We start from the raw sequence: 72,089 nt of genomic DNA, 5'->3' as shown, positions 1-72,089 counted from the left end.
AGATACGGAGCCAAAACCCTAATTCCACCGCCGCAACTTTCTGTATCCACGAGATCCCATCTTGGGGCCTGTTCCGCAGCTCCGCCGGAGGGTGCATCCATCACGGAGGGCTTCTACATCAACACCATAGCCTCTCCGATGAAGTGTGATTAGTTTACTTTAGACCTTCGGGTCCATAGTTATTAGCTAGATGGCTTGTTCTCTCTTTTTGGATCTCAATACAATGTTCTCCCCCTCTCTTGTGGAGATCTATTCAATGTAATCTTCTTTTTGCGGTGTGTTTGTTGAGACCGATGAATTGTGGGTTTATGATCAAGATTATCTATGAACAATATTTGAATCTCCTCTGAGTTCTTTTATGTATGATTGGTTATCTTTGCAAGTCTCTTTGAATTATCAGTTTGGTTTGGCCTACTAGATTGATCTTTCTTGCAATGGGAGAAGTGCTTAGCTTTGGGTTCAATCTTGCGGTGTCCTTTCCCAGTGACAGTAGGGGCAGCAAGGCACGTATTGTATTGTTGTCATCAAGGATAACAAGATGAGGTTTTTTTATCATATTGCATGAATTTACCCCTCTACATCATGGCATCTTGCTTGGCGTTACTATGTTTTCATGAACTTAATACTCTAGATGCATGCTGGATAGCGGTCGATGAGTGGAGTAATAGTAGTAGACGCAGGCAGGAGTTGGTCTACTTGTCTTGGACGTGATGCCTATATACATGATCATACCTAGATATTCTCATAACTATGCTCAATTCTGTCAATTGCTCAATAGTAATTCGTTCACCCACCGTGAAATACTTATGCTCTTGAGAGAAGCCACTAGTGAAACCTATGGCCCCCGGGTCTATCTTTATCATATTAATCTCCCAATACTTAGTTATTTCCTTTGCTTTTATTTTACTTTGCATCTTTATCACGAAAATACCAAAAATATTATCTTATCATATCTATCAGATCTCACTCTCGTAAGTGACCATGAAGGGATTGACAACCCCTTATCGCGTTGGTTGCGAGGAGTTATTTGTTTTGTGCAGGTCCGAGGGACTCGTGCGTAGCCTCCTACTGGATTGATACCTTGGTTCTCAAAAACTAAGGGAAATACTTATGCTACTTTGTTGCATCTCCTTTCCTCTTCAAGGGAATCCAACGCAGTGCTCAAGAGGTAGCACTAGGCAGCACAAATTTGCAATGAATAAAGCACTAGAACAAAAACTAATTGGACCAATGGAGGAGTCACATACCAAGGAACAATCCCCCAAAGCAGTTTTATGAGAGGTGCTTTGAGAAAGGAGATCGAAAATCATAGCAAAATGAGCTAGAACTCGTGCTTGAGCTAGATAATGGTGTTTTCGGGAGGAAGAAGGAGTGTGTGGGTGCAGGAATAAGTGGAGGAGGGCCACCATAGCCCCACGAGGTAGGGGGCCCCCTGCTGTGTTCTCAGTGCCAAATATTCTCAAATATTCCAGAAAAAATCATATTTAAATTTCAGGGTACCAGGCTGGAGTTTAGTACAGCTTTCCATTCGCAGATAGATGGACAGACCGAGAGAGTCAATCAGATTTTGGAGGATATGCTGAGAGCTTGTGCTCTAGATTACGGATCTAGTTGGGACGAGAATTTGCCGTATGTAGAGTTCTCTTACAACAATAGCTATCAATCTAGTTTGAAGATGGCCCCTTTCAAAGCCTTGTACGGATGGAGGTACAGGACCCCATTGTCATGGGATGAAGTTGGAGACCGCCAGTTGTTTGGACCGGATCTGATTAAGGAGTCTGAACATAAAGTAAAATTGATTCGCGATAGGCTCAAGGTAGCCCAGTCCAGGCAGAAGAGCTACACAGATTCTAAATGCAAGGAGACAGTTTACGAAGTCGGAGACCGAGTTTATCTTCGAGTATCTCCACTTCGAGGAGTTAAGCGCTTTGGAGTTAAGGGAAAGTTAGTGCCAAGTTTTGTAGGCCCATACAAAGTTTTGGAGTGTATGGGAGAAGTAGCCTATAAGTTGGAATTTCTTGAAGGATTGTCAGGAGTTCACGACGTGTTCCACGTTTCCCAGTTGAAGAAGTGCCACGCAAAGATGGCTGATATACCGCTGAGAGATACAGTGCCACTGGAAGCGATTCAGTTGGACAGTGATTTGACCTATGAAGAGAAACCAGTCAAGATTTTAGAGTATGCCAGTCGAGTCACCCGCAGCAAGATTCTCAAGTTTTGCAAAGTTCAGTGGAGCCACCACACGGAGGATGAAGCCACCTGGGAGCGAGAGGAAGAATTGCTGAAGGACCACCCTCACCTATTTTCTAGCCAACCCGAATCTCGAGGGCGAGATTCATCTTAAGGGGGGTAGGTTTGTAACATCCCAAATTTTCAATTTGGAATGTTATACATTAGATCATCATTGCATATCATATTTTACTGCATTTTGGTTGATCCTAGAAAATTCTACGCAACTCAAGGACCCTCGGAGAGAGTTGGGGATTTCGTTATTTTCATATTTGAGTTTTCTCAAATTTTGAAAATAGGATCATTTGATTTTATTTATTTTATCTTCAATTATTTCTATTATCAAAATATGAGAGAGGGAATAAAATGACTTTCCTAAAATAAAGAAATATTGAGGATTTAGTAAAAATCAAATAAGATTTTATTTTGGTTTTATTTGCTATTTTATTTGAATTTAGGAAAAATGTGTGTTTTTCAAAATTGCATTTAGGCCCCAAATAAATGTAGATCCTGTGCGGCTTGATTTTAGAAGCCGGGGAAAATTTATTTCGGGATTTTTGGAGTTCGTTTAGTATTCCTTTTGTTTTTTTTCGGAGCGTAATTATTTTAAAAAATAAATCCGAACCGACTTTGGGCCGTAATCGGCCAGGACTCCGCCTGGGCGGGCCTTTAAATAGTGACGCCCGAGGCCCAAGCCAGCCCAAGCCGCCCCGCCCCCAAACCCTAACCCTAGCCCCGTCGCCGCCGCCTCCGCGACGCCGCCGCCTCACCCTGCCCCGCTGCCCCGCCGCCGTCGACGATCGCCGGAGCCGCCGCCGCCGCCGTTCACCGGAGGTAGACCTCGCGCCGCCGGTTTTCTCGAAAAACCGATCGGTTTTCCGTCGGTTTTGTTCGGTTTTTTTAGTTTTGTTTTTTAAATAGATCGATTTTTCCGGTTTATTTAGCGAGCGTTCACCCGTTCATTCGTTTTAACGAACGCGTTCTTCGATTAGATCCAGTTAACGAACGTTTGTTCGTTAATCTATTCGCCGTTTTTCTTTTTCTCGGATTAAATCCGCGATTTTTCTGATCGCGATTCCTGGTCCGTTTTTCGTTCTAGTATAACTTTTCGCTCGTTTATCGGAATCAGGCGATTCAAGCGCCTGGAGTTTCGTCTCGAAACCCTCTTTCCGTTTAACCAACTCAAACAAGTTTTTGCCACTGTAAAAATTGCCCTAGATCCAGAATAGTAAACGAAACTGGTTTCTTTTGCCGTTTGTCTTTTGTTGCTTCGTTCGATTTGATTCTTTTTGCCAACCGGAGTTCTTAAGTTGAACTTTCTAGTTAGATCTCTTATTCGAGTTTTACCTGTGCATTAGTTGAGTACTTATTGTATGTTTGTTTGTTTGCGATAGAGTACCCGGAGTGCGCCGCTTGCTATTTCGAATCGCTAGGTTTCGCGGATCATCAGCAAGGCAAGTAACACTTTGATCATACCTCCTACTACCCAGTTTTTATTGCATTAGATCAATCCTCACACATTGCATGATTAGGATCTATTTAAATTGTGGGTTTGGGAAGTAGTTGAGGTAGTACCTATTACCTGTTATTATCAAACCTTTGGGAGTTACTTCCACGTTTGCTTATTATGCCATGCTATGCTAGTAGACGTGGATTGGGTGAGTGAAATCCATGACAGATGTGAGATTGTTAAATTAAAGGTTTATCTAAGGTGGCAACTTAAATACACATCTGGGTGGATTGAGGCACCTGGGTATTCCAGCGATTGCATGTTTTTTTGGACTGCCACCTAGGCTCAAAGGGATCATGAGATTATTCATGCTAGAAACATCCGTGTGCAGCCACAAGCTATTATGGGCTCTAGCATAGTTGAGTAAGTCGTGCGAACTCTTACAGTGGTAGACTAGAAGATGTAGGGGAAAGTAGGTGTAACGGTCTACCCGATCGTAAGGTGCTAGCGCTTCTGAAAGACTATGTCTCGGTCATCCGTTTCTCAAACATCATGTAGTGCGAGAATCCCAACGGAGGAGATCGAGTCTTGTGGGGAAAAGTGTGCAAACCTCTACAGAGTGTATAAACTAATCATGGTTAGCTGTGTCCTCGGTTATGGACATCTTGAGTATCTAGTACCTGGGTTATCATGTGAATCTCATCATGTTACTCTAATTAATTTTGTTGGGTTTTGTTTAATGATGATGCTTAATTGGGATTGAGAATGCCGTCAACCATTCTCAATGTTTAACAACCACCATGATAGTTAAATAAAATTTATTCCTTTGCAGTAGGGAAAAAATGGCTTTTTGCAAAACTGTAACCATAGAGCTTTCCACCAACGAAATATGCATGTAGTATAGCATTACTTTTCATTGCCCTCTATGTGTTACATTGCTAGCATATTCCATGTGCTGACCCGTTTCGGGCTGTAACATTAATGTTGTAGACTTTTCAGACAACGACTAAGGTGCCTTTAGGTCGTGGTTCTATACTCAGTGATGCCGTTGGAGTTGGTGGACTCACTTATCTTCCAAGCCTTCTGTTGTTATCGTTATTAGATGGCCTTAAGCCATATTTATTGTAATAAGTTCTCTTTTGAGACTCTCGATGTAATAAGTGTGTGATTGCTACTCTGTTATAAATCCTTCAAGTACTATGTGGTGTTAGCATTACTGATCCAGGGATGACACCTGAGCACAAAGATTGGACCGTTTGAGGTCTGGTCGCTACAAGATGGTATCAGAGCACACGCTGACTGTAGGACACGACCACTAAGCTAAAGACCTAGATCACTACTCACTCTTCTCACTCTGACCTCTCATCTTTTCTACTCTTTTAGGATGGCGGATGCAAGGAACAAGTTCACGCAACCGGATGAAGATACACCCTTTGGATGTCACTTGAAGGAAGTCACTAGATACCTAAACATAGGAGTACCAAGCTTCACCGGAACCTACAATGCCACTCTACCTGAAGAAGAGAGCTGGATGATTCAAGTTCAAGTTCCAGGAAGAACGTTCATGCCAGTCACTGAGCCCATAGAGTTTTCTTTTGATGCACCAACTTGGAGTCTAGGAAAGAGCATGGCAGCTCACATCGCCATGGGACGCATTGGAGAAGTTTACCGCAATGATCTCAAGGATACTATCTACCAGATTTGTGGGCGCCGAGATGAGCACTGGAAGATGATCAGCACCAGGAAGGATAGATCAGTTGCAGCTTTTATCCAGGTGTTAAACCAGCACATACAACGACAGGAGAACCAGATGTGCGCAGATATGATAGATCTAAAGAAGGCGAGGACAAGAATCAAGGAACTGGAGGAAGAACTCAAGGCTACATGTGAAGATTATGAAGAGGAAATCAAAGTACTAGTGGAAAAGAATTATGACCTGATCAAGAAGATCAGGATATTCATGGGAGACCCTACACCAGTAGAAGAAGACAAAGAACCCAACGAGATCCGCCCGGAAGACTACATCATCATCGACAACACCGACTCGGATCCAGATGATAGCGATGATGACTATGTTGATGAAGCTGGAGCAGATATCATGGAGTCTGCAACCGAAGAATAATTCTAGTAGACCACCCCAATAGTAGTAGTAGTAGTCCACCATGTAAATATAGTAGTCTGAGCACTTTTGCGATAGTTAGATCGATTGTATGCCCTTGATTGATTGATTGAATGAAGTGAATTGTTTGCTTTTGCCTCATGTGCATATGGGTAGTGTTTTCTCTCTAGAGCCCCTCTATTCTTAAATATCATCTTTTCTAAACACTCAGATGCGTCCGAGACGTGACCCCAGATTTACCTTCCCACCGGAGCTCACCCAGTTGATCCAGCAGAAGAACACATTGATGCAGTTGCTAGTCCAGAATCAGAATCAGGGGAACAAAAACAACAACCCACCATCACCTGTTGATCACTTAGCCCGTTTTCTTAGGCTGAATCTGCCGGTGTTTTCCAGTATCACCGAGCCGATAGTAGCAAATGATTGGCTCAGCAAGACAGCAAGGGAGTTGACCACGGCAGGATGCACAGATGCGGAAAAGGTGAAGTTTGCCGCACATCAGCTTGAAGGACCCGCAGCATCATGGTGGGCGAATTTCACAGCCACTTTCCCTGTCGACATTGTCACGTGGGACCAGTTTCAGCAAGCTTTTCGTACTACCCATGTTTTAGCGGGAGCTATGGCCATGAAGAAGCGAGAGTTTCGCAACTTACGCCAAGGAGGACGGACAGTTGGCCAATATGTGGAGGACTTTATTAAGTTAGCACGTTATGCCCTAGATGACGTTGCTACGGATGCAGCTAAGCAGGAGAAGTTTCTGGAAGGACTGAATGATGAGTTGAGCATGCAGTTGATGGTAGCAACCTTCAATAACTACCAGGAGTTGGTAGATCGTGCTCTCATGATTGAAGGAAAGCAGCAGCAGATTGAGAATTGCAAGAGGAAGTATGGACAAGGGAAGTACAATTCAGGAGCTCAGCAAAAGCCACGTTTTACCCCTAGACCGGGAGGACATTTTCAGCATATCGATGGAGGAGGTAGCTCGCACAATCACAATGGCACCAAGAATAGTAATGGGAATGGAGGAAGCAACGGCCAGCACCGCACCAACCCATCAACCCCAGCCAAGAGAGACCTGAGCCAAGTCACTTGCTTTAAGTGCCAGAAGGCTGGACATTATGCCAATGAATGTCCTGAATCCCAAAATGGAAATGGCAATGGAAGCTCTGGGAAGAAGCCGAACCCTTTCAATAGGGGACAGGTGAACCACGTTAACGTGGAGGAGGTTGAAGAGCAGCCGGATGCAGTAATCGGTAAGTTTTTGGTTAAGTCATTTACTGCACTTGTTCTTTTCGATACTGGTGCATCGCATTCATACATATCAAGGGGATTTGTGGATAAGTATAACCTACCCACCAAAGTTCTTAGAACACCTATGTTAGTAAGCTCACCAGGAGCGGAGTATATGGCTAGCCAAGGATGTTTTCAAGTGCCATTGAGTACAGGTAGGCATGTGTTTCCCTCGGATTTGATCATTTTGGAATCACAAGGATTGGATGTAATTCTGGGTATGGATTGGCTGTCGATGTATGGAGGAAACATCGATTGCGCCAGTAAGTCGATCTTGCTTACCACCCCAGAAGGGAGAAGGATCAAGTATGTATCCCGGCATGTGCCGAAGAGAACTCAAGTAAATTGTTTAACAGGAGTTGTGCAGGAGGAAGTACCAGTGGTGAAGGATTTCCCAGATGTATTTCCAGAGGAGTTGCCAGGCATGCCACCGGATAGAGATATTGAGTTTTTGATTGAGCTTTTGCCAGGCATAGGGCCAATATCAAAGAGACCATATAGGATGCCCGCAAAGGATTTGGTGGAGATTAAGAAGCAGATTAAGGAGTTACTGGATAAAGGGTATATTCGCCCAAGTTCTTCACCTTGGGGATCGCCAGTACTTCTAGTGGAGAAGAAGGATGGATCGTTAAGGATGGTTGTTGATTATCGAGGATTCAATGAGGTAACCATTAAGAACAAGTACCCACTACCGATGATCAATGATCTGTTTGATCGATTGCAAGGAGCTAAGGTATTTTCCAAGATCGATCTATGATCAGGATACCACCAGTTGAAGATTCGAGAACAGGATATACCTAAGACGGCTTTTACCACCAGGTATGGGTTGTACGAGTATACCATTATGTCATTTGGACTGACTAACGCACCTGCATATTTTATGAACATAATGAACAAAGTGCTTATGGAGTTTTTGGATAAGTTCGTCGTAGTGTTCATTGATGATATCCTGCTTTACTCGAAGAATGAAGAGGAGCATAAGGAGCATTTGCGTTTGGTTCTTGGAAATCTCAGAGAACATCAATTATATGCCAAGTTTAGCAAATGTGAGTTTTGGTTGAAGGAAGTTGGATTTCTCGGACACGTTATATCTGGAGAAGGTATAGCAGTAGATCCCACTAAGGTTGATACCGTGACAAATTGGGAAGCCCCAACAACAGTTGGAGAGATCCGGAGCTTTCTTGGACTTGAAGGATACTACCGGAGGTTTATTGAGAATTTCTCGAAGATTGCAAAGCCTATGACGGAGTTGTTGAAGAAGGATACCAAGTTCATATGGACTGAGGAATGTGAGGCTAGTTTCCAAGAATTGAAGAAACATTTGGTTACATCACCTATGTTGATTTTGCCAGATCAGACCAAGGATTATGAGGTGTATTGTGATGCTTCACGTCGAGGACTTGGAGCAGTGCTTATGCAGGAAGGAAGAGTTGTTTCATATGCCTCACGACAGCTTAAGCCTCATGAGTTAAATTATGCTACGCATGATTTGGAGTTAGCAGCCGTAGTGCATGCATTGAAAACCTGGAGACACTTTCTCATTGGAAACCATTGTGAGGTGTACACAGATCACAAGAGTTTGAAGTATATTTTCACGCAGAAGGAGTTGAATCTCAGACAAAGGAGATGGTTGGAGCTCATCAAGGATTATGATATGAAACTGCATTATCACCCCGGAAAGGTTAGCGTAGTAGCTGACGCGCTGAGCCGTAAAAGTCATGTCAACACCTTAATGACGGGGGATTTACCAAGTGAGTTAGCCGAAAATCTCCAAGAGCTATGTTTGGAAATAGTACCAAGAGGCTATGTAGCAGCATTGGAGATTCAGTCTACTTTGATGGATAAGTTCAGAGACGCCCAGAAGACTGACAAGGAGATTGCCTCTATAAAGGAGAAAATGAGCAAAGGAAAAGCTAAGGGATTTCTTGAAGATGAGCATGATACCTTATGGTTCGAAGACCGTGTTTATGTGCCTAATGATTCGGAGATCAGGAATTTAATTCTGCAAGAGGCCCATGATTCACCATATTCGATTCACCCAGGTAATACCAAGATGTATTTGGATTTGAAGGATACTTTCTGGTGGACCGGAATGAAGAAGGATATTGCGGAGTATGTAGCAGTTTGTGATGTGTGTCAGAGAGTAAAGGCTGAGCATCAGAAACCAGCAGGATTGCTACAGCCATTGCCGATACCCGAGTGGAAGTGGGATAAATTAGGCATGGATTTTATTACAGGTTTACCCAGAACTCGTTCAGGCTATGACTCGATTTGGGTTGTAGTAGATTGTTTGACAAAGGTAGCTCATTTCATTCCAGTGAAGACTACCTATACCAGTGCAAAGTTGGCAAAGATATACATGACTAGAATCGTATGTCTGCATGGAGTTCCAAGGAGCATTGTATCAAATAGAGGAACCCAATTTACCTCAAAGTTCTGGAATCAGTTGCATGAAGCTTTGGGTACCAGGCTGGAATTTAGTACAGCTTTCCATCCGCAGACAGATGGACAGACCGAGAGAGTCAATCAGATTTTGGAGGATATGCTGAGAGCTTGTGTGCTAGATTACGGATCTAGTTGGCACGAGAATTTTCCGTATGCAGAGTTCTCTTACAACAACAGCTATCAATCTAGTTTGAAGATGGCCCCTTTCGAAGCCTTGTAGGGAAGGAGGTGCAGGACCCCATTGTCATGGGATGAAGTTGGAGACCGCCAGTTGTTTGGACTGGATCTGATTAAGGAGTCTGAACAGAAAGTAAAATTGATTCGCGATAGGCTCAAGGTAGCCCAGTCCAGGCAGAAGAGCTTCGCAGATTCTAAACGCAAGGAGACAGTTTACGAAGTCGGAGACCGAGTTTATCTTCGAGTATCTCCACTTCGAGGAGTTAAGCGCTTTGGAGTTAAGGGAAAGTTAGCGCCACGTTTTGTAGGCCCATACAAAGTTTTGGAGCGTATGGGGGAAGTAGCCTATAAGTTGGAATTGCCCGAAGGATTGTCAGGAGTTCACGACGTGTTCCACGTTTCCCAGTTGAAGAAGTGCCACGCAGAGATGGCTGATATACCGCTGAGAGATACAGTGCCACTGGAAGCGATTCAGTTGGACAGTGATTTGACCTATGAAGAGAAACCATTCAAGATTTTAGAGTATGCCTGTCGAGTCACCCGCAGCAAGGTTATCAAGTTTTTCAAAGTTCAGTGGAACCACCGCGCGGAGGATGAAACCACGTGGGAGCGAGAGGAAGAATTGCTGAAGGACCACCCTCACCTATTTTCTAGCCAACCTGAATCTCGAGGGCGAGATTCATCTTAAGGGGGGGTAGGTTTGTAACATCCCAAATTTTCAATTTGGAATGTTATACATTAGATCATCATTGCATATCATATTTTACTGCATTTTGGTTGATCCTAGAAAATTCTACACAACTCAAGGACCCTCGGAGAGAGTTGGGGATTTCGTTATTTTCATATTTGAGTTTTCTCAAATTTTGAAAATAGGATCATTTGATTTTATTTATTTTATCTTCAATTATTTCTATTATCAAAATATGAGAGAGGGAATAACATGACTTTCCCAAAATAAAGAAATATTGAGGATTTAATAAAAAAAGCAAATAAGATTTTATTTTGGTTTTATTTGCTATTTTATTTGAATTTAGGAAAAATGTGTGTTTTTCAAAATTGCATTTAGGCCCCAAATAAATGTTCATCCTGTGCGGCTTGATTTTAGAAGCCGGGGAAAATTTATTTCGGGATTTTTGGAGTTCGTTTAGTATTCCTTTTGTTTTTTTAGCGTAATTATTTTAAAAAAAAATCCGAACCGAGCCATAACCAGCCAGGACTCCGCCTGGCCGGGCCATTATATAGTGCCGCCCGAGGCCCGAGCCAGCCCAAGCCGCCCGCCCCCAAACCCTAACCCTAGCCCCGCCGCCGCCGCCTCCGCACCGCCGCCTCGCCCCGCGCTGCCATCGCCCCGCCCCGCGCCGCCCCGCTGCCGCCGCCGATGATTGCCGGAGCCGCCGCCGCCGCCGTTCGCCAGAGTCGCCGGAGGTAGACCTCGCGCTGCCGGTTTTCTCGAAAAACCGATTGGTTTTTTGTCGGTTTTGTTCGGTTTTTTTAGTTTCATTTTTTTAAATAGATCGGTTTTTCCGGTTTATTTATTTAGTGAGCGTTCGCCCGTTCGTTCGTTTTAACGAACACGTTCTTCGATTAGATCCAGTTAACGAACGTTTGTTTGTTAATCTGTTCATCATTTTTCTTTTTCTCGGATTAAATCCGTGATTTTTTTATCGCGATTCCTGATCCGTTTTTCGTTCTAGTATAACTTTTCGCTCGTTTATCGGAATCAGGCGATTCAAGCGCCTGGAGTTTCGTCTCGAAACCCTCTTTCCGTTTAACCAACTCAAACAAGTTTTTTCCACTGTAAAAATTGCCCTAGATCCAGAATAGTAAACGAAACTGGTTTCTTTTGCCGTTTGTCTTTCGTTGCTTCGTTCGATTTGATTCTTTTTGCCAACCGGAGTTCTTAAGTTGAACTTTCTGGTTAGATCTCTTATTCGAGTTTTACCTGTGCATTAGTTGAGTACTTATTGTATGTTTGTTTGTTTGCGATAGAGTACCCGGAGTGCACCGCTTGCTATTTCGAATCGCTAGGTTTCGTGGATCATACCTCCTACTACCCAGTTTTTATTGCATTAGATCAATCCTCACACATTGCATGATTAGGATCTATTTAAATTGTGGGTTTGGGAAGTAGTTGAAGTAGTACCTATTACCTGTTATTATCAAACCTTTGGGAGTTACTTCCACGTTTGCTTATTATGCCATGCTATGCTAGTAGACGTGGATTGGGTGAGTGAAATCCATGACAGATGTGAGATTGTTAAATTAAAGGTTTATCTAAGGTGGCAACTTAAATACACATCTGTGTGGATTGAGGCACCTGGGTATTCCAGCAATTGCATGTTTTCTTTTGGACCGCCACCCAGGCTCAAAGGGATCATGAGATTATTCATGCTAGAAACTTCCATGTGCAGCCACAAGCTATTATGGGCTCTAGCATAGTTGAGTAAGTCGTGCGAACTCTTAAAGTGGTAGACTAGCAGATGTAGGGGAAAGTAGGTGTAACGGTCTACCAGATCGTAAGGTGCTAGCGCTTCTGAAAGACTATGTCTCGGTCATCCGTTTCTCAAACATCATGTAGTGCGAGAATCCCAACGGAGGAGATCAAGTCTTGTGGGGAAAAGTGCGCAAACCTCTGCAGAGTATATAAACTAATCATGGTTAGCCGTGTCCCCGGTTATGGACATCTTGAGTATCTAGTACCTGGATTATCATGTGAATCCCATCATGTTACTCTAATTAATTTTGTTGGGTTTTGTTTAATGATGATGCTTAATTGGGATTGAGAATGTTGTCAACCATTCTCAATGTTTAACAACCACCATGATAGTTAAATACAATTTATTCCTTTGTAGTAGGAAAAAATTGGCTTTTCGCAAAACTGTAACCATAGAGCTTTCCACCAGCCAAGTATGCATGTAGTATAGCATTACTTTTCATTGCCCTCTATGTGTTACATTGCCAGCATATTCCATGTGCTGACCCATTTCGGGCTACAACATTAATGTTGCAGACTTTTCAGACGACGACTAAGGTGCCTTTAGGTCGTGGTTCTATACTCAGTGATGCCGTTGGAGTTGATGGACTCACTTATCTTCCAAGCCTTCCGTTGTTATCGTTATTAGATGGCGTTAAGCCATATTTATTGTAATAAGTTCTCCTTTGAGACTCTTGATGTAATAAGTGTGTGATTGCTACTTTGTTATAAATCCTTCAAGTACTGTGTGGTGTCAGCATTACTGATCCAGGGATGACACGTGAGCACAGAGATTGGACCGTTTGAGGTCTGGTCGCTACACAAATACCGACAGGTATAGCAGTTGATTTATCAGCCATTTGTAAAGATATTTCAGTAGGTGTCAACTTATTCAAATCAAGTCTATGATATAAAGAGAGAGGCATAACACTAACACTGGCTCCAAGATCACATAAAGCAGTTTTAACATAGTTTCTTTTAATGGAGCATGGTATAGTGGGTACTCCTGGATCTCCAAGTTTCTTTGGTATTCCACCTTTAAAAGTATAATTAGCAAGCATGGTGTTTGGAAAAGTAGATACGACGGAGACGTATCACCCTTCGCGAATGGCTCTGAGCTCTTGACAGTCGCTGGTGTTGTGGGTGTTCAGGTTGTGGAAGGCGCAGAACGGACGGCTGCCCTTGGATGACTCTGGTTGGTCTCTGCCATGCTTGGTGTCTGGTTCCGCTGCGAGCACGGCTGCTCCCTTGCTCTTCACGTCCTTGGCCTTGGCCTTCTTCTCCTCTGGGTTCGCAGCAGGAAGCTCGAGGAGGGAGAGGCGCCCCTCCTCAGCTCTAGCACACTTGGTTGCGATGTTGAACAGCTCCAGGGTCGTGCATAGCTCTTCATGGATGGCGAGCTCCTCCTTCATCTTGACGCCATGGACGCCGTCAGAGAACGTAGAGATGATGGCTTCGTCGATCACCTTGGGGATCTTGATCCGTGAGCTATTGAAGCGGTGATTGTACTTCTACAAGGTCTCTCCTGGTTGTTGCTTGATGCGGTGCAGGTCGCCCGCGACCGGCGGGGCGGTCGCGAGTGCCCTAGAAGTTGGCGATGAAGCGGGTGCGCATTTCGTCCCAGGAGGAGATCGAGCCCGGAGGCAGGTTCAGGAGCCAGGAGCGGGCGCCTTCCTTGAGAGCCATGGGAAACTAGTTCGCCATGACCTTCTCGTCACTGTTGGCCGCTTCGATGCTCAGCTCATAGAGTTGCAAGAACTCTTCGGGGTCGGGGGTGCCGTCGTAGCAAGGAGGCAGATCTGGCTTGAACTTGCCCGGCCAGGCGACGCTACACAGCTCGGGGGTGAAGGCGCGGCAGCCAGCTGTGGTCACCGGGACCCGCCTTGGGGGTGGAGCTTGGCCTTGATGGGGTCCCCACCCTGCCGCTACAGGTGGCGCGCGGGCTGGCCGCAGCAGCCGGTCCTGGCGCGGTGGTGCGAGGAGCGGCAGAGTGTTTTGTTGCAGCCGAGGGACTTCTTGGCAACTTCTCTCTTCACGCGCGGGCGCAGGACGCGGCGGGTCGCGTCGCGGAGCTACGCGTCTTGGCGCCAGGGTGCCGTCTTGGGGCTGAGGTGGTGGAGGCGCTCCGTGAGCTACGTCGCCCGGAGGGCGAGACGGAGAGAGGGACGGCGCAGGGGAGCCCCCTGCGGCGCGGACAAGCTCAGCGATGCAGTCGAGCCAGTCCTCATAGAGGTCGTCGACCAGACGGTAGCGCAGGAGCTCATGCGCCATGAGGAGCGCAGCCCGTGCATCCATGGGAGGGCGACATGCATGGGAAGAAGAACCGAACGGAGTCAGTGATGGAGTGGCGGTGCGGCCATCCCGCCGCACCGAGGGATGCAGCGAGGATGCTTGCTGCTCATTCCCCGCCAGGCCGGTGGCGGCTTTGGCGGCAGGCGACGGGGAACGATGAGGCGGCCCGCCGGCGGGAGCCATCTGAGCAACGTGGGCGGCGAGGGAAGCTCGGTGCTCGGCACGAGCGCGGCGTGCGTCTGCCATGGAGACGGTGAAGAAACAGAGCACGGAGCGACGGAAGGAAGCTTCGACACACCCCTACCTGGCGCACCAAATGTCAAATCACGGGTTCCGGGAAACCCTTGAGGTTCAAACACTGGGGTGCGTGCAAAGGTTTTGTCCCTATCGATCCATGCTCTAGCTCTCTAAGATCTCGCGGACGAACTCGACGAACTCACAACACAGAAAGACATAAGATTTATACTGGTTCAGGCCACCGTTATGGTGTAATACCCTACTCCAGTGCGGTGGTGGTGGATTGCCTCTTGGGCTGATGATGAACAGTACAATGAGAAGAACAGCCTCGTGAGGTCGAGGTGTTCTTGTGCTTGATGAACTTGTGTGGGTGAGATGATCTTGGATCCGCTCTCGATTTGTGATGAGGTCGATCCGATCCCCCTCTCTACTGTGGTGGCTAGTTCTACTTATATAGGCCCTGGTCCTCTCCCCAAATATTGAGCGGAAAGGGAGCCAACAACGGCCAATTTGAAATGGGACAGCTAGTATAGCTTATCCTGACAAAAGTGGTCTTCGCCTGCAAAAGACTCCGGCGGTGACGCCGTCCTGGGCTCCATGGTGACCTCCGTCTTGCCGTCCTTCTGATCTGGGTCTCGTTGCATCAATATGGAAACCTTTGCTTGATGCCTCGGTACTCCGCGCCTGCGCTTGCCCCCTTGGAACCAAAGAGGAAACAAGGACACTGCGCGCTGGCACCCGCCTGGTCTCGATCGTCATGGCTCATGTCACGAGGACCTCGCGAGGTTTGCCTTGCCTTGATCTCTCTGCCCCTCGCGAGCCGTCCTGGCGAGGCCGCTCCTGAGGAGGTCTTGCGTCGTCCACCTCGCGAGGCTTGGCCTCTCGCGAGGGTCTTGAATGCCTTGTCAATGAAGATGGGTCGTATAGACCTGCCAGCCCAGCCACGTCGTGGGCTGCAGGTAGGCAAGTCTGGGGACCCCCATTCCCAGGACGCCGACTTCTATCCTTAGCATTTTGAACAGGGTCCACATCCTCTTGTCCAAACCACTTGTGGCACCCCGGCTCAAAGAAAACCGGAACGCCCCGTATTCCAGCCCAGCGATCGAGGTGAAGTCTTCTGGAATACGGCACTGCTTAGTATAGAACAAACCAGCTCTCTATTACAACACGGATATGAATAAACGGGTTCCGATATTACAATGAATAACATCGGCACGGCGACACTACACCAACCACGATTGCTCTATACAAGCAGAATAACAACTTGAAGCAACGGAACAACTACTGGCAGCGGAACAACGAACGGCGATGATGGACTCCAATCCGCAGGGACTCTGGCTGGAACGCTTATCCTAGCTCGCGAACACAGGAACAACACCAAACAAGCAAGCAATCCAGGCACGACCTGCAAACTGGCATGACACGCCAGGTCAGTACATGGAATGTACTTGCAAGCTCACAATAACCAGAAGCATTCAAGACAAACAACGGCATGGCAATTACAGGTTAAGCAGGAGTTATCATGAAATCATCAACATAACATGAACAACATGAACATAATACTGCTAGAAAAATATGATCATGGCAAGAACATATAAATCTGATGATACTAGCATGCAACATGATGACACTACATGCACCATTTATTCTGCTCGGGTTACCTCGTAACCATCGCATACATCACTTACCAACCTCGGACATTACACGATCATCTCAGGATCAAATCAAGCTTGGTATAAACAATACCGTAGTAATCATTAAATGACCACAAGGAGCTTGATCCTTACCCATGATTCTCGCACAACATCACGAATATCCAACAACTCGGTATCCTCGATACCACGGTGATCATTCCAGTGATCAGAACCATGACCAACACTTGGTCTCAAACCGTGATCCTTCCGGTGATCACAACCAACTTATCTCATCATCGAACCGGGGTTGTCATTAATCAAGTTATTATTAATATTGTTGACTCGCGGTGGGACCGACACGAACTGGGCCTTTATCCGCGGGCGCGGCTATCGATAGATTTAATATACACTCTGCAGAGGTAGCACACTGGACCCACACCTCGGAACCCTGGCCTCGCACTCCCATTCGGGTGGACCAAAGCGTTCTGACAAAACTGATCTACTGCCATGACACCCTCCCGGCCACTCCGACCAACTCCCCTTTGGGTTAAGTCCTGGGTGGCCCCGTGCCTACCAAAGGCACCAACGGCCACCGTCGTGGCAAAACGGTCCCAAACGGGGACAAGGATCCATACTCAACAATGGGCACACAATGCTTATGTCGTCCTACCTGATCAGGGTAGCGCCCGCGCATAACCTTCCCTCGCGGGAGGCACCGGCGAGAGGCATGACAATAGACCCGGTTAGGACCTCCCCATAAGGTAAGCGTGGTTGCACTGGTCAGTTTCGATATGGTGACACCATGACTCAGCCAACAGTTGTTCAAGTTCAATTTAATCCGGTTAAACTTGAATGCAATATGCTGAGCCATGATAAAATAACATGATGCATATACAAAGCATGAGCATGATATCAACACAAGCACGGGATGCAACATAAATATCCACCATATCAACTATGAATAATCTCCAACTGAACATGACATAATGACGAGCATAAATATTACAAGTGCCACACTACTCATAGTATAACATGACCACTGGCATCAACCATAAATAACATGCAAGAACTCATCAATAACATTACCGAGTAAACACTTAACCAACTAGTAGTAAAGGAACAATGCATATTAACAATACTCGGTAACCGATGTTAGTCATGCATCGAAGAACATGACCAACCCAACATGTACTACTATCAAGCATGGCAATATGAAAGTAATACTAGCAACTACATGATAACCAGGTGCATCACAACATAGTAAGCAAGTAAGCACTAACCCAGAAACATTACCGAAACAACGATAACCATATTTTAAACAAGCAATCATTTAATAAATATTCAAGTTGAAAACCATGGCTACTGCATGACTATCATGCAAGTGGGTATTGTGGCTTGCCTGGGGATGAAGAAGGTACCGGGGAGAAGTGCGATGAAGCCGCGGAAAGATTTGACGGAAACAGTTCTCTCTCGGAGGGGCTGTTTACGTGCAAGGGCAAAAAGGTCATTTTCTTAGTGTCAAACCATAGTGAAAATGAAACCAACAGAACAGGCGCGCCACGTATCCACGTCACCCGGTTCGAGTCAACGCCTCAGTGACTGACTGGCAGGGCCCGCGGGCAGGAGGGGGGCCAGGGCGCGGTCGTCTTCTTCATCTCTCCAGCGCCCGATGGAGACAGAGGCGAGGCGACGCCGAGACGCGCCGGCGATGAGCTCCGGTGACTCCGGGCGTCTCCGGCCGAACTGGATGCACCAGTGGCCTCGGCACGGAGGGACGCACCCATCCAGATGCTTCACGTACACCGGGGAGTGCCTTGCCGAGCAGAGCACGGCTCGCGGCGGACTATGGCTACGGCGACGATGGGCAGGGCACCACGGCCACGGAGAGGGGACGGATTGCAACGGGGACTGGACTAGGGTGGTGGTGGGGCTCTCTGGAGGTGGGAGAAGGAGGGGAGGAGCCCGGGGTTGCTCGAATTTGAGCAGAGCACCTCAGCGACTTTGGCGGCCATGGTGGTCGAGGAGAGCTCCTGGAGCTCAGAGGAGAGGTTGGGGAGGCTTAGAGAGGAGGGGTGAGGCTGTGAGTGAGCTCGGAGGGCTCGGGGGAGGGCTTAAATAGGCGCGGCGCGAGGAGGCCGAGCTGGCGTCGCCGTGGACGTGTGACCTCGCTCGCGAGCTCGGAGGTAGACGACATAGGAGGAGCAGTGGAGGCTTTCACGGGGCAGAGGAGGCTAAGGGGGAAGCAGAGGAAGAAACCGAGCGCTATAAATGCCCATGCGACACTTTGTGCTCGTGGACGCGCGGTGGCTTGCGTCGGTGAGGAAGCGAACGGAGGGGGAGAGGGGTCCAGGTGATTGACGACGACGAGAGGAAGACAATGGACATGCTCACGGGCGCTAAGGCGACGAGAGGAGGAGGGGTCCAGCACAAACAGTCACTGGACACGGCCACTGCACACAGAGCGCGTGCACAGGCACGCCATTGTCGTTGTCACCATGTGAACAAGGGCATTCAATGCTCAACAGCACCCAATACATTGTCTAGCTGATAGTCCTTTCAAAGTAGGTTATAACTGTGGTGGTAGTTTGGTTAAAAGTGACATGGTTAAATGAAAGTTAACACATGAAGTTTACTGCAGTAAACTTGATCGTGTACTGTTGCTCAACAGGGAGGTGATTGGTGACAATGGAGTTGTCTGGGAGGGTGAGGTAAAGAAGAACTTACATCCTGGTAACTTTGGAGGGGTTTGGATCAAGATTTAACAGAGTTGCTTTGCAACTGCCAAAGATGGTCCATAATCAAGATTAGGATGATGCACTCACATGGAGTGTTAACTTGATCTCAAATTTGGCAAGGCTTAATGATTTGGTCATAGTAAGATGCTGTAAAAATTTCATACCAAATGGATAAGCCAAAGTGGTACTTGCTTCACAAACATCTTCACTGAACAGAATCTTGCAAGAATTTTGGAGAATTATTGGCTAGGTGAAATGGTGCCAAATTTGATGGAGAGCTGTTATTTTGGTAGAAGAACAATCTGGTATTTTCTCAGAATTAATGAAGATATACTGCACTTGCTTCACAACCTGAAAATATTGCCAGAATCAAAGATTTGGTTCTGTGTTCAAATAGATCAAAGGATGGAGCGTAAATTTGGAGGAGACTAATGATATGAGCACATGAAGAGTCGTGCAAAATTTCAACTCATTTGAATGCTCCTAGTTAGTACTTCCTTCACAGGGGCTTCTGCTTGACAGAAATTTTGAAAAATCACTGAGGAATATTGGCTAGGCAAATAAAGTTTAATTTTGGCTTGTGGCAATTATATGGACAGGAAAATATGTACAAGGAGTTTGAGGTCCATTGGGAAAAGTAAAATAGCACTTGCTTCACAATGTGCCATTTAGGGCAGAATAGGAAATGAATTATTTGAGCATGATGATAAACATGACAAATGAAATATTTTGCCATATTTGAGGAAGATGTGACCAAAAAAATTTATGAGAATTATTTGGGCATTTTAGGAGTGATCGAAATAAAGGTTGCTTCACAACCTAGGACAATTTGAGTTATTCCTTTAATAGAAAAGGAATATTCCCAATGAAAAAAATATTGGGATTTGGGCTAGGATGAAAAATGACAGGGTCTAGGGAAGGATTTGGGTATTACAAGGCACTCTAGAAGCAAAGAAGAGGGCATCTTCTTCAGTTTCCAGACCACATAGCCGCGGAAAAAGGAAACTCAAGCAAAAACCTCAAAAAATAAAAGAAAAAGAAAGGGCCAAAAATCAGGCTGTCACAAACCTTACCCCCTTAAAGAAATCTCGTCCTCGAGATTTGGTTGCTCATGGAACAAGTATGAAGATACTGACTTAAGGAAACCGTTTCCAACTCAGGTATCATTTTTCTTATTTTTGTTCCCACTAAATTTTTATCTGACTGGCCCTGGGGTGGTTTGCTTTAATATATCCATATTCTGATAGATCTTACCTTGCTTGCTCATGCTTATACAGGCTCCAATTTCTTTTTAGATATACTGACTTAGCTGACTATGATTGATCCTCACGACTGAAATATATGTCGGTCTCACAAATCCAAGAGTGATTTCCGCTGGGTGTGTCATCTGGCACTGACAATCTTTCATGAAGTGGTGATCAGATTTTTCTAGTGGACACCCAAGCTCTAACTCCTTGCATTGGGTTTCTCCACTAAATGCAGGTCCTTCGGATTCCAAATAGTGAGTTGGGTCATATTGCTTCTTCGTATCACCATAGGTACTGTCGGTACAATTTTTCGGCAATCATAGCCTATCCTCATTTTTCTGACAAGGTACCCCATTAAACGGCAGGTTCAACACCCCTCAAGTTCTGACCGCAGTAAAATGATCATCCGAACCTTTGCAAGAAATCAGCAAATAAATCAGTAGCCACCAGAATGGTCTTTACAACTCAGATCTGGGACATTACTGAAATAACTCAACCACGGCTCGGGACAGCCGAAAAGCAGCTCAGAACATGAGACCGGGTTGATAAGAAGAATGTGGCAGCTCCCTAAAATAGCCAAAAGGCAGCTATAGGGCTACTGTCACAAAAATAAACTCAACAGTTGTACGAGACGGCCGAAAAGCAGCTCAGAACTCGTGACAGTCGTTGAAGAGAGAAATAAAAATCAGCATCCACCCCGGATAGCTAAAAACAGCTTAGATCACAGGTGCGGTGCCGTCATAGGAGAAAAAGGGGACAAGGGCTCATCAGGATCATTTTCCAGGTTCACAGGTACTTGCATTAAGCTCATTGGTGTCGTCAATCCTCATAATCCTTTGTCACACTGCGGTGTATACTGGCTTTCTTCTCTTAACCATCCTCATGTGGTCGTTAGATCCTCACCCGAGTGACTTGTAAAATCTTGGTCGTATGCCCACCGCATATATATGAGAATCTGATTCCCGAGACAGACGTGTATTCTGACTGATTCTTGCTTCTGACCAAAATGTTGCGGATCTGATTCTTGGGATTTACTGCCATATGCTGTCAATTCATAGCGTACTACCTTGTACCAATGTCTTACTGAGGAAGATTGACTGGCTTGTGCTTGAAACTTTCATCTAACAGCTTGCTGAAGAAGACTGGGTATCGTGCTTCAGAAGCTTACCCCCTTAAAGGCTTTGCTGGGGAAAGATTCAGTACCTTATTCCGGAAGCTTTTGCGGTTGCTTACTAAAGAAGGCAGAGTACAGGAAATCATCCATGTATCGTACTGAGGAAGATAGATGAATCTTGCCTTGGAAACTTCTCGGGTATCTTGCGAGGGAAGATTGGGTTGCTTACACCAAAAGCTTCTTATTGTGATATGCGGACCGATTTCCACATATATAACCATCTTAATTTTTTATTATTGATTTCTTGTATGAAACGGGGTTTTGCAGGACTATCCTCCTTTTTGAGTACATGCCATATTTTGCTTGCTTCCAGGTACATCGGGTTCCAAAATCATCCTCAAGGAAAAATTAAACTTGTATCTGAGCCATACCTTTGATAATATTTTGTCAACCTTGCACACAATTTATCTTCTTGCTGATTTGATCATTTCTGCTATGAGGAGTGCACGTTAATGCAAACTTTATACTGACATTCCATCCAGGATTTCTTTTGTATTCAGATGAGCTATTTCTAGTTTCACTGCAGTCTGCTGACAATTCCATTCTGTTTAGCTGAGTTTCCAAATATATGCATTTCTTGTTGACTCTTCGGGTCCGGTGTCGGCTGACGAGCAACTTTAATAGGGGAAAATTTGTAACACCGAAGGCCCAAAGAAATAAATAAAAGAAACAACTAAAACAAAAGCACACAAACATACTACTAATATAATTAATCAAGCAATCATCACATATTACTGCTACTCACACCATAATATGCATGCACACCTAAGCACACAAGTCGTGCGGAAACTCCGGTATTATGGTCTAATATGTTGTGGCGGTGTGCACGAAAATTATATCCATGTGTGGAAGGAGTTGGCATAACCGAAGCTATGCCAAGCACTAGCTGAACAGTGGCTGGATCTGGATGGATACACAGGAGAGAACGGAATTGACGATCAAGTAGCTATACACAAAAGTCACGACCACCTCATTATCAAGCGTACGAAGAGAATTGTACCCGTCCAAAGAATGAAATGACATGACAAGATAACAGCGGAAGACTGGGTTTATTGGCATTGCCCTTTTCTGATAACAAAGATCAGCAAGGGTTGCCAAGGGGACGAGATGGAGGGCATGGATGATGATGTGGTCGCATCACACTGAGGAGCAGGCATGCTAAGAAAGATGGTGCAGGCGGTGGACCGAAAACGATACCACCTACACTCACAAGATTAATCGTTAGTGACAAAATAACAATCTATATGCATGCTATGTGACAAACAAATGCAACAATCAAGTGCAACAAACCAACGGGGGTCTATACTACCGCTTTCTAATATTCGCGCGGGCTAGGGCATCCTACAGCCAGACCTGCTCTGATACCAAGCGTTGTGGCACCCCGGCTCAGAGATAACCGGAACGCCCCGTATTCTAGCCCAGAGATCGAGGTGAAGTCTTCTAGAATACGGCACTTCTTAGGGCCTGTTCGGTACTCCTCCGTGGCCTCGAAATCCTGAACTCCACCACCAGCTTCCCATCGCCAGCTTCTCACGAGAGCGTCGCGATCGAGCGATCCGTTCGGCAGCACAACTACTTTGTCGCTAGCATTGGCCTGGGCCGGCAGCCCTATGGGCTGGATATGGCCCGACTAGAGAGGAAATCAGTAGGCGCTCGCTGCATGTATCGCTCCTGAAATAAGGCTTGAACCGGTACGCTCACTTGGCGATGGCATCAACAGGTAATTTTGAGCAAACTCCAACTCCTGAAGAAGCTGGGAGCCCGGAATGACTAGCTCCGCGACTCCACAAAAAATGCACTACGCTCCACGCCAGCTTCTGTAGCTAAACTCCAGGAATTGATGCGTTCGGCTGGACTCCACGCGCAGATTCGAGGATTTGAGAAGCTAGACCGCTACCGAACACGCCCTTAGTATAGAACAAACCAGCTCTCTATTACAACACGGATATGAATACACAGGTTCCGATATTACAATGAATAACATCGGCACGGAGACACTACGCCAATCACGATTGCTCTATACAAGTAGCATAACAACTTGAAGCAACGGAACAACTACTGGCAGCAGAACAACGAACGACGATGATGGACTCCAATCTGCAGGGACTCTGGCTGGAACGCTTATCCTAGCTCGCGAACACAGGAACAACACCAAACAAGCAAGCAATCCAGGCACGACCTGCAAACTGGCATGACACGCCAGGTCAGTACATGGAATGTACTTGCAAGCTCACAATAACCATAAGCATTCAAGACAAACAACGGCATGGCAATTACAGGTTAAGCAGGAATTATCATGAAATCATCAACATAACATGAACAACATGAACATAATACTGCTAGAACAATATGATCATGGCAAGAACATATAAATCTAATGATACTAGCATGTAACATGATGACACTACATGCACCATTTATTTTGCTCGGGTTACCTCATAACCATCGCATACATCACTTACCAACCTCGGACATTACACGATCATCTCAGGATCAAATCAAGCTTGGTATAAACAATACTGCAGTAATCATTAAATGACCACAAGGAGCTTGATCCTTACCCATGATTCTTGCACAACATCATGAATATCCAACAACTCGGTATCCTCGATACCACGGTGATCATTCCAGCGATCACAACCATGACCAACACTTGGTCCCAAACCTTGATCCTTCCGGCGATCACAACCAACTTATCTCATCATCGAACCGGGTTGTCATTAATCAAGTTATTATTAATACTGTTGACTCACGGTGGGACCGACACGAACTGGGCCTTTATCCGCGGGCGCGGCTATCGATAGATTTAATATACACTCTGTAGAGGTAGCACACTGGACCCACACCACGGAACCCTGGCCTCGAACTCCCATTCGGGTGGACCAAAGTGTTCCGACAAAACCGATCTACTTCCATGACACCCTCCCGACCACTCCGACCAACTCCCCTTTGGGCTAAGTCCTGGGTGGCCCCGTGCCTACCAAAGGCACCAACGGCCACCGTCGTGGCAAAACGGTCCCAAACGGGGACAAGGATCCATACTCAACAATGGGCACACAATGCTTATGTCATCCTACCTGATCAGGGTAGCACCCGCGCATAATCTTCCCTCGCGGGAGGCACCGGCGAGAGGCATGACAATAGACCCGGCTAGGACCTCCCCATAAGGTAAGCGTGGTTGCACTGGTCAGTTTCGATATGGTGACACCATGACTCAGCCAATAGTTGTTCAAGTTCAATTTAATCCGGTTAAACTTGAATGCAATATGCTGAGCCATGATAAAATAACATGATGCATATACAAAGCATGAGCATGATATCAACATAAGCACGGGATGCAACATAAATATCCACCATATCAACTATGAATAATCTCCAACTGAACATGACATAATGACGAGCATAAATATTACAAGTGCCACACTACTCATAGTATCACATGACCACTAGCATCAACCATAAATAACATGCAAGAACTCATCAATAACATTACCGAGTAAACACTTAACCAACTAGTATTAAAGGAACAATGCATATTAACAATACTCATTAACCGATGTTAGTCATGCACCGAAGAACATGACCAACCCAACATGTACTACTATCAAGCATGGCAATATGAAAGTAATACTAGCAACTAGCAGGGCATGATAACCAGGTGCATCACAACATAGTAAGCAAGTAAGCACTAACCCAGAAACATTATCGAAACAACGATAACCATATTTTAAACAAGCAATCATTTAATAAATATTCAAGTTGAAAACCATGGCTACTACATGACTATCATGCAAGTGGGTATTGTGGCTTGCCTGGGGATGAAGAAGGTACCAGGGAGAAGTGCGGTGAAGCCGCGGAAAGATTTGCCGGAAACAGTTCTCTCTCAGAAGGGCTGTTTACGTGCAAGGGCAAAAAGGTCATTTTCACAGTGTCAAACCATAGTGAAAATGAAACCAACAGACGGGATCGATGAAACGAAGACGTGGGCTTTGGAATCACCTCATTTGGAGTTAGGATAAAAAAGATATGAATGTTTTTCTGCTAGGGACCTATCTGTAAACAAAAACTTCACAATCTGGGCCTGGACAAAAAAACAGAAAACGTCTTTAGGAAAATACGCTTTCAGAAAGAGAAAGCGCACTTTGACCTGAAGAAAGACCAGAATACGTTTTCAGTATAGGGAAAGCGCCTTCTTGGCTGAAGCAGCAGAAAATACGCTTACCCGCAGGGAAAACGTATTCTACCGAGTACGCATTCACTTAAGTGGCTGGCGCGCCACTTATCCACGTCACCCGGTTGGGGTCAATGCCTCAGCGACTGACTGGCAGGGCCCGCAGGCAGGAGGGGGCCAGGGCGCGGTCGTCTTCTTCAGCTCTCCAGCGCCCGATGGAGACAGAGGCGAGGCGAGGCCGAGACAAGCCGGCGATGAGCTCTGGTAACTCCGGGTGTCTCCGGCCGAACTGGATGCACCAATGGCCTCGGCACGGAGGGCCGCACCCATCCAGATGCTTCATGTACACCGGGGAGTGCCTTGCCGAGCAGAGCACGGCTCGCGGCGGACAATGGCTACGGCGACGATGGGTGATGTCTACTACACAACCTTCTTCTTGTAGACGTTGTTGGGCCTCCAAGTGCAGAGGTTTGTAGGACAGTAGTAAATTTCCCTCAAGTGGATGACCTAAGGTTTATCAATCCGTAGGAGGCTTAGGATGAAGATGGTCTCTCTCAAGCAACCCTGCAATCAAATAACAAAGAGTCTCTTATGTCCCCAACACACCCAATACAATGGTAAATTGTATAGGTGCACTAGTTCGGCGAAGAGATGGTGATACAAGTGGTATATGGATAGTAGATAAAGGTATTTGTAATCTGAAATAATAAAAACAGCAAGGTAACTAATGGTAAAAGTGAGCGTAAACGGTATTGCAATGATGGTAAACAAGGCCTAGGGTTCATACTTTCGCTAGTGCAAGTCCTCTCAACAATAATATCATAATTGAATCACATAACTGTCCCTCAACATGCAACAAAGAGTCACTCCAAAGTCACTAATAGCGGAGAACGAACGAAGAGATTATGGTAGGGTACGAAACCACCTCAAAGTTATTCTTTCCAATCAATTTGTTGGGCTATTCCTATAAGTGTCACAAACAGCCCTAGAGTTCGTACTAGAATAACACCTTAAGACACAAATCAACCAAAACCCTAATGTCACCTAGATACTCCAATGTCACCTCAAGTATCTCTAGGTATGATTATATGATATGCGTCACACAATCTCAGATTCATGTATTCAACCAACACAAAGGACCTCAAAGAGTGCCCCAAAGTTCTACCAGAGAATCACGACGAAAACGTGTGCCAACCCCTATGCATAGGTTCATGGGCGGAACCCGCATGTTGATCACCAAAACATACATCAAGTGAATCACGTGGTATCCCATTGTCACCACAGATACGCACGGCAAGACATACATCAAGTGTTCTCAAATCTTTAAAGACTCAATCCGATAAGATTACTTCAAAGGAAAACTCAATTCATTACAAGAGAGAAGAGGGGGAGGAGAAACATAAGATCCAACTATAATAGCAAAGCTCGCGATACATCAAGATCGTGCCAAATCAAGAACACAAGAGAGAGAGAGAGAGAGAGAGAGAGATCAAACACATAGCTACTGGTACATACCCTCGGCCCCGAGGGAGAACTACTCCCTCCTCGTCATGGAGAGCACCGGGATGATGAAGATGGCCACCGGAGAGGGATTTCCCCCTCCGGCAGGGTGCCGAAATGGTCTAGATTGGCTTTCGGTGGCTACGGAGGCTTCTGGCGGCGGAACTCCCGATCTATTCTCCGTTCTGGAAGTTTTAGGATACGTGGGTATATATGGGTGAAAGGAGTACGTCGGTGGACCAAAGGGGTGGCCACGAGGCAGGGGGCGCGCCCCTACCCTCGTGAGCTCCTCCTTCATCTTCTGACGTAGGGTCCAAGTCTATCCAGTAGGTTTCCTTCCAAAAATAACTTCTCCAGTTGATTTCATTCTGTTTCGACTCCGTTTGATATTCCTTTTCTTCGAAACACTGAAATAGGCATAAAACAGCAAATCTGGGTTGGGCCTCCGGTTAATAGGTTAGTCCCAAAAATAATATAAAAGTGGAAAATAAAGCCCAATATTGCCCAAAACAGTAGATAATGTAGCATGGAGCAATCAAAAATTATAGATACGTTGGAGACGTATCAAGCATCCCCAAGCTTAATTCCTGCTCGTCCTCGAGTAGGTAAATGATAAAAAGATAATTTTTGATGTGGAATGCTAGTTGGCATAATTTCAATGTAATTCTTCTTACTTGTGATATGAATAATCAGATCCGAAAGATTCAAGACAAAAGTTCATATTGATATAAAAATAATAATACTTCAAGCATACTAATAAATCAATTATGTCTTCTCAAAATATCATGGCCAAAGAAAGCTATCCCTACAAAATCATATAGTCTGGCTATGCTCTATCTTCACCACACAAAGTATTTAAATCATGCACAACCCCGATGACAAGCCAAGCAATTGTTTCATACTTTTGATGTTCTCAAACTTTTTCAATCTTCACGCAATATATGAGCGTGAGCCATGGACATAGCACTATAGGTGGAATATAATGGTGGTTGTGGAGAAGACAAAAAAGGAGAAGATAGTCTCACATCAACTAGGCGTATCAATGGGCTATGGAGATGCCCATCAATAGATATCAATGTAAGTGAGTAGGGATTGCCATGCAACGGATGCACTAGAGCTCTAAGTATATGAAAGCTCAACAAAAGAAACTAGTGGGTGTGCATCCAACTTGCTTGCTCACGAAGACCTAGGGCATTTTGAGGAAGCCCCTCATTGGAATATACAAGCCAAGTTCTATAATGAAAGATTCCCACTAGTATATGAAAGTGACAACATAGGAGGCTCTCTATCATGAAGATCATGGTGCTACTTTGAAGCACAAGTGTGGTAAAAAAGATAGTAGCATTGTCCCTTCTCTCTTTTTCTCTCATTTTTTTATTTTTTTTATTTGGGCCTTTTCTCCTTTTCTTATGGCCTCTTTTCTTTCTCTTTTTTTTATTTGGGTCTCTTTGGCCTCTTTTATTTATTTATTTTCATCCGGAGTCTCATCCCGACTTATGGGGAAATCATAGTCTCCATCATCCTTTCCTCACTGGGACAATGCTCTTATAATGATGATCATCACACTTTTATTTACTTACAACTCAAGAATTACAACTCGATACTTAGAACAAGATATGACTCTATATGAATGCCTCCGGCGGTGTACCGGGATGTGTAATGATTCATGAGTGACATGTATGAAAGAATTATGAACGGTGGCTTTGCCGCAAATACGATGTCAACTACATGATCATGCAAAGCAATATGACAATGATGAAGCGTGTCATAATAACGGAACAGTGGAAAGTAGCATGGCAATATATCTCGTAATGGCTATGGAAATGCCATAATAGGTAGGTATGGTGGCTGTTTTGAGGAAGGTATATGGTGGGTTTATGGTACCGGCGAAAGTTGTGCGGTACTAGAGAGGCTAGCAATGGTGGAAGGGTGAGAGTGCGTATAATCCATGGACTCAACATTAGTCATAAAGAACTCGCATACTTATTGCAAAAATCTATTAGTTATCGAAACAAAGTATTACGCGCATGCTCCTAGGGGGTAGATTGGTAGGAAAAGACCATCGCTCATCCCCGACCGCCACTCATAAGGAAGGCAATCAATAAATAAATCATGCTCCGACTTCATCACATAACGGTTCACCATACGTGCATGCTACGGGAATCACAAACTTCAAAAAAAGTATCTCTCAAATTCACAACTACTCAACTAGCATGACTCTAATATCACCATCTCCATATCTCAAAACAATTGTCAAGTATCAAACTTCTCATAGTATTCAACACACTCATAAGAGAATTTTATTATTCTTGAATACCTAGCATATTAGGATTTTAAGAAAATTACCATGCTATTTAAGACTCTCAAAATAATCTAAGTGAAGCATGCGAGTTCATTTATTTCTTCAAAATAAAACTACCACCATGCCCTAAAATATATAAGTGAAGTACTAAAGCAAACAACAAACTACTCCGAAAGATATAAGTGAAGATCAATGAGTAGTCGAATAATTATGCAACTATGTGAAGACACTCTAACATTTAAGAATTTCAGATCTTGATACTTTATTCAAACAGCAAGCAAGACAAAATAAAATTACATCTAAGAATAGCAAACATCATGTGAAGAAGAAAAAACTTAGGATCAACCGATACTAACCGATAGTTGTCGAAGAAGAGAGGTGGGATGCCAACCGGGGCATCCCCAAGCTTAGATGCTTGAGACTTCTTGAAATATTATCTTGGGGTGCCTTGGGCATCCCCAAGCTTGAGCTTTTGTGTCTCCTTAATTCCTCTCATATCAAGGTCTCCCTAAATCTCAAAAGATTCATCCACGCAAAACTCAACAAGGACTCGTGAGATAAGTTAGTATAAACCATTGCCAAAACCTTATCATACTCTACTGTAGAAAATCACTAAATTATTATTCAACATTGCATACTAAATGCCTCTGCATATTTAATAGTCATATCCTCAAATAGAATCATTAAAGAAGCAATCCTATGCAAATAATGCAAACATAACAGCAATATGCCTAAACAGGACGGTCTGTAAAGAATGCAGCAACATCCATACTTCCCTAGCTCCAAAAATTATAAAATAAAATTCCCACTCTAGTAAATTTATCATAGCTTAATATGCAAAAGGTTTCTGTTTTTTACAGCATGATCAACAATACTTTCCCCAAGTCTTCCCAAAGGTTCTACTTGGCACAAACACTAATTAAAAGCATAAAACCAAATCTAAGCAGAGGCTAGATGAATTATTTATTACTAAACAGGAACAAAAAGCAAGGGACAAAAATAAAATTGGGTTGCCTCCCAACAAGCGCTATCGTTTAATGCCCCTAGCTAGGCATGATGATTTCAATGATGCTCACATAAAGGATAAGAATTGAAACATAAAGAGAGCATCATGAAGAATATGACTATCACAGGTATAACCCACTTCCTATGCATATGGATTTTGTGAGCAAACAACTTGTGGGAACAATAATCAACTAGCATAGGAAGCTAAAACAAGCATAACTTTAAAACTTTAAGCACATAGAGGGGAACTTCATATTATTGCAATTCCTACAAGCATATGTTCCTCCCTCATAATAATTTTCAGTAGCATCATGAATGAATTCAACAATATAACCACAACCTAAAGCATTCTTTTCATGATCTACAAGCATAGAAAATTTACTGCTCTCCACATAAGCAAGATTCTTCTCATGAATAATAGTGGGAGAAAACTCAACAGAATAATTATCATGTGAGGCATAATCCAATTGAAAACTAAAATCATGATGACAAGTTTCATGGATATCATTATTCTTTATAGCATACAAGTCATCACTATAATCATCACAGATAGTAACTTTGTTCTCATAATCAATTGGAACCTCTTCTGAAACAATGGATTCATCACAAAATAAAGTCATGACCTCTCCGAAACCACTTTCATCAATATAATCATCATAAATAGGAGGCATGCTTTCATCATAATAAATTTTCTCATCAAAACTTGGGGGACAAAAAATATCATCTTCATCAAACATAGCTTCCCCAAGCTTGTGGCTTTGCATATCATTAACATCATGGATATTCAAGGAATTCATACTAACAAAATTGCAATCATGCTCATCATTCAAAGATTTAGTGCCAAACATTCTATAGATTTCTTCTTCTAGCACTTGGGCACAATTATCCTTTCCATCATACTCATGAAAGATATTAAAAAGGTGAAGCGTATGAGACAAACTCAATTCCATTTTTTTATAGTTTTCTTTTATAAACTAAACTAGTGATAAACAAGAAACTAAAAGACTCGATTGCAAGATCTAAAGATATACCTTCAAGCACTAACCTCCCCAGCAACGGCGCCAGAAAAGAGCTTGATGTCTACTACACAACCTTCTTCTTGTAGACGTTGTTGGGCCTCCAGTGCAGAGGTTTGTAGGACAGTAGTAAATTTCCCTCAAGTGGATGACCTAAGGTTTATCAATCCGTAGGAGGCGTAGGATGAAGATGGTCTCTCTCAAGCAACCCTGCAACCAAATAACAAAGAGTCTCTTGTGTCCCCAACACACCCAATACAATGGTAAAATGTATAGGTGCATTAGTTCGGCGAAGAGATGGTGATACAAGTGGTATATGGATAGTAGATAAAGGTATTTGTAATCTGAAATAATAAAATCAGCAAAGTAACTAATGGTGAAAGTGAGCGTAAACGGTATTGCAATGATGGTAAACAGGGCCTAGGGTTCATACTTTCACTAGTGCAAGTCCTCTCAACAATAATATCATAATTGGATCACATAACCGTCCCTCAACATGCAACAAAGAGTCACTCCAAAGTCACTAATAGCGGAGAACGAACGAAGAGATTATGGTAGGGTACGAAACCACCTCAAAGTTATTCTTTCCAATCAATCTGTTGGGCTATTCCTATAAGTGTCACAAACATCCCTAGAGTTCGTACTAGAATAACACCTTAAGACACAAATCAACCAAAACCCTAATGTCACCTAGATACTCCAATGTCACCTCAAGTATCCGTGGATATGATTATATGATATGCATCACACAATCTCAGATTCATCTATTCAACCAACACAAAGGACCTCAAAGAGTGCCCCCAAGTTCTACCGGAGAATCACAACGAAAACGTGTGCCAACCCCTATGCATAGGTTCATGGGCGGAACCCGCAAGTTGATCACCAAAACATACATCAAGTGAATCACGTGGTATCCCACTGTCACTACAGATACGCACGGCAAGACATACATCAAGTGTTCTCAAATCTTTAAAGACTCAATCCGATAAGATTACTTCAAAGGGGAAACACAATTCAGTACAAGAGAGAAGAAGGGGAGGGGAAACATAAGATCCAACTATAATAGCAAAGCTCGCGATACATCAAGATCGTGCCAAATCAAGAACACGAGAGAGAGAGAGAGAGAGAGAGAGAGAGAGAGAGAGAGATCAAACACATAGCTACTAGTACATACCCTCAGCCCCGAGGGAGACCTACTCCCTCCTCGTCATGGAGAGCACCGGGATGATGAAGATGGCCACCGGAGAGGGATTGCCCCCTCCGGCAGGGTGCTGGAACGGGTCTAGATTGGCTTTCGGTGGCTACGGAGGCTTCTGGCGGTGGAACTCCTGATCTATTCTCCATTCTGGAAGTTTTAGGATACGTGGGTATATATGGGTGAAAGGAGTACGTCGGTGGACCGAAGGGGTGGCCACGAGGCAGGGGGGCGCGCCCCAGGGTGGTGGACGCGCCCCTACCCTCGTGAGCTCCTCCTTCATCTTCTGACGTAGGGTCCAAGTCTATCCGGTAGGTTTCCTTCCAAAAATAACTTCTCTAGTTGATTTCTTTCCGTTTCGACTCCGTTTGATATTCCTTTTCTTCGAAACACTGAAATAGGCATAAAACAGCAAATCTGGGCTGGGCCTCCGGTTAATAGGTTAGTCCCAAAAATAATATAAAAGTGGAAAATAAAGCCCAATATTGCCCAAAACAGTAGATAATATAGCATGGAGCAATAAAAAATTATAGATACGTTGGAGACGTATCAATGGGCAGGGCACCACAGCCACAGAGAGGGGACGAATCGCAACGGGGACTGGACTAGGGTGGTGGTGGGGCTCTCTGGAGGTGGGAGAAGGAGGGGAGGAGCCCGGGGCTGCTCGAATTTGAGCAGGGCACCTGAAAGTGCAACTATCCCTGGGTGGTTTTGGTAATTCCTAACAACATATAGCTCACTGAGCTAACATTATTCCAAGATTAATATTTCAGGAAAAGCTCAATGAATGGCATGGCATGGATGAGGAAAGTGTATCCCTCAAAATTCTAAGGACAAAAAGTTTGGCTCAAGCTTCAAGATCAAGACTCTACATTTTATATTTTAGTGATCCAAGATCACATTGAGTCTATAGGAAAAGCCAATAATATCAAGGAGGGATGAGGTGTTGCTTAATGGCTTGCTTGCTCAAAATGCTTAGTGATATGCTCCAAAACCCTCAACTACCTTCCCACATCCACATATGACCTAAACCAAAAGTCAAACTCGGCCCCACTAATTCTTTCTATCCGGCGCCACCGAGTTTCAAATGGCATAGCCACTGCCACAAACCCTAGGCAAATCGGTCTCACCGATAGGGATCTCGGTCGCACCGAGATGGGATTGTAATCTCTCTGTTTCCCTTCGTAAAGTTTCGGTCTTACCGAGATGAGCGATCGGTCCCACCGAGATTGCAATGTAAACTCTCTGTTTCCCTTTTGTAACATTTCGGTCCCACCAAGATGAGCAAATCGGTCCCACCGAGTTTACCTGACCAACTCTCTGGTTAGCTTATTACCAAAATCGGTCCCACCGAGTTTGTGTAATCGGTCACACCGAGATCACGTTATGCCCTAACCCTAACCATGTCGGTCCTACCGAGTTGCATCTCAGTCCCACCGAAAATCCTAACGGTCACTAGGTTTGCTGAATCGGTCCGACCGAGTTTAACCATTTGGTCCCACCGAGTTTGGCAAATTGTGTGTAACGGTTAGATTCTGTGTGGAGGCTATATATACCCCTCCACCCACTCTTCATTCGTGGAGAGAGCCATCAGAACATACCTACACTTCCAATACACATTTTCTGAGAGAGAACCACCTACACTTGTGTTGAGGTCAAGATATTCCATTCCAACCATATGAATCTTGATCTCTAGCCTTCCCCAAGTTGCTTTCCACTCAAATCTTCTTTCCACCAAATCCAAATCATGTGAGAGAGAGTTGAGTGTTGGGGAGACTATCATTTGAAGCACAAGAGCAAGGAGTTCATCATCAACACACCATTTGTTACTTCTTGGAGAGTGGTGTCTCCTAGATTGGCTAGGTGTCACTTGGGAGCCTCCGACAAGATTGTGGAGTTGAACCAAGGAGTTTGTAAGGGCAAGGATATCGCCAACTTCGTGAAGATCTACCGCTAGTGAGGCAAGTCCTTCGTGGGCGACGACCATGATGGAATAGACAAGGTTGCTTCTTCGTGGACCCTTCGTGGGTGGAGCCCTCCGTGGACTCGCGCAACCCTTACCCTCCGTGGGTTGAACTCTCCATCAACGTGGATGTACGATAGCACGACCTATCGGAACCACGACAAAAACATCTGTGTCTCCAATTGCGTTTGAATTCTCCAAACCATTCCCTTTACATTCTTGCAAGTTGCATGCTTTACTTTCCGCTGCTCATATACTCTTTTGCATGCTTGCTTGAATTATGTGGAGATTGCTTGACTTGTGCTAAGATAGCTAAATCTGCCAAGAACTAAAATTGGCAAAAGGCTAGATTTTTACTTGGTCAAGTAGTCTAATCACCCCCCTCTAGACATACTTTCGATCCTACAAGTGGTATCAGAGCTTTGGTCTCCATTTGCTTTGGCTTCCATAGCTTTTGGCGGTCATAGCTTGGTTTCACAACCTAGGAGAGTATGGCATCTAGCGAGGGAAATTATCACCATAGAGGTCCTTACTTTGATGGTACAAATTTTGCTAGTTGGAAGCATAAGATGAAAATGCATATTCTTGGACATAACCCCGCCGTTTGGGCTATTGTGTGTATTGGCTTGCAAGGTGAATTCTTTGACGAGAAAGAACCGAACCGTGAAGCCACCGCGGAAGAGTTGAAGATGTTGCAATACAACGCTCAAGCTTGTGATATCCTCTTCAACGGATTGTGCCCCGAAGAATTCAACAAAATCAGCCGTCTTGAGAATGCAAAGGAAATTTGGGATACTTTGATTGATATGCACGAAGGTACCGACTTCGTTAAGGAATCCAAATTGGATGTGCTTCAAAGTCAACTTGACAAGTTCAAAATGAAGGATGGTGAAGGTGTTGCTGAAATATACTCTAGGCTTGCTCTTATCACAAATGAGATTGCCGGCTTAGGGAGTGAAGAGATGACAGATAGATTCATCATCAAGAAGATCCTAAGAGCCTTGGATGTAAAATATGATACCGTGTGCACATTGATCCAAATGATGCCAAATTACAAAGATCTCAAGCCAACGGAAGTCATCGGAAGAATTGTTGCTCATGAGATGTCACTCAAGGATAAAGAGGAACTTCACAACAAATCAAGTGGTGCTTAAAAAGCCTCATGTGAAGCCCCCACATCATCGAGTGAGAAAAAACCTTCAATTAAGAATTGAGCTTAATGGTGAAGAACTTCAACAAGTTCTACAAGAGTAGAAGCAAAGAGAGAAGCTCCAAGTCAAGGTCCTACAATGACAAAAGATCTTCTAGTCGAGAGCGAAACTGCTACAATTGTGGAAGGCCCGGACACTATTCCAATGAGTGTACGACCCCCTACAAGAGAAGAGAAGATTCTCCCAAGAGAATAAGTAGAAGAGAAGAATCACCATCTAGAGAAAGAAGGAGTAGAGATGATCGTTATGAACAAAGACCCTCATGGAGAAGCAAGGATTCGGAAAGAAAGGACAAGTCATCAAGGAGCTACACAAAACGAAGACATCAAGCTCATGTTGGTGAATGGGTATCCGGCTCCGATTTCGACAACCACTTCGATAGAAGCTATCACTCCGACTCCGAATATACTCAAGATGAAGGTGTTGCCAGTCTAGCACTTGTGACAACCAACTCCTACGACATATTTGACTCACCAAATGAAGGAGTTGGAACATGCTTCATGGCTAAAGGCCCAAAGGTATCACACCCCGAGTATGTTGATTTCAATAGTGATGAAGATGACTTGTTAGGTGATGATGATTTACTTGTTGACAACTCTAATGATGAATACTATGATGAAACGTCAATTAATCATGCTAATCAAGATAAAACGAATGACAATGATAAGGAGAAGATTGAGTCTCTAACTAAAGAACTAAACACTCTTAAGTTAGCTCATGAAACTATCTTAGGAGATCATCGAGAACTTTTAAGGACTCATGAGAAATTACGCTTTGAAAAGCTCAAACTTGAGCAAGAGCATGAGTTCTTAAAATCAATCAATGATGATCTTTGCAAGAAAAGTTCTTCTTACATTGCCAAGCGTTTACTCTTATCCACTTACATGCCTCAAGTCAAGTCTAGTAACAAGATCAAGAAAGATTTTTCCTCTAGTAGTAACAATAATCATGCTAAATCCAATATTGTTGCTTCTAGTACTTCTGTTGATTCCACTAATGATTCTCTTAGCCAAGTTACACTTGAGCAAGAAAATAGCTTATTGAAGGGAATTATAGAGAAAGGCGTTTACAAGAGCCTTGCCGGAAGTAAGCAATTCGAGGAAATTGTGCGCAAGCAAGGAAGGCACCGGAAGAATCAAGGTGTTGGTTTTGAACGAAAGTTCAATGCCAATGGTGTTGAGTGGGAAGAAGATCAATACCCCAAGACAAAGTTTGTTCTTCAACAAGAGAAGTATAATCCTACTTCTTTCAAAGGGACACAAACTCAAGATGATCTTCCACCACAAGACCACAAGCAAAAAGGCAAGGACAAGCTTCAAGAGGAAATTGATGCATTTGAAGAAGCTCCTAATGCCTTGGTCAAGTGGGTTCCCAAGACTACTTCAAGTTCCACTTCATCAAGTACAACTACAACACCGAGGATTCCCGTCAAGATGGTGTGGATCCCGAAGAAAAAGAACTAGAGAGTTCTTGAGGGTGACTCTGCCAACATACTTCACTCTTATCATCTTGGCAAGAACAAGTGCAATCAACTTCCACATCTTGCACTAGTTCAAGGAGTCACAAACCCTCTTGTTGGCAAGACAAGGGACAAGGTAACCTAAAAGCATTCATAGACATCATCTTGTGTGTGCATTATTCTATGTCTATGGATATCCTTGTTTGTTCCTTGTGGGACTAACCCGTGTAGGTATTGAAAGTGCAACTCACTCCAATGGATAGCTCCAAATGATCTACATCAACATTGAGCATCCACATCTTCAACATCTACATGAAGTCATCATCGACAAAACCCAAGGTTAGTTCATCCCTCTTAGGGGGGATCTCACATCTAGGGGGAGCTTTACTCTAAGAATTGAGATAAAGCAACTCTAATGGTGTGAACACAACAATGCTTTATGTAAAAGTGGTAACCCCACTTGTGCTTAAACGATGAGTATGACCTATGATCAAATGTTCTCATTTGACTCCTAAGTCAAAATACTCATATATAGATGACCTAGTCATCGCAAATTGTTTGGCAGATGCAGAATTGGTTGTGCATGCTTTGCCACATATTTCAATTGCCATTTTATTGTGTGAGCATGTTGATTGCATATTTTACTCATTCGAGGACATCCACTTGTTGTTTTGATTGATTGGTTTTCTTTTCTTTTGCTAAGTGGATGGACAAGAATGCCTAAGAACCCTCTCTAGCTATCTATGCTTTTCTCGTCTCAAACTCTATTCATGCTACATCACAAAATTTGATCAAGTCAGATTCGAACCACTCTGTGTGAGGAGCACTCGGAGTCCCCGATTCGTCATAGACTTAAACTTTCAAAACTTCTTTGTGCTTTTCGGTCTGACCGATTCCTCCATTTCGGTCATACCGAGATCACTAAGTCGATCTAGGTTTTCAATCTCGGTGCAACCGATTTGAACCTCTCGGTCACACCGAGTTTCAGTAACTGCTTGCAGTTATGAATCTCGGTGCCACTGAGTTGTTCCACTCGGTCACACCGACAGGGTCGGGCTATATATACTCACGGGCAAAATTTTGGAAATTTCTCCGAAACCCTTCGCCCGCGCATAGCTCGCTCTACCTCCAGGGTCTCCGGATCGTCCTCCTTGTCGCCAGCCGCCTCCTATCGCTGGTCTCCGCCGCTGTCAACGGAATTCTTCCCCGCCATTGCCGCCATAGCGAGTTCATCGCCGAACTAGGGTATGGACTCGATCACAGTGCTATCCCTGTCCGATTCCTAGCACATTGTGTTTATTATGATTCTCACCATGATTGAAACCCTTCTATCCAGTCAAAACACTCCGTAGATTAGAGTTGAATTGAAAATTTAGGGTTAGGTTTCCGCAGAAACCATCTCGGACCATCCGAGTTGTGGAACTCGGTACCACCGATTCGGCTCAGGCCATTGCACATGTAATTTTTGGTCTGACCGAGAATTGCAAATCGGTGTGACCGAGTTCAGGACTTTGTGAAACCCTAGCAGTGTCGGTGCCACTGAACTGTGACTTGGTTTGACCGAGTTCACTAGTTTAGGTTCCAACAGCTACTTCGGTATCACCGAGTTTACAAATCAGTTGATCCGAAATGCTTTCTGTGGAAAACTAAAACTAAGTTTTTGACTCATTCTTTTGCAAAAACCTCTGCATTTTTTGATGCTCATCCACTCTATCTCATCTATTTCTATTCACAGGGTCTACTGTCAGTGTTTGCAATATGTCTGATCAGAGTGACAGCCAGAACAGGTCAGAGGAGCAGGTTCACATGAGTGAGGGAATTAGTCCCTCTAGCAGCTTAGATGATGGTAGCAGGAGCACTCCCAGCAACTTGCCCAAAGCTGCCACCAGAACAAGGAAGAAGAAAACTTCAGAGTCTAAGTATGAAGATTATGTGGCAGTAGAGGATGAGGCCACATCAAAGAAGAAAGTGGTTAAGGAGTACAACACTGCTGCTGCCACCAAGCCAGGGATGAAGATCAAAAGGCCAGCAGGAAGACAACCCATGTCTAAGGCCAGAGCATCCACTCAAGCATCTTTGGAATCTGAACCCAAAGATCTTGCTGCAGAAGGAAAGAAAAGGAAGGAAAGGATCAAAAAGACCACTGCTAGAGTGCTTGGGAGATCCTCAATCATGAGAGATTCTGAAGAGGAAGAGGAAGAAGAGGTCGCTGCACCAGCACCTAAGGCCCAGAAGCTTATGGGTGATGCTATCAGGACAGGGGCTGCCTCATCAAAGCCCAAAGAAGCACCCAAAGCAGCCTCCAAGCCCAAGAGTGCACCTAAGAGGAATACTAGGAGTATACCAGCTGCTGAGAAGAACAAGGCCCCAGTGCCTAAAGTTGCTGCTGATGAAGATGATGAAGGACAAGTCCTGAGGAAGCTCAAACCCAAGATTCTAGACCACAATGATGCTCATCCTGTGGCTGAGAACATGAAGATCAGGAGAGACTCAGGACTGAGGAAATGGAGAGAGACAGACCCATATGCTACAAGAAGAAGAACTGCTGTTGATTACAGGTTCCACGCAAAGGAACAACAAGATTTCTATGAGATAGTGCTGCTGGACAAGAAGCCTATAGTGTGTGAAATGAGGTGGGTCGACTGGAAGTATATCAAGGAAAATGAGGAACACTATCCTGGTGTGTTTGACAGCTTCAGTGCTTGTGGAGTTGCAGACTTTGTTGGGCAGAAGCTCACAAAGTGGAATGAGGAGCTCATAATGCAATTCTACTCCACATCACACTTCTATCCAGATGGCAGGATAGTATGGATATCTGAAGGTACAAGATACCAATCAACTATTGAGGAATGGGCCAATCTGATCAATTCCCAAAAGGAAAGTGAAGATGACTTGGATGTTTATGCCAAGAAAAAGATGGATCACAATTCTATGTCACAGATGTACAAGGAGATTCCTAAAGATGCTCTTGAGACTTTCAAGTTTGGGTCGGTCCATTTTCTTCTGTCAGGACTGCCAACGATCAACTGGATCCTAAGGCACACTCTTTTGCCCAAGACAGGTGACCACAACATGATCAGAGGGCATGCAATTAACTTGCTACATATATTTGATGCGCCACAGAAGTTCAAGGTCATGAGCCTTATAGTTGAGACTATCAAGAGGACTGCAGCAGACCAGAAAAGAAGTTGTGGATATGCCCCACAAATCCAGGAGTTGATAAACTCAAAGATGGGCACAGGCACATACCTGTTGGATAAGGAACACTTGCCCATCTATCCAGACTTCGAGGACAATCAAGTTGTGATGAATGAGAATGAACCATCATCAGTACAAGCTCAAGAGAAGAAGGAGAAAGCAAAGAAAGAGAAGGCTGCCAAGATGCCAACTCAAGAGGAGGCATCTGAGTACTTTTTGAAAAGCAAGCAGGATCAGCTTGGTTACTTAATAGCATCAATGCTGAGGATTGAGAAGGGGTTGGCCACCCTAACTCAAAACCAACAGAGCCTGGAAAGAATCATGGAACAAAAATTCTATGATTTAGATGTCAAAGTAACTGAGATTCAGTCAGTTGTGGAGCAGCTACAGGATGACATGCAGGAGAGGAAGGGCAGAACAACCACTTATGCATTTGCTAGAGTGCCTCGAGCTTAGAGATCAGCTGCAGTGCCTGTTCCAGACACCAGAGCCACGTCATCTACACCAGCTCCAGCACCTACCCCAGCAGCTCCATCTACTTCGACTGAAGCCTTCGTTCTTGGAGTTCTCCGGACACCACCACCTGAAGACCAAGCCTGAGAGACGTTTTAGTGCTATGCATTTTCTATGAACTTTTTGGTAACTTGTTGCCAAAGGGGGAGAAAAATGTATAGATCATAGGCTTCGAGAGAGAGAGAGAGAGAGTTTGCTTTTGTTCTCTCTTATCTTCTTGGTTGAACTTTGTTTGCTTTTGATTGCTTGAGATACTATGCCATTATCTGTGAGACATTGATGATCATGTGGTTGATCATAAGCTACACTTATGCTTGTTAGATGTTATTATCTTACTTATCCTTATATGATCATTCACTTTGCTTGGTGATGAGTGCATGTATTCAATTCTTATCATTTTGAGCGCTCCACCAAGATGTATGTGACATGGAAGAGTAACCTATGATCCTAACTCATTGTGCATTTGCAGTCCAAAGAAAATCTTAAGATATGCACAAATTTAGGGGGAGCTCTTGCTTTTCACATACTTCTCAAAGCGACAATATCTTTCACTCTTATTATCATTTGTCAAAGCTTTGATCTATATGTTGTCATCAATTACCAAAAAGAGGGAGATTGAAAGTGCAACTATCCCTGGGTGGTTTTGATAATTCCTAACAACATATAGCTCATTGAGCTATCATTATTCCAAGATTAATATTTCAGGAAAAGCTCAATGAATGGCATGGCATGGATGAGGAAAGTGGATCCCTCAAAATTCTAAGGACAAAAAGTTTGGCTCAAGCTTTGAAAGTGCAACTATCCCTAGGTGGTTTTGGTAATTCATAACAACATATAGCTCATTGAGCTAATGCTATTCCAAGATGATTATTTCAGGAAAGCTCAATGATTGGCATGGCATGGATGTGAAAGTGGAACCCTCAAAATGCTAAGGACAAAGGATTGGCTCAAGCTCAAAAGCTCAAGACTCTTCATTTTATATTTTAGTGATCCAAGATCACATTGAGTCTTTAGGAAAAGCCAATACTATCAAGGAGGGATGAGGTGTTGCTTAATGAGCCTCTTGCTTCATGTGCTTAGTGATATGCTCCAAAACCCTCAACTACTTTCCCATATCCACATATGACCTAAACCCTAAGCCAAACTCGGTCCTACCGATTCTTCCTATCCGGCGCCACCAAGTTTCATTTGTCATAAGCCACTGCCAAACCCTAGCAAATCAGTTCTACCGATAGGGATCTCGGTCTTACCGAGATGGGATTGCAAACTCTCTGTTTCCCTTTCGTAACTTTTCGGTCTCACCGAAAGAGCGAATCGGTCCCACCGAGATTGCAATGTAAATTCAGTGTTTCCTTTTTGTAACTTTTCGGTCTCACCGAAAGAGGAAATCGGTCCCACCGAGTTTGCCTGACCAACTCTCTGGTTAGCTAATTACCAAATTCGGTCCCACCGAGTTTGTGTAATCGGTCTCACTGAGATTACGTTATGCCCAAACCCTAACCATATCGGTCCCACCGAGTTGCATGTCAGTCCCACCGAAAATCTCTAACGGTCACTAGGTTTACATTTTCGGTCCGACCGAGTTTGTTGATTCGGTCCCACTGAGATTGGAAAACTGTGTGTAACGGTTGGATTTTGTGTGGAGGCTATATATACCCCTCCACCTCCTCTTCATTCGTGGAGAGAGCCATCAGAACACATACACAATTCCAACTCATATGTTCTGAGAGAGAACCACCTACTCATGTGTTGAGACCAAGATATTCCATTCCTACCATATGAATCTTGATCTCTAGCCTTCCCCAAGTTGCTTTCCACTCAAATCTTCTTTCCACAAAATCCAAATCCTATGAGAGAGAGTTGAGTGTTGGGGAGACTATCATTTGAAGCACAAGAGCAAGGAGTTCATTACCTACACACCATTTGTTACTTCTTGGAGAGTGGTGTCTCCTAGATTGGCTAGGTGTCACTTGGGAGCCTTTGAAAAGATTGTGGAGTTGAACCAAGGAGTTTGTAAGGGCAAGGAGATCGCCTACTTCATGAAGATCTACCGCTAGTGAGGCAAGTCCTGTGTGGGCGATGGCCATGGTGGGATAGACAAGGTTGCTACTTCGTGGACCCTTTGTGGGTGGTTGCTTCTTCGTGGACCCTTCGTGGGTGGAGCCCTTTGTGGACTCACGCAACCGTTACCCTTTGTGGGTGGAGCCCTCCGTGGACTCGCGCAACCGTTACCCTTTGTGGGTTGAAGTCTCCATCAACGTGGATGTAGGATAGCACCACCTATCCGAACCACGGGAAAAACATCCGTGTCTCCAATTGCGTTTGAATTCTCCAAACCCTTCCCTTTACATTCTTGCAAGTTGCATGCTTTACTTTCCGCTGCCAATATACTCTTTGCATGCTTGCTTGAATTGTGTGATTATTGCTTAACTTGTCCTACAATAGCTAAAATCTGCCAAGAACTAAAATTGGGAAAAGGTTAAGTTTTTATTTGGTCAAGTAGTCTAATCACCCCCCTCTAGACATACTTTCGATCCTACTAGTGGTATCAGAGCTTTGGTCTCCATTTGCTTTGATCTCCATAGCTGGTTCAAATCCAGCTCGGCCCAAACCAAAAATCTGCTAATCTAATTGTATTTTTTTCTAGAATGGCTTTTGGTGGTCATAGCCTTGGTTTCACAACCTAGGAGAGTATGGCGTCTAGCGAGGGAAATTATCACCGTAGAGGTCCTTACTTTGATGGTACTAATTTTTCTAGTTGGAAGCATAAAATGAAAATGCATATTCTTGGACATAACCCCGCCGTTTGGGCTATTGTGTGTGTTGGTTTGCAAGGTGACTTCTTTGATGGGAAAGAACCAAACCGTGAAGCTACCGCAGATGAGTTGAAGATGTTGCAATACAATGCTCAAGCTTGTGATATTCTCTTCAACGGATTGTGCCCCGAAGAATTCAACAAAATCAGCCGTCTTGAGAATGCAAAGGAAATTTGGGATACTTTGATTGATATGCACGAAGGTACCGACTCCGTCAAGGAATCCAAGTTGGATGTGCTTCAAAGTCAACTTGACAAGTTCAAAATGAAGGATGGTGAAGGTGTCGCTGAAATGTACTCTAGGCTTGCTCTCATCACAAATGAGATTGCCGGCTTAGGAAGTGAAGAGATGACCGATAGATTCATCATCAAGAAGATTCTAAGAGCCTTGGATGGAAAATATGATACCGTGTGCACATTGATCCAAATGATGCCCAATTACAAAGATCTCAAGCCAACAGAGGTGATTGGAAGAATTGTTGCTCATGAGATGTCACTTAAGGATAAAGAGGAACTTCACAACAAATCAAAGTGGTGCCTATAAAGCCTCATGTGAAGCCCCTACATCATCAAGTGAGAAACAAGACTTCAATGAAGAATTGAGCTTAATGGTGAAGAACTTGAACAAGTTCTACAAGAGCAGAAGCAAAGATAGAAGCTTCAAGTCAAGGTCCTACAATGACAAAAGATCTTCTAGTCGAGAGCGAAACTGCTACAGTTGTGGAAGACCCGGACACTATTCCAATGAGTGTACGGCTCCCTACAAGAGAAGAGAAGATTCTCCAAAAAGAAGAAGCAAAGAATCACCACCAAGAGAGAGAAGGAGTAGAGGTGAGCGTTATGAACGAAGATACTCACGGAGAAGCAAGGATTCGGAAAGGAAGGAAAAATCATCAAGGAGCTACACAAAACGAAGACATCAAGCTCATGTTGGTGAATGGGTATTCGGCTCCGACTCCGACAACCACTCCGAGAGAAGTTATCACTCCGACTCCGAAGATACTCAAGATGAAGGTGTTGCCGGTCTAGCACTTGTGTCAACCAACTCCTACGACATATTTGACTCACCAAATGAAGGAATTGGAAGATGCTTCATGGCCAAAGGTCCTAAGGTAACACACCCCGAGTATGTTGATTTCAATAGTGATGGAGATGACTTGTTAGGTGATGATTTGCTTGTTGACAACTCTAGTGATGAATACTATGATGAAACGTCAATTAAACATGATAATCAAGATAAAACGAATGACAATGATAAGGAGAAGATTGAGGCCCTAACTAAAGAACTAAACACTCTTAAGTTAGCTCATGAAACTATCTTCGAAGATCATCGAGAACTTTTAAGAGCTCATGAGAAATTACGCTTTGAAAAGCTCAATCTTGAGCAAGAGCATGAGTTCTTAAAAGCAATCAATGATGATCTCCGCAAGAAAAGTTCTTCTCACGTTGCCAAGCGTTTACTCTTATCCACTTACATGCCTCAAGTCAAGTCTAGTAACAAGAACAAGAAAGATACTTCCTTTAGTAGTAACAATGATCATGCTAAATCCAATATTGTTGCTTCTAGTAGTTCTCTTGATTCCACTAATGATTCTCTTAACCAAGTTACACTTGAGCGAGAAAATAGCTTATTGAAGGGAATTATAGAGAAAGGAGTGTACAAAAGCCTTGCCGGGAGTAAGCAATTCGAGGAAATTGTGCGCAAGCAAGGAATGCACCGGAAGAATCAAGGTGTTGGTTTTGAATGAAAGTTCAATGCCAATGGAGTTGAGTGGGAAGAAGATCAATACCCCAAGACAAAGTTTGTTCCTCAACAAGAGAAGTATGATACTTATTTCAAGGGAACACAAGCTCAAGATGATCTTCCACCACAAGACTATGAGCAAAAAGGCAAGGACAAGCTTCAAGAGGAAATTGATGCATTTGAAGAAGCTCCTAAGACCTTAGTCAAGTGGATTCCCAAGACTACTTCAAGTTCCACTTCATCAAGTACGACTACAACTCCAAGGATTCCCATCAAGATGGTGTGGATCCAAAAGAAGAAGAACTAGAGAGTTCTTGAGGGTGACTCCGCCAACATACTTCACTCTTATCATTTTGGCAAGAACAAGTGCAATCAACTTCCACATCTTGCACTAGTTCAAGGAGTCACAAACCCTCTTGTTGGTAAGACAAGGGACAAGGTAACCTAAAAGTTTCATGGACATCATCTTTTGTGTGCATCACTCTATGTCTATGGATATCCTTGTTTGTTCCTTGTGGGACTAATCCATGTAGGTATTGAAAGTGCAATTCACTCAAAGGGATAGCTCCAAGTGATCTACATCAACATTGAGCATCCACATCTTCAACATCTACATGAAGTCATCATCGACAAAACCCGAGGTTAGTTCATCCCTCTAAGGGGGGATATCACATCTAGGGGGAGCTTTACTCTAAGACTTGAGCTAAAGCAACTCTAAAGATGTGAACACAACAATGCTTTATGTAAAAGTGGTAACCCCACTTGAGCTTAAACGATGAGTATGACCTATGATCAAGTGTTCTCACTTGACTCCTAAGTCAATATACTCATATATAGATGACCTTGTCATCGCAAATTGCTTGATAGATGCTAGAATTGGTTGTGCATGCCTTGTCACATATTTCATTTGCCATCTTATTGTGTGAGCATGCTGGTTGCACATTTTACTCATTCGAGGACATCCACTTGTTGTTTTGATTGTTTGGTTTTATTTCCTTTTGCCAAGTGGATGGACAAGAATGCCTAAGAACCTCCTCTAGCTATCTATGCTTTTCTCGTCTCAAACTCTATTCATGCTACATCACAAAATTTGATTAAGTCAGATTCGAACCACTCTATGTGAGGAGCACTCGGAGTCCCCGATTCGTCATAGACTTAAACTTCCAAAACCTCTTTATGATTCTCGGTCTGACCGATACCCCACTTTCGGTCCTACCGAGATCATTAAGTTGATCTAGGTTTTCGATCTCGGTGCAACCGATTTGAACCTTTCGGTCACACCGAGTTTCAGTAACTGCTTGCAGTTATGAATCTCGGTGCCACCGAGTTGTTCCACTCGGTCACACCGACAGGGTCGGGCTATATATAGTCACGGGCAAAATTTAGAAATTTCTCCGAACCCCTTCGCCCGCGCGATAGCCTGCTCTGCCAACGTGGTCTCCGGATCGTCTCCTCGCTGCCAGCCGCCTCCAGTCGCTGGTCTCCGTCGCCATCAACGGAATTCTACCCCGCCGTTGCCGCCGTAGCGAGTCTCCGCCGAACTAGGGTATGGACTCGATCTTTGTGCTATTCTCCAATCCGATTCTTAGCACATTGTGATCATCATGATTCTTGCCACGATTGAAACACTCCTATCCAGTCAATGCGCTCGTAGATTAGGTTTGATTCGAAAATTTTAGGGTTAGGTTTCCGCCGAAACCATCTCGGACCCACCGAGTTGAAAACCTCGGTCCCACCGATTTGGCTTATGCCATTGCACAAGTGAGACTCGGTCTGACCGAGAATTACTTATCGGTGTGACCGATTTTGGAACTCTGTGAAACCCTAGCAGTCTCTGTGCCACCGAACTGTGACTCGGTCTGACCGAGTTCACTAGTTTTGGCTCCAAAACTGCTTCGGTATCACCGAGTTTGAAAATCGGTAGATCCGAGATGATTTCAGTGGGAAACTAAAACTAAGTTTTTGGATCATTCTTTTGCAAAAATCTCTGCATTTTGTGATGCTCATCTATTCTACCTCATCTATAATCTGTTCACAGGGTCAGCAGTCAGCTTGTTCATCATGTCAGACCAGTGACAGCCAGAATGTGTCAGAACAGCAAGTGCAGATGAGTGAGGGCACTAGTCCCTCCAGCTCTTCAGATGAAGGCAGCAGAAGTACCCCAAGCAATCTGCCAAAAGCTGCCACCAGACAGAGGAAGAAGAGGACTTCAGATTCTGAAGATGAAGATTATGTGGCAGAGGAAGAGGCCACATCAAAGAGAGTTGAGCCAGCTCAAGGCACAAAGCCAGGTTTGAAAATCAAAAGGCCAGCAGGCAGGCAGCCTATGTCAAAGGCTAGAGCTTCAACTGAAAAGCCTGCACCCATAGAGCCAGTTGCTGCTGAAGGCAAGAAAAGGAAGGAAAGGGTCAAGAAGCCCGTAGCCAGAGTGCTTGGAAAGGCTTCCATCATGGAAGAGGAAGAGAAAGAAGAGGTTGCTGCACCAGCACCTAAGGCACCCAAGCTAATGGGTGATGCTATCAGGACAGGGGCTGCTGCATCTAAGCCCAAAGAAGCACCCAAAGCTGCCTCCAAGCCCAAGTCTGCACCAAAGAGAAATACAAGGAGCATCCCAGCTGCTGAAAAGAACAAGGCCCCAGTGCCTGAAGCTGCAGAAGAAGAGGAAGAGAATGTTCTGAGAAAGCTCAAGCCCAAGATCCCAGACCACAACGATGCTCATCCTGTGGCTGAGGATATGAAACTCAGGAGAGATTCAGGGCTCAGGAAGTGGAGAGAAGTAGATCCGTATGCTTCAAGGAGAAGAACTGCTGTGGATTACAGATTTCACACCAAGGAACAGCAGGACTTCTATGAGACAGTGCTGCTAGATAAGAACCCCATTGTTTGTGACATGAGATGGGTTGACTGGACCTACATGAAGGAAAATGAGGAACACTACCCTGGAGTGTATGACAGCTTTAGTGCTTGTGGAGTTACAGACTTTGTTGGGCAGAAGCTCACAAAGTGGAACGAGGAGCTCATCATGCAATTCTACTCCATGGCACACTTCTATCCAGATGGGAGTATCACATGGATGTCTGAGGGTACGAGGTACCAATCTACAGTTGCTGAATGGGCTCAGCTGATCAATGCCCCAGAGGAGCATGAGGACGACTTGGACATCTATGCCAAGAAAAAGATGGATCATAACTCAATGTCCAATATGTACAAGGAAATTCCAAACGAGGCTCTTGACACTTTCAAGTTTGGGTCTGTGCATTATCTTCTGTCAGGGCTGCCAACTATAAATTGGATATTGAGGCACACTCTCTTGCCCAAGTCTGGAGATCACAAGATGATCAGAGGCCATGCAATCAATTTGCTTCATGTATTTGATGTGCCTCAGAAATTCAAAGTGATGAGCCTCATAGTAGAGACAATCAAGAGGACTGCAGCAGACCAGAAGAGAACCTGTGGATATGCCCCTCAAATTCAGGAGCTCATCAACTCCAAGATGGGCACGGGCATATACTTATTGGACAAGGAACACCTGCCCATCTGTCCAGATTTTGAGGACAATCAAGTTGTCATGACTGAGAATGAGCCATCATCTGCCCAAGCACAAGCAAAGAAGGAGAAGGCAAGGAAGGAGAAAGCTGCCAAGATGCCAACTCAAGAGGAGGCATCTGAGTATTTCTTGAAAACCAAACAAGAGCAACTTGGTTACCTGATTGCATCCACCCTGCGGATTGAGCAAGGACTAGCCACCCTAACTCAAAACCAGGCAAGCTTAGAGAGGATCATGGAACAAAAGTTCTATGACTTGGATGTCAAGGTGACAGAAATTCAGACTGCAGTGGAGCAGCTCCAAGATGATATGCAGGAGAGGAAAGGGAAGACAACCACTGATGCCTTTGCCAGAGTGCCACGAGGTCCGAGGTCGTCTGCAGTGCCAGTTCCTGACACAAGAGCAACTGCCTCAGCTCCAGCCATAGCACTAGCCCAACCAGCTCCAGCATCTACTTCAGCTCCAACTCCAGCGTCTACTTCAGCGTCTACAGAAGCCTTCGTCCTTGGAGTGATCCGGACTCCACCACCACCAGAAGATCAAGCCTGAGCGTCGATCTAGCACTATGCATTTTCTAGGAACTTTTTGGTAACTTGTTGCCAAAGGGGGAGAAAAATGTATAGATCATAGGCTTCGAGAGAGAGAGAGTGTTGCTTTTTTCTCTCTTGCTTTATTTGGTGGTTTTTCTAACTTTGTTTGCTTTTGAGTGCTTGAGATACTACGTCATTATCTGTGAGACATTGATGATCATGTGTTTGATCATAAGCTACACTTAATGCTTTCTTAATGCTATTATCTTATCTATCTTATGTGATCATTCACTGTTCTTGGTGATGAGTGCATGTATTTCATTCTTATCATTCTAAGCGCTCCACCAAGATGTATGTGACATGGAAGAGTAACCCATGACTCTAACTCTTTGTGCATTTGCAGTCCAAAGCAAATTTTAAATATGCACAAATTTAGGGGGAGCTCTTACTTGTCACATACTTCTCAAAGCGACGATATATTTCATGCTTATTATCATTTGTCGAAGCTTTGATCTATATGTTGTCATCAATTACCAAAAAGGGGGAGATTGAAAGTGCAACTATCCCTAGGTGGTTTTGGTAATTCATAACAACATATAGCTCATTGAGCTAATGCTATTCCAAGATGATTATTTCAAGAAAGCTCAATGATTGGCATGGCATGGATGTGAAAGTGGAACCCTCAAAATGCTAAGGACAAAGGATTGGCTCAAGCTCAAAAGCTCAAGACTCTTCATTTTATATTTTAGTGATCCAAGATCACATTGAGTCTTTAGGAAAAGCCAATACTATCAAGGAGGGATGAGGTGTTGCTTAATGAGCCTCTTGCTTCATGTGCTTAGTGATATGCTCCAAAACCCTCAACTACTTTCCCATATCCACATATGACCTAAACCCTAAGCCAAACTCGGTCCTACCGATTCTTCCTATCCGGCGCCACCAAGTTTCATTTGTCATAAGCCACTGCCAAACCCTAGCAAATCGGTTCTACCGATAGGGATCTCGGTCTTACCGAGATGGGATTCCAAACTCTCTGTTTCCCTTTCATAACTTTTCGGTCTCACCGAAAGAGCGAATCGGTCCCACCGAGATTGCAATGTAAATTCAGTGTTTCCTTTTTGTAACTTTTCGGTCTCACCGAAAGAGGAAATCGGTCCCACCGAGTTTGCCTGACCAACTCTCTGGTTAGCTAATTACCAAATTCGGTCCCACCGAGTTTGTGTAATCGGTCTCACCGAGATTACGTTATGCCCAAACCTAACCATATCGGTCCCACCGAGTTGCATGTCAGTCCCACCGAAAATCTCTAACGGTCACTAGGTTTACATTTTCGGTCCGACCGAGTTTGTTGATTCGGTCCCACCGAGATTGGAAAACTGTGTGTAACGGTTGGATTTTGTGTGGAGGCTATATATACCCCTCCACCTCCTCTTCATTCGTGGAGAGAGCCATCAGAACACATACACAATTCCAACTCATATGTTCTGAGAGAGAACCACCTACTCATGTGTTGAGACCAAGATATTCCATTCCTACCATATGAATCTTGATCTCTAGCCTTCCCCAAGTTGCTTTCCACTCAAATCTTCTTTCCACAAAATCCAAATCCTATGAGAGAGAGTTGAGTGTTGGGGAGACTATCATTTGAAGCACAAGAGCAAGGAATTCATTACCTACACACCATTTGTTACTTCTTGGAGAGTGGTGTCTCCTAGATTGGCTAGGTGTCACTTGGGAGCCTCCGACAAGATTGTGGAGTTGAACCAAGGAGTTTGTAAGGGCAAGGAGATCGCCTACTTCGTGAAGATCTACCGCTAGTGAGGCAAGTCCTGTGTGGGCGATGGCCATGGTGGGATAGACAAGGTTGCTACTTCGTGGACCCTTTGTGGGTGGTTGCTTCTTCGTGGACCCTTCATGGGTGGAGCCCTTTGTGGACTCGCGCAACCGTTACCCTTTGTGGGTGGAGCCCTCCGTGGACTCGTGCAACCGTTACCCTTTGTGGGTTGAAGTCTCCATCAACGTGGATGTAGGATAGCACCACCTATCCGAACCACGGGAAAAACATCCGTGTCTCCAATTGCGTTTGAATTCTCCAAACCCTTCCCTTTACATTCTTGCAAGTTGCATGCTTTACTTTCCGCTGCCAATATACTCTTTGCATGCTTGCTTGAATTGTGTGATGATTGCTTAACTTGTCCTACAGTAGCTAAAATCTGCCAAGAACTAAAATTGGGAAAAGGTTAAGTTTTTATTTGGTCAAGTAGTCTAATCACCCCCCCTCTAGACATACTTTCGATCCTACAAGCTTCAAGATCAAGACTCTACATTTTATATTTTAGTGATCCAAGATCACATTGAGTCTATAGGAAAAGCCAATACTATCAAGGAGGGATGAGGTGTTGCTTAATGGCTTGCTTGCTCAAAATGCTTAGTGATATGCTCCAAAACCCTCAACTACCTTCCCACATCCACATATGACCTAAACCAAAAGTCAAACTCAGCCCCACCGATTCTTTCTATCCGGCGTCACCGAGTTTCAAATGTCATAGGCACTGCCACAAACCCTAGGCAAATCGGCCTCACCGATAGGGATCTTGGTCGCACCGAGATGGGATTGTAATCTCTTTGTTTCCCTTCATAATGTTTCGGTCTTACCAAGATGACCGATCGGTCCCACCGAGATTGCAATGTAAACTCTCTGTTTCCCTTTTGTAACATTTCGGTCCCACCGAGATGAGCAAATCGGTCCCACCGAGTTTACCTGACCAACTCTCTGGTTAGCTTTTTACCAAAATCGGTCCCACCGAGTTTGTGTAATCGGTCACACCGAGATTACGTTATGCCCTAACCCTAACCATGTCGGTCCTACCGAGTTGCATCTTAGTCCCACCAAAAATCCTAACGATCACTAGGTTTGCTGAATCGGTCCGACCGAGTTTGGAAAATTGTGTGTAACGGTTAGATTCTGTGTGGAGGCTATATATACCCCTCCACCCACTCTTCATTCGTGGAGAGAGCCATCAGAACATACCTACACTTCCAATACACATTTTCTGAGAGAGAACCACCTACACTTGTGTTGAGGTCAAGATATTCCATTCCAACCATATGAATCTTGATCTCTAGCCTTCCCCAAGTTGCTTTCCACTCAAATCTTCTTTCCACCAAATCCAAATCCTGTGAGAGAGAGTTGAGTGTTGGGGAGACTATCATTTGAAGCACAAGAGCAAGGAGTTCATCATCAACACACCATTTGTTACTCCTTGGAGAGTGGTGTCTCCTAGATTGGCTAGGTGTCACTTGGGAGCCTCCGGCAAGATTGTGGAGTTGAACCAAGGAGTTTGTAAGGGCAAGGAGATCGCCTACTTTGTGAAGATCTACCGCTAGTGAGGCAAGTCCTTCGTGGGCGACGGCCATGATGGAATAGACAAGGTTGCTTCTTCGTGGACCCTTCGTGGGTGGAGCCCTCCGTGGACTCACGCAACCGTTACCCTCCGTGGGTTGAAGTCTCCATCAACGTGGATGTACGATAGCACCACCTATCGAAACCACGACAAAAACATCCGTGTCTCCGATTGCGTTTGAATTCTCCAAACCCTTCACTTTACATTCTTGCAAGTTGCATGCTTTACTTTCCGCTACTCATATAATCTTTTGCATGCTTGCTTGAATTATGTGGAGATTGCTTGACTTGTCCTAAGATAGCTAAAATCTGCCAAGAACTAAAATTGGGATAAGGCTAGATTTTTATTTGGTCAAGTAGTCTAATCACTCCCCTCTAGACATACTTTCGATCCTACAAGTGGTATCAGAGCTTTGGTCTCCATTTGCTTTGACTTCCATAGCTTTTGGTGGTCATAGCCTTGGTTTCACAACCTAGGAGAGTATGGTGTCTAGCGAGGGAAATTATCACCGTAGAGGTCCTTACTTTGATGGTACAAATTTTCCTAGATGGAACGGGTCTAGATTGGCTTTCGGTGGCTACGGAGGCTTCCGGCGGTACTTAGAACACTTTTATTTACTTACAACTCAAGAATTACAACTCGATACTTAGAGATATGACTCTATATGAATGCCTCCGGCGGTGTACCGGGATGTGCAATGATTCATGAGTGACATGTATGAAAGAATTATGAACGGTGGCTTTGCCACAAATACGATGTCAACTACATGATCATGCAAAGCAATATGACAATGATGAAGCGTGTCATAATAACGAAACGGTGGAAAGTAGCATGGCAATATATCTCGAAATGGCTATGGAAATGCCATAATAGGTAGGTATGGTGGCTGTTTTGAGGAAGGTATATGGTGGGTTTATGGTATCGGCGAAAGTTGTGCGGTACTAGAGAGGCTAGCAATGGTGGAAGGGTGAGAGTGCGTATAATCCATGGAGTCAACATTAGTCATAAAGAACTCATATACTTATTGCAAAAATCTATTAGTTATCGAAACAAAGTATTACACGCATGCTCCTAGGGGGTAGATTGGTAGGAAAAGACCATCGCTTGTCCCCGACCGCCACTCATAAGGAAGGCAATCAATAAATAAATCATGCCCCGACTTCATCACATAACGGTTCACCATACGTGCATGCTACGGGAATCAAAAACTTCAACACAAGTATCTCTCAAATTCACAACTACTCAACTAGCATGACTCTAATATCACCATCTCCATATCTCAAAACAATTGTCAAGTATCAAACTTCTCATAGTATTCAACACACTCATAAGAGAATTTTATTATTCTTGAATACCTAGCATATTAGGTTTTAAGAAAATTACCATGCTATTTAAGACTCTCAAAATAATCTAAGTGAAGCATGAGAGTTCATTTATTTCTTCAAAATAAAACTATCACCATGCCCTAAAATATATAAGTGAAGTACTAGAGCAAACAACAAACTACTCCGAAAGATATAAGTGAAGATCAATGAGTAGTCGAATAATTATTCAACTATGTGAAGACTCTCTAACATTTAAGAATTTCAGATCTTGATACTTTATTCAAACAGAAAGCAAAACAAAATAAAATGACATCTAAGAATAGCAAACATCATGTGAAGAAGCAACAACTTAGGATCAACCGATACTAACCGATAGTTGTCGAAGAAGAGAGGTGGGATGCCAACCGGGGCATCCCCAAGCTTAGATGCTTGAGACTTCTTGAAATATTATCTTGGGGTGCCTTGGGCATCCCCAAGCTTGAGCTTTTGTGTTTCCTTAATTCCTCTCATATCAAGGTCTCCCTAAATCTCAAAAGCTTCATCCACACAAAACTCAATAAGGACTCGTGAGATAAGTTAGTATAAACCATTGCCAAAACCTTATCATAATCTACTCTAGAAAATCACTAAAATTATTATTCAACATTGCATACTAAATGCCTCTGCATATTTAATAGTCATATCCTCAAATAGAATCATTAAAGAAGCAATCATATGCAAACAATGCAAACATAACAGCAATATGCCTAAACAGGACGGTCTGTAAAGAATGCAGCAACATCCATACTTCCCTAGCTCCAAAAATTATGAAAGAAAATTCCCACTCTAGTAAATTTATCATAGCTTAATATGCAAAAGGTTTAAACATTTTATCACATTCTGAATTTTCTAGGGAATTATTGCAACAGCGGTAAACTTTCTGTTTTCAAACAGCAACATGAAGACTTGTAACATAGGCATAGTAAAGGCTATCAATGCCACTTTTATTGAAATAAAAGGTGCAAAACATTGTTCTAAATAACATAAATCAAATCCTAACAAAATACATTGACGCTCCAAGCAAAACACATATCATGTGGCGAATAAAAATATAGCTCCAAGTAAAGTTACCGATGAACGAAGACGAAAGAGGGGATGCCTTCCGGGGCATCCCCAAGCTTAGGCTCTTGGCTATCCTTGAATATTACATTGGGGTGCCTTGGGCATCCCCAACCTTAGGCTCTTGCCACTCCTTATTCCATATTCCATCGAATTCTTACCCAAAACTTGAAAACTTCACAACACAAAACTTAACAGAAAACTCGTAAGCTCCGTTAGTATAAGAAAATAAATCACCACTTCAAGGTACTGTAATGAACTCATTATTTATTTATATTGGTGTTAGACATACTGTATTCCAACTTATCTATGGTTTATAAACTACTTTACTAGCCATAGATTCATCAAAATAAGTAAACAACACATGAAAAACAGAATCTGTCAAAAACAGAACAGTCTGTAGTAATCTGGATCAAACGTATACTTCTCGAACTCATAAAATTCTGAAATAAATTTCTGGACCTGAGGAATTCATATATTAATCATCTGAAAAAAGAATTAACTAAATAGCACTCTCCAAATAAAAATGGCAGAAGTTCTCGTGAGCGCTAAAGTTTCTGTTTTCTACAGCATGATCAACAAGACTTTCCCCAAGTCTTCCCAAAGGTTCTACTTGGCACAAACCTAATTAAAATCATAAAACCACATATAAGCAGAGGATAGATGAATTATTTATTACTAAACAGGAACAAAAAGCAAGGGACAAAAATAAAATTGGGTTGCCTCCCAACAAGCGCTATCGTTTAATGCCCCTAGCTAGGCATGATGATTTCAATGATGCTCACATAAAGGATAAGAATTGAAACATAAAGAGAGCATCATGAATAATATGACTAGCACATTTAAGTCTAACCCACTTCCTATGCATAGGGATTTTGTGAGCAAACAACTTGTGGGAACAATAATCAACTAGCATAGGAAGGTAAAACAAGCATAACTTTAAAACTTTAAGCACATAGAGGGGAAACTTGATATTATTGCAATTCCTACAAGCATATGTTCCTCCCTCATAATAATTTTCAGTAGCATCATGAATGAATTCAACAATATAACCAGAAACTAAAGCATTCTTTTCATGATCTACAAGCATAGAAAATTTACTGCTCTCCACATAAGCAAGATTCTTCTCATGAATAATAGTGGGAGCAAACTCAACAGAATAATTATCATGTGAGGCATAATCCAATTGAAAACTAAAATCATGATGACAAGTTTCATGGATATCATTATTCTTTATAGCATACAAGTCATCACAATAATCATCATAGATAGCAACTTTGTTGTCATAATCAATTGGAACCTCTTCCGAAACAATGGATTCATCACAAAATAAAGTCATGACCTCTCCAAAACCACTTTCATCAATATAATCATCATAAATAGGAGGCATGCTTTCATCATAATAAATTTTCTCGTCAAAACTTGGGGGAAAAATATCATCTTTGTCAAACATAGCTTCCCCAAGCTTGTGGCTTTGCATATCATTAGCATCATGGATACTCAAGGAATTCATACTAACAAAGTTGCAATCATGCTCGTCATTCAAAGATTTAGTGCCAAACATTCTATAGATTTCTTCTTCTAGCACTTGAGCACAATTATCCTTTCCATCATACTCACGAAAGATATTAAAAAGGTGAAGCATATGACACAAACTCAATTTCATTTTTTTATAGTTTTCTTTTATAAACTGAACTAGTGATAAAACAAGAAACTAAAAGACTCGATTGCAAGATCTAAAGATATACCTTCAAGCGCTAACCTCCCCAGCAACGGCGCCAGAAAAGAGCTTGATGTCTACTACACAACCTTCTTCTTGTAGACGTTGTTGGGCCTCCAAGTGCAGAGGTTTGTAGGACAGTAGCAAATTTCCCTCAAGTGGATGACCTAAGGTTTATCAATCCGTAGGAGGCGTAGGATGAAGATGGTCTCTCTCAAGCAACCCTGCAACCAAATAACAAAGAGTCTCTTGTGTCCCCAACACACCCAATACAATGGTAAAATGTATAGGTGCACTAGTTCGGCGAAGAGATGGTGATACAAGTGGTATATGGATAGTAGATAAAGGTATTTGTGATCTGAAATAATAAAATCAGCAAAGTAACTAATGGTGAAAGTGAGCGTAAACGGTATTGCAATGATGGTAAACAGGGCCTAGGGTTCATACTTTCACTAGTGCAAGTCCTCTCAACAATAATATCATAATTGGATCACATAACCGTCCCTCAACATGCAACAAAGAGTCACTCCAAAGTCACTAATAGCGGAGAACGAACGAAGAGATTATGGTAGGGTACGAAACCACCTCAAAGTTATTCTTTCCAATCAATCCATTGGGCTATTCCTATAAGTGTTACAAACAGCCCTAGAGTTCGTACTAGAATAACACCTTAAGACACAAATCAACCAAAACCCTAATGTCACCTAGATACTCCAATGTCACCTCAAGTATCCGTGGGTATGATTATATGATATGCGTCACACAATCTCAGATTCATCTATTCAACCAACACAAAGGACCTCAAAGAGTGCCCCCAAGTTCTACCGGAGAATCACGACGAAAACGTGTGCCAACGCCTATGCATAGGTTCATGGGCGGAACCCGCAAGTTGATCACCAAAATATACATCAAGTGAATCATGTGATATCCCATTGTCACCACAGATACACACGGCAAGACATACATCAAGTGTTCTCAAATCTTTAAAGACTCAATCCGATAATATTACTTCAAAGGGGAAACACAATTCAGTACAAGAGAGAAGAGGGGGAGGAAAAACATAAGATCCAACTATAATAGCAAAGCTCGCGATACATCAAGATCGTGCCAAATCAAGAACACGAGAGAGAGAGAGATCAAACACATAGCTACTGGTACATACCCTCAGCCCCGAGGGAGAACTACTCCCTCCTCGTCATGGAGAGCACCGGGATGATGAAGATGGCCACCGGAAAGGGATTGCCCCCTCCGGCAGGGTGCCGAAACGGGTCTAGATTGGCTTTCGGTGGCTATGGAGGCTTCTGGCGGCGGAACTCCCGATCTATTCTCCGTTACGGAAGTTTTAGGATACGTGGGTATATATGGGTGAAAGGAGTACGTCGGTGGACCGAAGGGGTGGCCACGAGGCAGGGGGGCGCGCCCCAGCGTGGTGGGCGCGCCCCCTACCCTTGTGAGCTCCTCCTTCATCTTCTGGCGTAGGGTCCAAGTCTATCCGGTAGGTTTCCTTACAAAAATAACTTCTCCAGTTGATTTCGTTCCGTTTCGACTCCGTTTGATATTCCTTTTCTTTGAAACACTGAAATAGGCATAAAATAGCAAATCTGGGTTGGGCCTCCGGTTAATAGGTTAGTCCCAAAAATAATATAGAAGTGGAAAATAAAGCCCAATATTGCCCAAAACAGAAGATAATATAGCATGGAGCAATCAAAAATTATAGATACGTTGGAGACGTATCAATGGGCAGGGCACCACGGCCACGGAGAGGGGACGGATTGCAATGGGGACTGGACTAGGGTGGTGGTGGGGCTCTCTGGAGGTGGGAGAAGGAGGGGAGGAGCCCGGGGCTTCTCGAATTTGAGCAGAGCACCGCGGCGACTTTGGCGGCCATGGTGGTCGAGGAGAGCTCCTGGAGCTCAGAGGAGAGGTTGGGGAGGCTTAGAGAGGAGGGGTGAGGTTGTGAGTGAGCTCGGAGGGCTCGGGGGAGGGCTTAAATAGGCGCGGCGTGAGGAGGCCGAGCTGGCGTCGCCGCGGACGCGTGCCCTCGCCCGCGAGCTCGGAGGTAGACGACGTAGGAGGAGCAGTGGAGACCCTCACGGGGTAGAGGAGGCCAAGGGGGAAGCAGAGGAAGAAGCCGAGCGCCATAAATGCCCGGGCGGCACTGTGTGCTCGTGGACGCATGGTGGCTTGCGTCGGTGTGGAAGCGAACGGAGGGGGAGAGGGGTCCAGGTGATCGACGATGATGAGTGGAAGACAATGGACATGCTCACGCACGCTAATGCGACGAGAGGAGGAGGGGGTCCAGCACAAACAGTCACTGGACGCGGCCACTGCACACAGAGCGCGTGCACAGGCACGCCATTGTTGTTGTCACCATGTGAACGAGGGAATTCAATGCTCAATAGCACCCAAAATGTTGTCTAGCTGATAGTCCTTCCAAAGTAGGTTGTAACTGTGGTGGTAGTTTGGTTAAAAGTGACATGGTTAAATGACAGTTAACACCTGAAGTTTACTGCACTAAACTTGATCGTGTACTACTGCTCAATAGGGAGGTGATTGGTGACAATGGAGTTGTCTGGGAGGGTGAGGTAAAGAAGAACTTACATCCGGGTAACTATGGAGGGGTTTGGATCCAGATTTAACAGAGTTGCTTTGCAACTGCCAAAGATGGCCCGGAATCAAGATTAGGATGATGCACTCACACGGATTGTCATCTTGATCTCAAATTTGGCAAGGCTTAATGATTTGGTCATAGTAAGATGCTGTAAAAATTTCATACCAAATGGATAAGGCAAAGTGGTACTTGCTTCACAAACATCTTCACTGAACAGAATCTTGCAAGAATTTTGGAGAATTATTGGCTAGGTGAAATGGTGCCAAATTTGGTGGAGAGCTGTTACTTGGGTAGGATAACAATCTGGTATTTTCTCAGAATTAATGAAGCAATATAAACTGCACTTGCTTCACAACCTGAAAATATTGCCAGAATCAAAGATTTGATCCTGTGTTCAAATAGATTAAAGGATGGAGCTGAAATTTGGAGGCGGCTAATTACATGAGCACATGAAGAGTCATGCAAAATTTCAAATCATTTGAATGCTCCTAGCTAGTACTTCCTTCACAGGGCTTCTGTTTGACAGAAACTTTGAAAAATCACTGAGGAATATTGGCTAGGCAAATAAAGTTGAATTTTGGCATGTGGCAATGATATGGACGGGAAAAGGTGTACAAGGAGTTGGAGGTCCATTGGGAAAAGTAAAATAGCACTTGCTTCACAATGTGCCATTTAGGGCAGAATAGGAAATAAATTATTTGAGCATGATGATAAACATGACAAATGAATTTTTTTGCCATATTTGAGAAAGATATGACGCAAACAATTTATTAGAATTATTTGGGAATTTTAGGAGTGATGGAAATAAAGGTTGCTTCACAACCTAGGGCAATTTGAGTTATTCCTTTAATAGAAAAGGAATATTCCCAATGAAAAGAATATTGGGATTTGGGCTAGGATGAAAAATGACAGGGTATAGGGAAGGATTTAGGTATGCCAAGCCACTCTGGAAGAAAAGAAGAGGGCATCTTCTTTAGTTTCCAGACCACATAGCCGCGGAAAAAGGAAACTCAATCAAAAACCTCAGAAAAACAAAAGAAAAAGGAAGGGCCAAAAATCAGGCTGTCACACCACTCCACTGTTGAACTCATCTGAAATATACTAGATAAAAGTATTAGTCCAACAAAAGATATGTTGACATTAATTACCAAAATCACCCAGGGAGCACTTGTGCTTTCAGGGGGCGGTGCCAAGCATGACAGTGCGGTGAGGTCGAGGGGAGGGCGGAGGCAGGGGACTAGGTCGGTGGTCGCTGGCGTTTCGAGGAAGATCATAACACTGACTGGCTAGATGTAGATGAAGGCGATCTGCCCGTTCTTTGTACATCAGACGATGCAGAAAAAATGGACTGACCTATTTGTTTTTAGTCGACTATTATTTTCATAGGATCACAACTTGTGGTGTGATGGAGGAGCATTTGCATTTCCTAGTCATCCCTGTGCTCATATTTCAAAATCCTAGAATCTAGTAATTTCGTGTGCCATGCATGTTGTAGAGCTATCATATGTCTCCCATCATTTATTTCTCACCGACCTGCTATCTGCTACCTTTACACTATACTACTTGTGCACACACTTCACCCATACTCACACTATTGTTTTTTATGCATGGGTATTTCAGACTCTGACGCAGTGTTGATGAATACAAAAAAGAAAAGACAGAAGTCGCTCGAGTGTAATTTGAAGATAAGCATTAAGCGTTTGAGCGCTCTAAAGGGTGCAGTGCCAGCAGATGGAGACAGTAAACGTAGCTCTACAGTTGATGATCTCAATTGCCACACATAACCATCCCAAGTGCTTGCTTTTACTTTGCGCTGTCAAATGTGGTTGCATGTTGCATATGGTGTCTAGCTTGTATTGCTTCAAATTTGGTTAAACTGCATCTGCTTACTTTACACATTATACCTTTGATAATGACATGCCTTCCTGTTTTTGATACATACTACATATGTCTATTAACCATGTTCGTACATCAAACTAATGCTCTTTTGTATCCGTCATCAATCACTTATGATGAGACAGTCACCCTAGTGGGTTACTGTGAGACGCGCTACTCGTTTAAAGAGTGCAGTGTCATCCTCCCCACATGATTCTCAAGAAACATCAAGGCTAAATTAAGATAGTCAACGTAGCTCTCTAGTTGATGACCGCAATTCCCCCACACCACCATCGCAGGTGCTTGCTCTTACTTGGTAGGGTGATATGTGGTTGCATGTTGCATATGGTGTCTACCTTGTAATGCTTCTAAATAGGGTAAATTGCATCTGCTTAGTTAACACATTATACTTGTGAATATGACATGCCTTCCTGTTTTTGTTACATATTACGTCTTTCTATTAACCATGTTCTTACATCAAACTACTTTTCTTGTGTATCCCTCATCAATCACTTCTGACGAGACACCTTCAAGTTGACAGTGTAATATTGGTTGCATCTTGCATATCATTTCTAATATGTATTGCCTCTAATTTGTTGAAGTGCCACTTATAATGAGACACATCTAACTTGGTAGAGTGATTTTGGTTGGATCTTTCATATGGTGTCTAGATTGCATTGCTTCCAATTTGTTGAAATGCCTTCTGATTAGCGTTTTTTGTACATATTCCATCCTCCTACAATGTGGTTGCCATACATAAAAGTTGTGTTCGTCAGTATCATGCATCAACAAATTTGGAAGTGTGAATTTCATTCCCTTTTCTTCTGTGTTTACTTGACAAGGCAAAATCTAAAAGGACGAAGGCATGGAATGATGGTAGTCCTTTGGAGCAGCCAAAACAGATGATCTCTGTAGATTCTCCTACTACTCCTACTGCAGTGCAAGTTCCAAATCTCATATCCCCTACTCCACAACCCCATTTTTGGTACATACTACATCTGCCTATCACACCATGTTCTTACATCAAACTATTGTTCTTGTGTATCCTACATCTATCGCTTATGATGAGACAGTCACGCCCGTGGGTTAGTATGAGACGCGCTACTCTTATAAAGAGTGCAGTTTCATCCTCTCCACATGATTCTCAACAAACATCAAGCCTAAATGAAGATATTGAACGTAGCTCTGTACTTGAAGACCGCACTTCCCCTACACCACCATTGCAGGTGCTTGCTCTAACTTCGTAGAGTGATACGTGGTTGCATGTTGCATACGGTGTCTAGCTTGTAATGCTTATAATTAGGGTAAATTGCATCTGCTTAGTTTACACATTATACCTGTGAATATGACATGCCTTCTTATTTTTGGTACACACTACATCTATGTGTTAACCATGTTCTTACATGAAACTACCTCTCTTCTATATCCCGCATCAATCACTTACTATGAGACACATTTATTCCTTGCATATTGCATATTATTTCTAGCCTGTTGCTATGTATTTCTTCTAATTTGGTCAAATACATTTGTTAGGCCACCCTTTTAATTTGGCAGAGTGATATAGGTTTCATCTTTCATATGGTCTCTAGCTTGCATTGCTTCTAACTAGTTCAAACACCTTGTGCTTACTTTACACTTTATACATCATACATGTCAATATGGCATGCCATCCTGTTTTTCATACATATTCCATCCTCCTATCATGCGGCCGCCTTACATGAAAGTAGTGTTCGTCAGTATCATGCATCAATGAGTTCTGAAGAGCAAATTTTATTCCTTTTTCTTGTGGTTTTGACTTGACAAGGAAAAATCAAAAAAGAGGAAGGAAAATAGTAAGGAAGGCGATGATGGTGGTCCTTTGCAGCAACGTAAATGGAGCATTTGTACGGATTCTCCTTGTACTGCTAGTGCATTACAAGTTCCAAGTCTCCGCTCCCCTACTCCACCATCCAAGGTGCTTGCTCTAACTTGACAGTGTGATATCTGATTGCATGTTGCATATGGTGTCTAGCTTGTATTGCTCCTAATTAGTGTAAATTGCATCTGCTTAGCTTACACATGATACATGTGAATATGACACACTTTCCTGTTTTTGGTACATACAATATCTGTCTATCACACCATGGTCTTACATGAAACTACTCTTGTTGTGTATCCTGCATCAGTCACATATGATGGGACACCTTTAAGTTGGCAGTGTGATATTGGTTTGCGTCTTGAATATGATTTCTAGCATGTAGTGCTTCTAGTTTGATGAACGCCACCTATGATGAGATAGTTTTAACTTGGCAGAGTGACATTGATTGCACCTTCCATATGGTGTCTAGATTGCAGTGCTTCTAATTTGTTGAAGTGCCTTCTACTTAGTTACCACATCATAGGTGTGAATATGTCAAGTCGTCCAGTTTTTCATACACATTCCATCCTCGTATCATGACTTTGCATTTCATCAGAGTAGTGTTCGTCAGTATCATGCATGAATGAGTTCTGAAGAGCGAATTTTATTCCTTTTTTATCGGTTTGACCTCACAATGCAAAATCAATAAAGCGGAAGGAAATTGGTAAGGCATTGGATGATGGTGGTCCTTCCGAGCAACTAAAACGGAGGGTCTTTATAGATTCTACTCCGCCATCCTCCCAAAAAGATTCGCAAGACAACGCAAGGCTAGACAGTCAACGTAGTTGTGTATATGATGAGCACATCTCCCCTACTCCACCATCACAGGTGCTTGCTCTAACTTGGCACTATTATATGTGGTTGCATGTTGCGTATGATGTCTAGCTTGTATTGCTTCTAACTTTGTTGAATTGCATCTGGTTACTTTACACATAATGCCTGTGAATATGACACGTGTTCTATTTCTAGAACATACTATATCTGATCACACCATGTTCTTACATCAGACTACTATTCTTGCATATCCCGCATCAGACACTTATGATAAAGCACCTTTAAGTCGCCACTGTGATATTGGTTGTGTCTTGCATATGATTTCTAGCATGTACTACTTCTAATTTGTTGAAACGCTAGATAGTTTGAACTTGGCAGAGTGGTATTGGTTGCACCTTTCATATGGTGTCTAGCTTGCAGTTCTTATAATTTGTTGAAATGCCTTCTGCTTAGTTACCACATCATAGGTGTGAATATGTCACGCCGTCCTGTTTTTCGTACATATTCCATCCTCGTATCAAGTGTTTGCCTTTCATCCGAGTAGTGTTCATCAGTATCATGCATGAATGAGTTCTGAAGAGTGAATTTTATTCCTTTTTCTTATCGGTTTGACTTCACAATGCAAAATCAATACAGCTAAAGGAAATTAGTTCGGCAGTGGATGATGGTGGTCCTTCCGAGCAACTCAAACAGAGGGTCTCTACAGATTCTACCCCTCCATGCTACCAACAAGATTCGCAAGACAACACAAGGCTGAACAGTCAACGTAGCTGTGTAGATGATGAGCACATCTCCCCTACTCCACCATCACAGGTGCATGTTGCGTATGATGTCTAGCTTGTATTGCTTCTAACTTTGTTGAATTGCATCTACTTACTTTACACATAATGCCTGTGAATATGACACATGTTCCTGTTTCTAGAACATACATGTAGATGATGAGCACATCTCGCCTACTCCACCATCACATGTACTTGCTCTAACTTGGAACTATTATATGTGGTTGTGTGTTCCGTATGATGTCTAGTTTGTATTGCTTCTGATTTTGTTGAATTGCATCTGCGTAGCTTACAACTTATACCTGCAACAATCACTTACCCATAAGATACATTTAACTTGGGAGTGTGATGTAGGTTGCATCATGCATTGTCTTCTAGCTTGTACTGCTTATAATTTCTAGAAATGGCACTTACGACGAGACACTTTTTACCTGATAAAGTGATATTGGTTGTATGTTCATATGGTGCCTAGCTTTTATTTCTTCTAATTTTGTTGAAATGCCTTCTGCTTACTGTTTTTCATACACATTCCATCCTCCTATCGTACGTCTGAATATGCAATGATGTCTTTTTTGTATATATTCCTTCCTCCTATCATGCGCTTACCTTACATCAAAGTAGTGTTCGTCTGTATCATGCATCGGCCAGTTATGCAGAGCTAATTTTATTCATCTTCTTTTGGTTTTGACTTCATAAGGCAATATCAGAAAATAGGAAGGAAAAGAGTAAGTTAGGGGATGTTGGTGGTCCTCCGGACTGCCGCAAACAGAGACTCTCTAGATTTGCCACTTTTACTTCTAATGAAGTTGAAGTCCCAAGTCTACATGATGAGTTCATCTCCCGTACTCCACTATCGCAGGTGCTTGCTCTAAGTTGACAGTGTGATAATTGGTTTCATGTTGCATATGTTGTCTAGCCTGTATTTCTTCTATTTTGATTAAATTGCACCTGCTGAGTTTATACGTTATATATGTGCATATGGCATGCCTTTCTGTGTCTAGAATACACTACATCTATCAATCATACCATGTTCTTACATCAAAGTATTGTTGTTGTGTATCCCGCATCAGTCACTCATGATTGGACGCTTTTAACATGGCAGTTTGATAGTGGTTGCATCTTGCATTGATTTCTACGTTGTACTACTTCTAATTTTTCGAAATGCCACTTATGACAAGACACTTTTAACTAGGCAGAGTGATATTGGTTGCATCTTTCATATGGTGTCTAGCTTGCATTACTTCTATTTTCTTGAAAATCCTTCTGCTTAGTTTACACATCGTGGCTATGAATATGTCACGCCGTCCTATTTTTATTACATATTCCATCCTCATACGGTTGTCTTACATCAAATTATTGCTTGTTTGTATCATGCATCAATGAGTTCTGAAGAGCGATTTTATACTTTTGTGTTGTGGGTACAACTTGACATGGCAAAGTCAAAAAAAGAACAAGGAAAATAATATAGTAGGGAACGGTGTTACTCGTCAGGTGAAAGGAGGAGGATCTGCCCTCGAGATTCTGCTGGTACTTATAGTGCAGTAGAAGGTGCAAGTCCACCGGATAAATCTACAAACACAGTATCACCTGCTCCACCAGCTGCTCAACGAGTTACTCGTTCGTTTGCTCCGGAACTAGCCAGTTCCCAAGCTGCCTTCACACCTAACACTACTTCCGAAGCACTGCTAGCACAATAGGACTTGGCAAGATCAGATGAACCTCATGAGCATCAACACCAAGACGGTACCTGACCGAGTCAAGTTGCAGTTGCATGCTCCTGTATATGTACTCTCACAGTTTGATGTGCACTAACACTTTCCGTATTCGTTGTTGAACTAGCACCACGGTGCAAGCGGAAACAAACATCAGGCATAATGCTTGACAGATTAACAAAATCAAAAGGAGGAAGAATGGAGATCCATTTTGAGGAAGGTTTAAAAAGGCCACGTGATGCTACAGAGTCAGCCAAGTTAGTATGAGAGGCAACCATTGTCGTTAGGTGTCATGCACGTATCCTCCCAACATGGATCCAGTACATGAATGAGAAAGACAATACCCATTTTAACACCTTCCTTGACCATTTATCTGTAAGTAATGTTATTCATCGCAATTTGTAATATTGTCTTGCTTTGTGCCATACTTTCTAGCTTCCTCCTAATAAGACTCACATTCTTTTTTCAACATATGAGGTTCAAGTTGGATCTGAAAGATGATGCAACTAAACAGGCATACACTCATGTTTTTCAGTCTGCTCTGTGACAGTATCGGTACCACCTTAGAAAATCTCACTTTAAAGGCAAGGCTAACAATGAAATCGCCCAAACATCCCTAGTGGAATATATTATAGATGAAGACTGGACAGCCCTTGTTAAACACTGGTCTGATCAAAAGTATCAGGTAGGGTATATGTATTTGATCAGACCACATATTGAACTTGTATTTATGTATGTGCCTTACAAGTGTATCTTCTTCTAGGCTAACTGTTTGAAGAATAGGACCAACCGTTCTAAAGTGAAATTCCAACAGACAACAGGATCTCATAGCTATATTGCACACTGCGAGGCTCTTGTAAATAGTTGCTAGTTCCTTCTTTTTTCTATGCCATATTATCGTATCTATATTGACTTGTTCCAAATACAGAGGAAAACCCGTGCAGACCAAAAAGAACCTGAACCGAATGCAGTACAAATCTTCAAGGATTGCCACACCAGCAAGATGAAGGGCATGAGAACACCAGTTCAAGCCGTTGTTGTAAGTCCTTACTCCTCCTGCCTTTGAACTGATTGGTACCGTGATGTGTTCATTTAACTGCTTGGTTTGCAGCCAATGTTAGTTACTCTGTTCACTTTTATACACAGTTGTCTTAACATATCATTTCACCTTACATGGTTTAGAAGATATGAAGGATATTCTTTTGGTCTTGATCTGTAATCTAGTTGTGATGTTCACGTGCGCACACAATGATACAATAGCCTATTTGTTTTATATCTGTTTGCCCATGATATGAATGATGTCATACTATGTTCATCCTACTTTAAACCATGTCTCTTTATCCTTAGATGTCAACAATGTGAGGAAATAGACAATACAGGAGGCATGCTACATGGACATATGTTCCGAAAGTGATTTTATTATGTAGTTGGCACTACAATACATGCTAATGTATTATAGTAGTTCACCAAAATAAGTTATGTATAAACGTGAAACCTACTTTGTTTGCTTTTATCTCATTAGTAACTTATCTGGTACACTAATCTACAAGTTCAAACTTTCAGCAAGCTATGGAACAAATGATTGAACAGCCACAACCACCTGAAGGTGACGAGGCTACCACAGGCACAATGTCACCTCTTGCTGCAGTGCATCAGTATCTCGCCACTAACAGTGCAAAAAGCACCTTCCTGCGTAATTTTGGGTTGGTTGTCAAGGTAACCTCGTCCAAATCACCTACTGAACAAAATCTTCTGGCTAGACAGTGTTATATCTGTGCTCCAGACACAAGTCCAATCCCTAATGGACATTGTTTCGGAAACAAGAATAGTGGTTGACAAATGTCGTGAAGATATGAATGGTTTTGAAACCAGACTATCAGACATTTGCTTCGTTGTTCAAGAGCAATGGTGGAAAAAAGGGGAAGATCATGCTGCTCCATCAGATTATATAGCCTGAAACATTAACACTGATGTTAAATGATCTGTGTTTCAATACATATGATGGTGCTTTTATCTACAAGGACTGTAAACTTTATGCCAATGGGCCTTTTGTTGTATGGTTGGAATTTATTTTGTTGTGATACAACGTTTATGATGCTGCCAAAGGGTGCAGTAATTACGATGCTATTTTTGTATAGTGTAGGTCTATCTTAGTAATGTATTAGGCCGAAAGCTTCGTAGGAGCCCAACATGCCAACATTCGTCAGACCCATTCCAATTGGGCTAAAAATGATTATGGGCTGAAATTTGCATGTAGCCCACTAAAAATATATGGGCCTAAATCAGCATAAGCTTTCATATTTTTCTGGTAAGCATGTGCCCATAGTGGGCCTTTAACAGGCCTAAACATAATTTGGGCCCTCGGTAATAATAGGTTGTTTACACGTGTAAATATCTTGAGCCCATAGAAAACATGGGCCTTTAATAGGCCGAAAGTAAGATTGGGCCATGATTGTGCCAAATAACCCACTGGTCTTAGCAGGCCGAAATGGTGGCCCATTTACAATGCGGATCGTCCATAGGCCGAAATTCAGACGGGCCGTAAATGCGCTGACCTACTACACGGGCCTTTAACAGGCCGGAAGTTCGGTCGGGCTTGATTAGTGTCATTTTTATACAAGCCATTAGTAGGCCCGATGTGACGTTGGGCCACATATGGACCATGGATTTCGTTCGACGTTAACAGGCCGAAAGTCACAACAGACTGAAAGTGGCCCAAATCTATAGTGGGCCTCTAACACGCCGAATGTTAGACATGGCCGAATATGACCCATATCCTTCATGGTCATTTATGGGCCGAAAGTTTCAATGGCCTGTAAATGGGCCCAAATGAAGCAGGACCTTTAACAGGCCGGAAACACACCGGCCCGTAATTCGGCCCAAATACTTAACGGGCGAGAAGTGACCATGGGCCGCGATGATGACAAGTTTAGGACGGGCCAATGATGGGCCGATTTGACACTAGCCGTACGGGCCTTAACTAAGAATATTGGGCCTTTAGCTGGGCTGGCCCATTATGGTCTGCAAAATCTTGTGGGCCTTTAGCTGGGCTAGCCCATTATGGTCCACTAAATCTAGTGGGCCTTTAGTTGGGCTGGCCCATTTAATCTTTATGGGCCACTTTTGGGCCGGCCCACATGTCAACATATCATAGGCGCATCTCGCCCATTGGATGCATGACACCTGTGCTAACGCGGAGTTGACACGTGGTTCCGTCAACCAATGAGAATTTTACACATGGAAAATTGGCATTGGTCGAGGCTGTTAGCGGGTTATCGGATCCAAAACCAGACCCGATAGCTTAACGGAGATCCGTTACAATGGATTCCACATGTCGGTCACCCTTGACGAAAGCACTACTATGACACGCGATTTATCGTCATGGAAGTGGACACTTCCATGATGATAATTTTGGTAATGTCATGGAACACTTCTACGACATCACTGGTATGACTATCTTGATTCTGTCATAAAATCGTCATGGATGTACATGCATGATAGAAAACGTGACCTACTATGACAAACATGTATCATCACGAAAGTGTATTTTTTGTAGTGATAGCTGCTTCAGAAGCAGCAAATGAAGGAGTCTGGATGAAGGAGTTCATATCCGATCTAGGTGTAATACCTAGTGCATCGGGTCCAATGAAAATCTTTCATGACAATACTGGAGCAATTGCCTTGGCGAAGGAATCCAGATTTCACAAGAGAACCAAACACATCAAGAGACACTTCAATTCCATCCGCGATCAAGTCAAGGAGGGAGACAGAGAAATTTGCAAGATGCATATGGATCCGAATGTTGCAGACCCATTGACTAAGCCTCTCTCACGAGCAAAATATGATCAGCACCAAAACTCCATGGGTGTTAGAATCATTACTATGTAATCTAGATTATTGACTCTAGTGCAAGTGGGAGACTGAAGAAAATATGCCCTACGGGCAATAATAAAGTTGTTATTTATATTTCCTTATATCATGATAAATGTTTATAATTCATGCTAGAATAGTATTAACTGGAAACTTAGTACATGTGTGAATACATAGACAAACAGTGTGTCCCTAGTATGCCTCTTCTTGACTAGCTCGTTAATCAAAGATGGTCAAGTTTCCTGACCATAGACATGTGTTGTCATTTGATGAACGGGATCACATCATTAGATAATGATGTGATGGACAAGACCCATCTGTTAGCTTAGCATAATGATCGTTTAGTTTTATTGCTATTGCTTTCGTCATGACTTATACATATTCCTCTTACTATGAGATTATGCAACTCCCGAATACCGAAGGAACACCTTGTGTGCTATCAAACATCACAATGTAACTGGGTGATTATAAAGATGCTCTACAGGTGTCTCTGAAGGTGTTTGTTGAGTTGGCATAGATCAAGATTAGGATTTGTCACTCCGTGTATCAGAGAGGTGTCTTTGGGCCCTCTTGGTAGTGTACATCACTATAAGCCTTGCAAGCAATGTGACTAATGAGTTAGTTTGGGATGACGCATTATGGAACGAGTAAAGAGACTTGCCGGGAACAAGATTGAACTAGGTATGATACCGATGATCGAATCTCGGGCAAGTAACATACCGATGACAAAGGGAATAACATATGTTGTTATGCGGTTTGACCAATAAAGATCTTCGTAGAATATGTAGGAGCCAACATGAGCATCCAGGTTCCGCTATTGGTTATTGACCGGAGATGTGTCTCGGTCATGTCTACATAGTTCTCGAACCTGTAGGGTCCGCATGCTTAACGTTCGATGACAATTTATATTTATGAGTTATATATTTTGGTGACTGAAGTTTGTTCAGAGTCCCGGATGAGATGACGGACATGACAAGGAGTCTTGAAATGGTCGAGAGGTAAAGATTCATATATTGCAAGGTTCGGACATCGGAATGGTTCCGAGTGATTCGGGTATTTTATCGGAGTACCAAGGGGTTACCGGAATCCCCCCGGGGAAATCATGGGCCTCATGGGCCATGGGAGAGAAGAGGGGACAACCCACAAGGGGGAGGTGCCCCCCAAGGTGAGTCCAAATAGGAAGGGGAGGGGGCGCGCCCCCTTCCCTTTCCCTCTCCCTCTCCTTCCTATTCCCTCCGATGGAGAAAGGAAAGGGGGGCGAATCCTACTTGGACTAGGAGTCCAAGTAGGACTCCTCCCCCATGGCGCGCCCCTCCTGGCCGTCGGCCTCCTCCTCCCCCCCTCTATATAGGG

This window comes from Triticum dicoccoides, chromosome 2A (genome assembly GCF_002162155.2).
Source record: "Triticum dicoccoides isolate Atlit2015 ecotype Zavitan chromosome 2A, WEW_v2.0, whole genome shotgun sequence".
NCBI classification, from domain to species: Eukaryota; Viridiplantae; Streptophyta; class Magnoliopsida; order Poales; family Poaceae; genus Triticum; species Triticum dicoccoides.
This window is presented reverse-complemented; position numbering follows the sequence as displayed.